Here is a 64,339-nt window from a genome sequence, read left to right as displayed (position 1 = left end):
AAACAAGATGGACGAGCTGACGGCGCTGGCCAGGAGTCAGAGGGAGTACCGGGAGTGTAGTTTAATGTGAAAAAGTTTAGAAGTTTAAAAAGTTTCCATCGACGGCTTTCAGACCGTCCGGGCCGACAGGGATTGTACCGGGAGCGGTAAGCGCAAAGGAGGGGGGCTTGCCGTTCTCGTTAACAACCGGTGGTGCAGTCCTTCCCACATCACCATCAAGGATCGTGTCTGTTGCCCGGACATTGAACTGTAGGCTGTTGGACTCAGGCCGTATTATTTGCCCAGGGAGTTCTCACATGCCATTGTTGTGACTGTTTACATCCCCCCCTCTGCCAACCCGAAGTCGGCGTGTGACGTCATTCACTCCGCCATAGCCCGTTTACAGACTCAACACCCGAATGCACTCATTGCTATTTCGGGTGACCTCAACCACGTCACCATGGCTAGGACACTTCCCACCTTCACACAGTATGTGAGCTGTCCCACTAGAGAGGAGAGGACCCTGGACTTGCTGTATGCTAACGTTAAGGATGCATACAGCTCCTCTCCCCTCCCCCCTCTGGGTGGGTCAGACCACAACCTAGTGCACCTCAACCCCTGTTATGTGCCTCTAGTCAAGAGCCAGCCTGCAACCACGAGGACAGTGAGGAGATGGTCAGAGGAGGCTTATGAGACACTTCAGGGATGTTTTGAGGTGACTGACTGGCAGGCACTCTGTGAGCCACATGGAGAGGACATTGATGGGCTCACAGAGTGCATCACGGACTACATCAACTTCTGTGTGGACTCCAATGTCCCAGCAAGGACTGTCCATTGTTATTCAAATAACAAGCCATGGGTGACAAAGGACATCAAGGCCATACTGAACAAAAAGAAGAGGGCCTTCAGATCTGGCAACAGAGACGAGGTGAGAACGATCCAGGGGGAACTGAAGGTAAAGATCAAGGAGGCCAAGGAGAAGTACAGGAGGAAGCTGGAGTGGAAACTCCAGCAGAACAACACCAGAGAGGTCTGGAGTGGAATGAGGACCATCACGGGTTACAGGCCGACCAACAACAGAGGAGCTGAAGGCAGTGTGGACCGGGCCAACGAACTGAATCTGTTTTTCAACAGATTTGACTCTGTGGGCCCTGCTCAACCCCCCCATGACTCTTCTGCTGTCTGCCTCCAACCTTCACCTATTCCACTCCCCCCTCCCCCTCCTGCTCCTCACAGCCCCCCACCCCCCTGTGAGAGCTTTCCTCACACCTCGTTCCCCAGTCCCCAGGCTGACGGCACTCTTCAACCTGACGACACCACCCCTCCCCCACCGGTCATCTCTACAGTGTGCTTCACTGCCGACCATGTTAGAAGACAGCTGATGAGACTCCACTCCAGCAAGGCTGCAGGCCCTGATGGTGTCAGCCCCAGGGTGCTGAAAGCCTGTGCCCCCCAGCTATGTGGAGTACTTCACCAAGTCTTCAATATGAGCCTGAGTCTTCAGAGGGTCCCCGTGCTGTGGAAGACATCCTGCCTCGTTCCTGTGCCGAAGACGCCGCGACCCAGTGGCTCCAAGGACTACAGACCCGTGGCACTGACCTCCCACATCATGAAGACCCTGGAGAGACTCGTCCTGGAGCAGCTCCGGCCCTTGGTCAAACCACACTTGGACCCCCTTCAGTTCGCCTACCAGCCCCGACTTGGAGTGGAGGATGCCATCATCTACCTGCTCAACCGCGTCTACGCCCACCTGGATAAGCCAGCGAGCACTGTGAGAGTCATGTTCTTTGACTTTTCCAGTGCGTTCAACACCATCCGTCCGGCTCTACTGGGTGAGAAGCTGACGGAGATGCAGGTGGATGCCCCCCTCGTGTCCTGGATTGTCAACTACCTGACTGACAGACCACAGTATGTGCGCTTACAACACTGTGTGTCAGACATAGTGGTCAGCAACACCGGGGCCCCACAGGGGACTGTCCTCTCTCCCTTCCTCTTCACCGTCTACACCACAGACTTCAGCTGCTGCACAGAGACCTGCCATCTTCAGAAGTTTTCTGATGACTCAGCAATAGTTGGATGTATCAGCAAAGGTGATGAGGAGGAGTACAGGGCTGCTGTGGACAACTTTGTCACATGGTGCGAGCAGAACCACCTGCAGCTCAACGTGGCAAAGACAAAGGAACTGACTGTTGATCTGAGGAGGACCAAGGCGCCGATGACCCCTGTTTCCATCCAGGGGGTCAGTGTGGACATTGTAGAGGATTACAAGTACCTGGGAGTTCACATAGACAATAAACTGGACTGGGTAAAGAACACTAATGCCCTCTACAAGAAGGGCCAGAGCTGTCTCTATTTTCTGAGGCGGCTGAGGTCGTTCAACATCTGCCGGACTATGCTGAGGATGTTCTATGAGTCTGTGGTGGCCAGTGCTATCCTCTATGCTGTTGCATGCTGGGGCAGCAGGCTGAGGGTGGCGGACTCCAACAGACTAAACAAACTGATCCGCAAGGCCAGTGACGTTGTGGGGGTGGAGCTGGACTCTCTGACGGTGGTGTCAGAGAGGAGGATGCTGTCTAAGCTGCGGGGCATCTTGGACAATGTTTCACATCCTCTCCATGAAGTACTGGTCGGACACAAGAGCACCTTCAGTGGGAGACTCATTCCTCCCAAATGTACAACGGAGCGCCACAGGAAATCATTCCTGCCTGTGGCCATCAAACTGTTCAACTCCTCCCTCTGAGTGTCAGACACTCAGGAAGAGACTGGAAATCTGTATCTACTTCACCTGTTCATATACTACCTCACTATTTATTCTTAAATGTTTAAGTGCGATAGATATATAGTCATACACTTCAGTGCAACACATACATACATATACATTGTTATTGTATATATATATTTTTTCTTACCTCATTGTTCACTTAAATACTGTAAATGTGTATATTTTTTATTTTTATTTTCTATTTTGTATTTTTATATTTGTACATACTTTTTGTTCTAAATTATGCTACTTTACTCTTGAATGGGAGCACCGGTACTGTACAATTTCCCCCCGGGGATCAATAAAGTATTTCTGATTCTGATTCTGATTCTGAATGCACCCATTAATAACGTTTAACATTTTAAGATTTTCTGATTATCTGATCAGTTTAAACCCTAAAAAACACTTTGACCAAATAGCATGAAAGCATCCCTTAATGTAGATGTGTGAATGTTAAAATGCATACATTTAGTTGGTTTTAAAGGAGATTTTATTTCTTAAAACAGTTGGAACTGTGCAGATTATCAAAAATATAAAAAGACAAAGAGTCTGGAGTTATTTTATTAATGTCGTATAACTCATCTATAAAGTATCAGTAAAACATTTATTCGCCAGAGATACAGTCATTAGTTATCACTTATTAACATCTGTGGACATCTGTGCACCTGAACATGATGAATCCTTTTCGACTCGATGCTTTCATTAATGCACATGCACTTTATACCTCTTCATTTTAAATACTGTGCAGCTCTTCATTTAAAAAAACACATTTTTAATATTAACTCGCTGAGAGTTTTGTGATCTTATGTGGACTCTGAGACTTTTTGTGGTCTCACGTGGACTCTGAGACTTTTTGTGGTCTCATGTAGACCGAGTCTGTTAAACTCTACAGAGTTCTCACAGTGTCAAGTTTAAGATTTCTATTCAAACTCTCAGTCACATGCAGACTCGCTGCCTGAGGACGCTGAGATACAGAAGCTGAGGAAGGACACAAAGCATCTTCACTGTAACTTTAGAAACCATTAACACCAGTCATTCACTCCCAGTTTACCCAGTAAACAGAATAATGGAGTCTGTTCACACCTCCAAACTCTCCAACAGTGGAAACTAACATGTTAGTACATTTACTGCATTTTATGACAATTCTGAGGTACTTGAATTTTACTGGATTTCCATATGATGCGACTTTATACTTTTACTGCAGTACATTTCAGATAGCTGAAGGTACTTTACATTTTTACTGCAGTACATTTCAGACAGAACCAGTATATCAGGTTATAATTATTATTACTTTTAGAATCAGTATATCAGATAATGATAATAATAATAATTATTATTAGAAACCGTATATCAGATTATAATAATTATTATTATTATTACAGGCAGTATGTTGGTGATCAATAACAGTAAATATCAGGATCCGTTTATGAAGTGATCAATTAATACATAAAGATGAATTAATCATTAATGATTGTGATTATGAATTTTAACTGAAATGATAATAATAATAGTTTTATCCATCATCTCACTTTAATTTAACAAAACTGCAGCACAATAAAACAAAAACAATGCATTTATACATATATTGATATATTAATTAAAATTAATACATACATTCATATCAACATTTTTAAGTCTTTACCTTCTTTGGTTTGTTGAACCACTTCCTGATTTTTTTCATCACTGCTGAAAATCTCTCCTGTCCCTTTTTGTACTCACTGCCCTGGTGGGCAGGGCTTCACACAGTCGTGTTTGTAATCTGACACCTGATCTCACAGAGTCCAGGTACACCATGTTCCTGTCGGAGGAAGCATGTGCAGTACTGCAGGTTTAATGTCTTCTGTGTCATTCATTTTCATCAATAACCGACAATCAATCAATAACTGATGATCAAACTTTTGATTCATCAGATTAGATTCAATTACATTGTCCTGAAGCATTAAATGTTTAATAACAGACTATAAGTAACTCCAAATGTTTCTCAAAGGTCCCATATTATGCTCATTTCAGCTATATATGTTTATTCTGGGACTCCACTAAAGCAGCTTTGCATGATTCACAGTTCAATAGTCCTTATTGATCTTATACTGGCCCTTCATGTAGCCCCTCGGTTCATCGTCTGTCTGAAATAAGACGTTCGTTTGAGACAAACTGAACAACCTCCAAACACCTGAAGAGTCTCCTAAGTACACAGTACTCGAATAACTCAGACAGACTGAGTGGGTGGATGAGCGTCTCTGTATTTGGTGGGCGTGCTGTGATTGGAGCAGATGACCTGCTGGGGGTGTGGCTGAGTGCAGTGACCGCATAGTTGTGCCATCACAGCCTTACAGAAGTCCTGTTGGCTCGTTTATAGACACAGTGTCTGAATACGGGTGTAGTGTTTTGATACTTTCACAGTATTTATATATCAGCTAGACCTGCTTTATAATCCAACAAGACATGGACATCTCACTTTCTACAATATGGGACCTTTAATGTATTTGTTAACAATTACAACTCCTCCTGTGGACAGCCAGACATGGAGGCTGCTGTATAAACACAATGAATGACAACATTAACATCAATAAAAACTTAATATCTGGTTGCAATTACATTATACTGTGTTTATTACATGTTTATATACTGATTATATATGATAAATAGTGGGTTAAGGGTAAAGTGTTACCATAGAAGAAGAAAAATAAAAATAAAATGAAGAAGAAGAAGTTGTAATAAGGGGAAGGTCTCTATATAATTGTATATTGTAACATTTAACATGTTAACAGGAAATCTTTAGCAGAGTGTGATGTTTATGGGTCTATATATAATGATATACAATAATAGTCTATACCAGGGGTATTCAACTAAAATCCAAAGAGGTCCAGTTCGAGAAAATGTCCTCAAGCAAAGGTCCGGAACATCATAATGTCTAACTTGCGTTGTGATTTAGTGTGATATATATTGAAGTAGCCTAGTAGATGTATCAGCGTCTGCATGTAATCAACAACTGACTGTCAAATCAAATAAAGAAAGTACAATTCAAAAACATTTTGACAATATTTATTGTCACTCAACATTGAACTATACAGATACATAATAGTGTAGATATGTATAATGTTCTTCTCTCATTAATTAAAAGGGCTGCATTTAATAAATAGAATAGAGAAAATAAAATAAAATAGCTTTTGAAAAATTGTGCATCTTTAGTGTTTAATTTTAGAAAAACAAAATAAAGTGTAGCAGCAGCTCGAGTTTCCCTTTTTCTTTGTTAACTGTTTCACATCTTAACAGTCTCAACCAATTTCACAATAAATAATGTGTCTTCTCTCCCTCCCGCTCACTCGTCTCTCCGTCTTCTCTCCCTGTGTCGTTCACTCGTCTTGTCATCTGTCACTCGCCTCTCACCTCTCTCGTCTGTCCGTATTCAGAGACGCAATGTTTATCGCCTGGAATGCTCAGATTTGATTGGCTGAGTAGCATCACGTGGGCTGGCGTAACTCGTATGCAATTGGTCTGTGAGTTTCCTGAGCCGCTAAACCAGCGCCGCAAAGACTAGAAAAGCTGCGCCGGTTAAAATAGAAGCGCCCCGTCAAAATTTTAAATCCCTTAATAATTTATTGATTATAGATCCGGGTCCGTATAGGACGAAGTCTGGGTCCGGACTTGGACCGCGGTCCGCCTGTTAGTGGGCTGAGCTATACACCATGAAAAAGACATTGTCAGATAAAGGTGAGACTGTAAAGAAACTGTGCTGGTGGACTGAAGGAAGTTCAGTGTATAAAGAGAGAAACTGAAGGGCAGAGTGGTAGATGGGAAGAAAGTGGAGCACCAAAGGTCAGAATCAGAAATACTTTATTGATCCCCGGGGGGAAATTATACAAAGGTTTGTTAGAGACGGGGGACAAACAAGTCTAGGTTCAAAGAGCTTTATATATTTTAATTTAATTTTAATTTACAAAATGTAACTTCTTTAAGATCTTTTTCTTGTCTTTTTTGTATGTTAGTTACACACTCCGCTACAGTAGGTGGCGGCATGCACCTTTAACGTTTGTTTATAGTCCGCCAATAAAACCGAAGAAGATGGTTAGAAGGAGAAGAAGAAGCAGCACCAGCAACAGCTTCCATAACAGGCGGTAGAAATTAACATTGTTAGTTGTTCGGCGGGAATAAATCAGTTAGTTTATTCTGAGGTTGTAATGTTCAAATGTCTGAACGTTAATCTAGCCGCTGAACTACACAGCACCAAACCGCCAACATCAGAGGAAACACACTGACGGTGAGTGAAGACAGCTAAGTGCGGCTAACTGCTAACTCTGTTATTAACGGTGTTATGTCAAAATCTGTTTCCGTAAACTTTGAAAACTTACCTGAACGCAATGGTACCCCAAACCCCCAACCGCAGAACATGTCGCCTCTAGCTGAAACTTAACCCACATTAACGTTATTTATTAAAAACATTTTTAAATTAAACTTCAGAGAGCAGCGCTACAGGAAACACGTTTCGAGGGGAACAGATTTTAACATAACACCTGCTATAGCCGGTTGCTAGCTAACTGAAGGCTAGCTAACGGCTGTGGAAACAAGCTAAAGCCTGTGTGTTTGATGTTAACTGTCAGGTTTCATTCAGACTGACAACAGCTCAGATCAGTTAACTAACAACAGTTAACCAACATTAGCTAACAAGCATCAGCTAACCAACAACAGCTAACCAACATCAGCTAGCCAACAACAGCTAACAAGCATCAGTTAACCAACAACAGCTAACCAACATCAGCTAACAAGCGTCAGTTAACCAACATCAGCTAACCAACAACAGATCAACTGTAAACTGTCTGGTAGTTCAACATGACGCTAACAGAACACTGATGAGTCCATCTGGATATGGTCTGATGTGGTCTGCTGTGTCCTGATGAGGTCTGATGTGTCTCTCATTAACCCTCTGTCTGTGTTTCCTCTGCAGTGTCTCTGATATGAGCAGCTCTGTAAGTTTCCTTTTTCTCTGTTTTGACAGTTTCATGATCAAAGATCAGACCAGTAGAAACATTAAAGTTCTGTTTCTATTAAAGACTTGTCTTCACTCAGGATCTGACCTGAGATCAGTCAGTTTCTCCTTCAGATGTTTTCACAAAACTGCTGAGAGGGAAGGATGTCATCATGATGACATCACGTTTCATCTGTGAAGTGATTGGTTGACTGGTCTGTGTCAGAGAATGTGAAATGAAATATTTATTAATGTACAGTATTGAATTAAATAAATAAATTAAGCAATAAATATTTTAGATTATTTTTATGGAGTGTCCTGATTATTAGTCTTAGACTATTGTTTAGTCCAGTGTGTTTAATTCGACATCAATTTAATAGCTTTATTTCTTTAATTATTGGAGCTGGTGATTCATGATGAACTGATAATGAATGATCTCCAGTGTTATTGATGAGCTGATTGGATCTTAATGAACTGACCCACCTGCAGACTATTTCTCTTTACTCACCGGTTACCTGTTCAGGTGGATGAAGCCCCGTCCACCGCTGTGATTTAATGAGTGTGTGTTGTGATGCGTGTGTTAAGGCTCAGAGGAAAAGGAGGACCACAGGAAGTCCTCTGGTTTCCAGACCCAGCACCAAAACTAGCAGAGGGGTTAACGCTAGGAGGACGGCTAACGCTAACAGGACAGCTAATGTTAGCAGGGTGTCTGATGGTGACCCTGCCCCACCCACAGAGACCATCGATGTGATGGACAACACTGAAAACAGTCAGTACAGATCAGCACTCTCTGTTATTGATTAACATTGTCAGATCTGATCAATAATCAATAACTGATGTGTGTTCAGGTGTGGAGGAGGTGGTGGATCTTACCTGTGAGGGAGCAGAAGCTGCTGTGGTCGACCTGACTAACAACGACTCAGTATTGGTAACATTTAATACACACTAATAATACACAGTAATAATACACACTAATACACAGTAATAATACACACCACACTAATACATACTAATAATACACAGTAGTACACAGTAATATACACCAATAATACACAGTAATAATACACACCACACTTATACACACTAATAATACACAGCAGTACACACTAATACACAGTAATATACCCTGATAATACACAGTAATACAAGGGCTGCACAATTAATCGTAAATGAATCTCAATCACAAGTTTTTATTAAGTATTTACTAAATGAACATGATCGACTGCGATAGTTTAATATGCGTGCTCCGTTCATAGAAAACTCGCTGGGTATCAAATCAAGCGCTTTCTAACTAACAGCCAGCGAAGGAGATGTTCTGGCTAACCCGGATCACCATCCGTTTAGAAGTATTTCGTATTTATGGCGACTGATGTTAAGCAAGAACAAATCGTATGCAAAGAGTGCAAAACACCACAAACTGCAGTAAGATGAAAGCAGGAATATAACGTTGTTAATGTTACTTTACTGAATCCTGTCCATGTCCAGCGTCAACTCAGACATCCATAAAAAGTAAAAAGTTTTGGTGCAATTTTAAATTTATAATTTGCTTCCAGGAGATGAACTGTGAATAAGGAGCAGTCTTATTTCGATGCAAAGATTTGAACTTTAGCAGGAATGAAGCACAACATGAAGTGAAAGAACTCAGTTTATTTAAATGTGAAAGTGCAATAAAATATTTTGTCTTTTGAACAATCGTGATCTCAATATTGATCAAAATAATCGTGATTATCATTTTGGCCGTAATTGTGCAGCCCTAGCTAATACACACCAATGCTGCAGACTACCAGTCGTACTGACACACACATAGACCCTCGCAGAAAATATGAAGCAAGCTTAATACACACTAATAATAAACAGAGAGTTTAGTTGTTGAAGAGCAAACTGATCAAATGAACTGTTGTTCTTCTGCTGTTGTTTGTTTCTGTTTCTGCTGCTGTTTGTGTTTCTGCTGCTGCTGTGATGATCCAGCTGGTGGACGAAGGTAAAACTTAATTCCGTCTGAGTTTTGTGTTGAAATAAAGTTTCATTAAAGGAACAGTCCAACATTGTCTGGGTGTCCTCCATCAGGTCCTCAGAACAGGAGAGTCACCACAGGTGAGAGTTACGTCGTCAGCAGTGATGAAGATGAGGACACGCCCCCTGTCCTCAACGCTGCAGTAATGTCCTCTCTACACACCAACAGCTCCTCCAGGTAATAGACCAATCCCACCTGATCTATTGCCGTGACAGTAGAAACCAGTAGAAACCAGTAGACTCTCTGTTTTTTAGGTCGACTCCGGGGACAATCAGCTGTCCTGTATGTCTGGACTCATATTCTGAGGTGAGACTTAAACACACCTGTTACATACTTGGACAGCATGTAGAATCCTGTGTTCTGATTGGCTGGCTGTTGTTTCCTTCACAGATCGTAGAGAGCGGCCGATTGGTTGTTTCCACTAAATGTGGTCACGTGTTCTGCAGCCAGTGTCTGAGAGATGCTCTGACATCATCACACACCTGTCCTACCTGCAGGAAGAGACTGACCCATCGCCAGTACCACCCCCTCTACATCTGACATCACTTTGACATCATCACACACCTGAGCTGCTGTTGTTTTCCAGTGACATCATCAGATCAGGATGTTTTTTGCTGCTGAAAGTTTTAGTTTTTTTTTTAATTGAAAACAAAAGACTTTGTGTCAGAGCTGCGTATTAATGAAAGAGTGATAAGCGTTTGATTATTGATTGATGTATATTATTGATTATATTAAATATATTTGATATATATCGTTTATTCTTTAGTTTTCAGCTCAGATTTGTCTTTTCGTTTGTCTCTGATCGTCTCTTTTTGCACTCTGTTTATTTTCTATTGTGACTGATAAAGTGTGTTAAAGTAGAAATAAATTCTATTGAATTCTATGAAAAGTTGTTTTTTCATTCTGAAACGTCACCAGAACAAAAGACTGAAGAAACCAGGTGAGTCAGAGAACTCGGGTCACACAGCTAACCCTGACCCGTCTTTACTGAATACAGCAACACAAACAAACAGCATATAAAGTAGTATACAGAAGTATATAGTAGTATAAGAAAGTACTATATATATGTGTGTGTGTGTATATATATAGTATAATTAATGATGCATTCATGTGTTCATCTCTAATGTTGCAGCTGGTGAAGCTCATTTCTGTTTATATACTGCTGGATAGTTTAATCAATAATTATAATGTATTCTTTTTTTTTATTAATCTATCAGATAAATGAAGTGCATTAAAAAGTACAATATTCCCCTCTGAAATGTAGTGCAGTACCTTCAAATGATACTGTAGTACAGGAATAGAGTAAAAGTATTTAGTCACATGTTGATCATGATGTTTTCAGAATCGCTTTTTACTTGAAACACTTGAAACTTTATTAGTGTAGATTAGTGCATTCTGGGACGTCAGACCCTCTTGTAGTTTATTATCACATCGTTTGTTTTCATCTTGTGACTCTGAGTCACTTCAGAGCTCTGGTCATAAGACTGATGACTCACTGTCATCTGACACGAACTCTGTTGCTGACTGGCTGCTGGAACATTCACACAGAATGATGTCAACAACTTCTGGAAATACAAAACACTGAAAATCATCTCTAGTCTAACTTCTCTCAGACAGTTCATTACTGGAGAATCAACCTCTCGAACTCAGTTCCATATATAAATGTATACACAGTGTGTGTTTGTGTGTGTGTGTGTATGACTTAAAAAGATAAAGTTCCTGTTTATTGGTAACACACAGTGGAACCATCTTAACAGAAATCACAAATTAATATTCAGTTATTTCCAGGAAATAATCTGATATTTTAACTTGATTTTATTTCTGATATTTATTTTTTATTTATTCTCTAAACAAAAACAGATGAAACATGTCACCGTGGAAACAGTCTTCCATTATATACAGTGCATCCGGAAAGTATTCACAGCGCTTCACTTGTTCCACATTTTGTTATGTTGCAGCCTTATACCAAAATGGATTAAATTCATTTTTTTCCTCAAAATTCTACACACAACACCCCATAATGACAACGTGAAAAAAGTTTTTTTGAGATTTTTGCAAATTTATTAAAAATAAAAAACCTGAGAAATCACATGTACATAAGTATTCACAGCCTTTGCTCAATACTTCGTTGATGCACCTTTGGCAGCAATTACAGCCTCAAGTCTTTTTGAATATGATGCCACAAGCTTGGCACACCTATCTTTGGGCAGTTTCACCCATTCCTCTTTGCAGCACCTCTCAAGCTCCATCAGGTTGGATGGGAAGCGTCGGTGCACAGCCATTTTCAGATCTCTCCAGAGATGTTCAATTGGATTCAAGTCTGGGCTCTGGCTGGGCCACTCAAGGACATTCACAGAGTTGTCCTGAAGCCACTCCTTTGATATCTTGGCTGTGTGCTTAGGGTCGTTGTCCTGCTGAAAGATAAACCGTCGCCCCAGTCTGAGGTCAAGAGCGCTCTGGAGCAGGTTTTCATCCAGGATGTCTCTGTACTTTGCTGCATTCATCTTTCCCTCTATCCTGACTAGTCTCCCAGTTCCTGCCGCTGAAAAACATCCCCACAGCATGATGCTGCCACCACCATGCTTCACTGTAGGGATGGTATTGGCCTGGTGATGAGCGGTGCCTGGTTTCCTCCAAACGTGACGCCTGGCATTCACACCAAAGAGTTCAATCTTTGTCTCATCAGACCAGAGAATTTTGTTTCTCATGGTCTGAGAGTCCTTCAGGTGCCTTTTGGCAAACACCAGGGCTGCTATGTGCCTTTTACTAAGGAGTGGCTTCCGTCTGGCCACTCTACCATACAGGCCTGATTGGTGGATTGCTGCAGAGATGGTTGTCCTTCTGGAAGGCTCTCCTCTCTCCACAGAGGAACTCTGGAGCTCTGACAGAGTGACCATCGGGTTCTTGGTCACCTCCCTGACTAAGGCCCTTCTCCCCCGATTACTCAGTTTAGATGGCCGGCCAGCTCTAGGAAGAGTCCTGGTGGTTCCGAACTTCTTCCACTTACGGATGATGGAGGCCACTGTGCTCATTGGGACCTTCAAAGCAGCAGAAATTTTTCTGTAACCTTCCCCAGATTTGTGCCTCGAGACAATCCTGTCTCGGAGGTCTACAGACAATTCCTTTGACTTCATGCTTGGTTTGTGCTCTGACATGCACTGTCAACTGTGGGACCTTATATAGACAGGTGTGTGCCTTTCCAAATCATGTCCAATCAACTGAATTTACCACAGGTGGACTCCAATTAAGCTGCAGAAACAGAAACAGAAAGGCTGTGAATACTTATGTACATGTGATTTCTTAGTTTTTTATTTTTAATAAATTTGCAAAAATTTCAAAAAAACTTTTTTCACATTGTCATTATGGGGTGTTGTGTGTAGAATTTTGAGGAAAAAAATGTATTTAATCCATTTTGGAATAAGGGTGTAACATAACAAAATGTGGAAAAAGTGAAGCGCCGTGAATACTTTCCGGATGCACTGTATTTCTCATTCGTTTTTATTTCATTTTACATGTATTATCTATTACTGAATGAAACTGAGTAGTTGATTCAACAGAAATTCAATCAACAATTTCTTAAGTAAAAAATAACCAAAAAGCTTCTAAACTGTGAAACTGCTGTTTTTTCTGCGATTGTTAACTGAAAGTTTCTGACATTTTAGATTAAATCAATAAATGAAGATTAATTAATAATGAAAATAATCCATTTTATGTTTATCCAGTTTTGTGTGAATGAACAAACATGATTTCAGTGTCATGTTAATATTAAACTCATGTTGAAACATTTTTAGTATATTATTTGTTGGTTTAATTAATAGAAATGTTTAGTGTTAAAGCAACTTTTGTGTATTTTATGTGACGTGGCGCCCCCTACAGTTTTCAGAGTGCAGTTCACCCTCATGGACAGCTGTACACGAGCATTTGTCGAAAACTGAAGGATTTGGTGCGCTGACTTGGCAAAATGATCAAAAACTAGCGACAATTTTGCTAAGAGCTAAACATCAAGCAAGTGTAAGACCACAGGAAAGCAAGCCAGCTAATATTACCGACTACTCTGACAGCAGGCCAGCTCACCGTCTGTCTGCATTCTATTTCACGAAGCTCTCGTTGAACGACTAAAAGCCCTGTGCTCGATCACACTTCTTTTCTTAGCTTCCTCCATTAACATTGTCTTCGGTCTCTTCATCTCTCCCATCAAGTCCGTAGTGAGAATCCTGAGCTGGACCCACGTGTGACGTAGTGCCGTAAAACATTAGGCACTCGCGGGGGATCGTACCCGTTCAACCAAGTTACATAGTACAGGAAAAGGCGTTCAGGGTGCAGAGTGGAAATGAAAGAGGCGCCATTATCTCTGTTACAAGTCAGCTTACCATATAAATGATAGTGACGCCGTTATTTTAAGGTTAAATAGTTACATAATGTTGCTTTAAAAGTCATTTAACTTTATTAAATCTGTCTGTTTTTTACACTTTATTAAACACTTTAGATTTCAATGTTAAATATTTTAGTTTTTCAACTTTCATAACGATGACCGTGTTATTTTTCTTTTGATATGAACTTTATTCCGGTTAAACCTGATTGGTCAGGTGACTCAGAGAGGAAATCCCCTCATTGGAAAGTGCATAGTCATTCCTCAGCCTCTCATTGGTCGTCTGGGCGGAACTCCATCACCAGACCAATGGGAGGCCACGTCAATATTTCCTTCTCCTGACGACATGTGACGTTTATCACGGAAGTAAATATAAAGAAGGCTGAGAAGATTTAAAGCTGCGTCACAAAGTTTCTCACTTTGTCTCGGAATACAGTGTGTTTTCTGTCCGGAGTCTGGTTCAGTTTGGTACAGTTAAGAGTCTGCAGTGTACCCGGTAACTGGAGCAGGATGTCAGTGACGGTGAAGGCCTATCTGCTGGGAAAAGATGAGTCGGTTAAAGAGGTCCGGAGGTTCGCGTTGGATCAGGACGTTTCTTGCAGCTTCGAGTATCTGAGCAGCAAAACCGCGGGTGTGTTTAATAATCTGAAAAACAACGGCTTCAACATGTACTACAGAGGTAAATATTAAAATTATTTAAACATATGCTAACATGAACATGAATAACCTGACAGACCAGAGGAGTGTTTAATAACCCTGAAAAAAACACTTCAACTTATTTTATTGAGGTCAATTATTAAGATTATTATACATGTATAAACATATGAAATCAACCTGAAGAACACATCCTTCAACTTAAAGTTAAAATCATGTGTTTTTCTGGTGGAGTTCTGCACAGTAAGTCCAGGTTTGTGTACGGAGAGAAAACGGTGCCAAAATGATCCTCCTGGAAATATAAGCTCCTAGTTCTGTATGAGCTCAGATATGCAGACTGACACCTGCTGTGGGCGGGTCTTGTGAGCTCAGGGGTTCTTTATTCTGTCCATCTTCACTTTGAAGTTTGCTTGTTTTAATGTGTTAATGAAACTGTTTAAATATAAAAGTGAACTCATTGAAACAAATACGAGTTAAACTATATCATGTGAGATTTAAATATTCTAGAAGACAATCACGTATTGGTGATGATAATGAGTTTGTTTCTGTATATTTCAGATGAAGATGGAGACCTGGTGGCATTTTCCTCTGATGATGAACTAATGATGGGTCTGGCCTGCATGAAGGACGCCACCTTTCGCCTCTTCATCAAAGGTACAAGCACACAATCTGAACATCACCTGAATCTCACCTTCATCCCTGACACACACAGACACACACAGACACACACACACACTTGAAATCAAGTGGAGTCAGGAAGTGGAGGTCATGGAGGAGAAAACATTGTTTTATTTGGAGACCAGCTTTTATTCTGAAAGTCAGAGTATTTAGGGTCACTGTTAAAGGCTCTATATGAAGTTGTCAGAGTTGTTGTTTTTAATGACATCAGTGGCCGTGAAGTGAACTGCAGTCAGCATCCTGTTGCTCGTGCCCGCAGTCTGTAGGCGAGCAAGCCAAAACAGTGAAGTGACATACAGCAGACTGTTTTATATTGTAGTTAGAATAACGTTACTATCTGTAATGTTCCTATATTTTATTTGGACCATTGGCTCCGTGATACAAACTAGCTTACCGTTTGCAAGTTACTTCATCAGCTAACATTACAAAGCAACCATTACCTTAGCTCAGGTTACAGATTGAGGTGTCCACTCCTGTTTTGCATTGCTCTCAGCTATTAAAAAGCAATCGTTGGTTACAGACTAGGGTTGGACGATATGTTAAGTTTTTCCAGGCGGCCAGTCAGCCCAACAACCAGCAATTGCCGATATATTCGCACAGGTGTGTGTGTGTGTGCGCAGTGAGCCGTAGTTTTAGCTGGGAAATGTATGTGAGCGGCGAGTTTGCTACGTTCCACAAGCTGTCTTAGCTTTTTTTGGTCTAAAAAAGAAACTCACAAAATATCAAATGAAATACTCTTCTGAATTCAAGTTTCTCTCTTCTACTGGACTAAGACTAGCTTACTGCCATGTTAACTCATAAGACAGTTACCATTTGTATTGGACTCTGTTTTGGTGGGTGCCGGTCTTTTGTTGACGTTAGCAGGATCCATTTCTAAACTAACGTTAGATGGACATGGAGCTGAAGAGAGGCTCAGGCACTCGAGAGCATTCATAATGTCACATCCAGAGTCCTTGACATAGAAATCAGTCCACAAGCTGTTGTAGGCAACCGAGAAAGTTGGGGAGAGTCTCATTTTTTAAGTGACGTTACACTCTGTTCACACATTGGCAATAAAAAGCAATTAATAAATGTAAATTGTTACATATTGTACCTTTTTAAGAGAAGAGTTGAAATATTTAAAGAGAAAAGTTGTATGTTTAATATGACGAGATTTTAACATTACAGTCAACAATTAATCAACATTATGATTTAATAAAAATCTCAGAGAGATAAACTGCAGTGTTTGTTTCTGTGCTTCTAATAAAGTTTTATTGAACTCTTTCAGAGAAGAAGGAGCATCGCCGAGACTTTCCTCTTCATGCCTTCCCTCCCTTCACCTTTGGCCACCCTCCTCCTCCTCCTCCTCCTCCACCACCTGGAGCTCCTCAGGCCCCGCCCCCTCACCTGGCCCCACCCCCTGCCCTGCACCCCAACGTCACCTGTGATGGCTGTGACGGTCCCGTGGTGGGAACTCGCTTCAAGTGTTCGGTCTGTCCAAACTACGACCTGTGCTCCGCCTGCCAGGCTCGAGGGACACACACTGAGCACGCTCTGCTGCCCATCTGGCACCCGCTGCAGGTGTGAACTTTAGTTATATATTTATTTTACAGGTCTGTAATGTCTTAACTTTCCATAAAGTTTCTAGGAAAGAACAATGTGTCAGATTAATTAAGGAAGAAAGAAAAAAAACCCAACATAAATATTTAGTTTTATATTGAAGCTTTCATGTTCAGCTGATTTTTTAGATTAAGATATTAGATAATTAAGATATGAATTGGATTTAGAAGTACAGACAGTTTGAGTTTACAGATTAAGTCTTAAAGATGAACTTGCTTTAAATATATGAAAATATTACTTTTAATATTCATCTCCCAAAAAACCTTTCCAATTATTTCAGTCTGAGGTTACTTGACTGAACACTAATTGATGTCACACTGCACTCAGTACACTTTGACATCACTGGTGGGCGTGGTCAGAGCTGCAGCAGACTTTACGTACTGGCTTTTATTTTGGTTATTTTTTTCAGATTTATGCAGGACTGCAACATGTAGTGTTTTCAGCCCTGCTCTTTGACTTTCAGTAATGTGTTTTCAGCCCTGCACTGTGACTGTAGGGATGTTTTGGTGAACTTTACTGTCTGTCTGTAGTGGTTTCCTCGGGGTAAGTGGATGAAGAGGATGAGACACTGCATGTGGAACCAGAACCTGAACCATGCTCAGAATCTGAACCAGGATCAGGGTCAGCCTGCATCCTCCAGACCTGCTGCTGACTGCAGCAACCCCTCTGGTCAGTGTCAGGAATTATAATCTGTTTTTACTTACTACAGTGTTTCTTGAGAAACTGACAATAATCAAATTAATAATCAATAATCTAATGCAGCCTCTCAGGCCAATGTGGACTTCCTGAAGAACATCGGAGAGGGTGTGGCGGCCATGTTGAGCCCGCTGGGTGAGTGATGTCACGGTTAACATCTGAGATCAGTCAGGTCTCTGACTGGCTGCTTTGGAGAGTGAAACCAGGGGCTTGTTAACAGGAAGTGATGGTGTCTTCTCAAAGTAATAGTGCAATTAAAGGAAATTGTGTTTGCTGTAAGACCAGTGAGGTGAACTTTCTCAGGGTTCAAACAGGGAGTGATGTCACATGTGTGCACAGGTATCGATGTGGACATCGATGTGGAGCATGAGGGCCAGAGGACAAAGGTGACCCCTCCCTCTCAGAGTGGGGAGTCGGAGGGAAACGTGGAGATGGACAGAGGCAGCAGTGAGGGTGGAGCCGGCAGTGAGGGCGAAGCCAGCGAGGGGTCAAAGGTCAGTTCATCATCATCATCAGAAGAAACAATCAGAGAGAGGGGAGGGGCTGCGCTGTAGTTTAGGTTCACCTACTGAAATGTAACTGTCACTGTTACCATGGAAACACAGGTGTTAGTTCAGAGGTGTTTCTGTGCACTGTCCCACATTAGTCTGGTGTAAATCTAACCCTGGTCCTTCTCAGACCAGTGTAACCAGTAAACCGGACCCAGTTTGTGCTCTTCAGGTGTGCAGAGATTCTGATGAGGAGTGGACACACCTGAGCCCCAGAGAGGTTGACCCCTCCACCGGAGAGCTGCAGTCTCTCCAGCCTGGGAACGAGGACAAGGGTCCCCCATTGGGACAGCAGGGGCCAACAGGTCTGAGGGAGGCGGCTCTGTACCCTCACCTGCCTCAAGGTAAGACCGCATCCTCTCCCTGATCTGTTACATTCTTGTGTATGTCATCCCTGCTGACCTCCGCTTCCTGCCCCCCCCCCCCCCCCCACAGAGGCAGACCCCCGCCTGGTGGAGTCTCTGTCTCTCATGCTGTCGATGGGTTTCACCGATGAAGGCGGCTGGTTGACCCGTCTCCTTCAGGCCAAAAACTTTGACATTGGTGCCGCGCTCGACACCATCCAGTACGCCAAACAGCCCCGCCCACAACAGCCCTGATGAAGTCATCATCATGATGTCACCACTGACATCATCTACACTCAACCAATGACATCTAACCATGATTTATACTACAGTCACATGTTCCCGTTGTTTCCTGTAATCTGAGTTTATAATCTGCCAAGTGCTGTTACTCTTGATCATCAATCAATACTCTAACTAATTGATTACTGTTTCTATTGCTTTATTATCTGTATAAGTCATCGACATGTTGCTGTTTTGTGTTAATCTGAATAAAAACATGAAGAACTGAACTCGTCTGACTTATTAAACTATTGATATAAACAAATAACAGAAACTGAAGTCGAAACTAATGATCAATAAATCTGTGTGTGTATATATATATATATATATATATATATATATATATAAAAACACAGTAACAATTGGTAATAGTAACAGTAATAATTAATTGGTTCAGAAACTCAATGAAGCCGAACTCTGCTCTCAAACATGGAGGAAGCATTTAATGAGAGGCGGGGTCTAACTGATGATGTCATTACAGGACAGCAAAGCAGCTCCGCCTACTGACTGAAGGCTTGTCCCCCTCCTCCTTTACCCAACAGTCCGAACTGAAGAAACAATCGCTGACTGGACCAGCACTCACTGGATTAACGCTCTTCTTACTGGGAGGACTGGTGTTGTTCAGACTGGTGGTTCTGTTTGTGGTTGAGGGTCTAACAGGTGTCATCATCAGACTGGACCGGTTTGCCTACAGACAAAAGACATCCGAAGGTTAAATCGATTGATTGAAAGAAACAGTCGGACATGTTCCTCAGGGAACCAGGTTCTCTATTATTCTTGCGTTTGCGTTTTATCGCCAATGTGTTTAACGGTTTGTAGCTGTTAGCGTAGCTGGAAGCAGGGGAAAACTGTTAGCCTAACTTAGCACAAAGATTTCAACAGCTCCACATCTGTCACTGAACTATGTGTAACTTAGGTGATAGTAGTTTCATCAGTGTTAATAACAGTTGTTGGTCATGTCAGCATGTTACCTGTTCAGGTGTCCAGCTGTCCTGTCCTCTTCTGTCTGTCCATCCTTCTCTTCTCTTCCTCTTCCTGTCAGAACACAGGAGGGTTTTAAAAACAGTAAAAGAGCAACTTTCAAACTATCTTCCCCCTCAAACATCTCTCAGAGCCTACTTATTTCTTTCTTTTGTCAGGTTTATTTTCCATTTTTATTCAGACTCAGTTGTGCTACATTTTTCTTCCTTTCAACAAACAAATTCATTGTTCTTACCAGATGATGTACATATGGGTTGAAGTAGAAAAATAAAAGACATAAAAAACTCAGCAGTCATAAAACCGAGTGGTTACAAACCAAAGAACGCCGACTTCCTGACAGCTCAGATGTTATAATTACTACCTCATTCAGCTGATTGTCAAAGGGGAGTGTCTCCACTCCACGTTCCAACAATTCCTTCTGTATACATTCTATAACACTCCTAAGAAAGATGGAGTAGGAGTTGTAATGAACAATATCTTCGTCTACATCATCCTTATTTATTGGTTCCACAATCTCATTTGCTAAATTTGCTGCAACAGCTTCTGGTGTTCTGTGTCAAATCAGTTTACAAGAGTTAGACCTATTTTAATTTTTTTTCTTAAAAAAGTTCTCAAAGTGCAAAAACAGGAAGGTGGTCACTTATGTCATTTATGAGTAGTCCATCTACTATTTTGCTTTCAATTTTATTTGTGAATATGTTGTCTAGCAATGTAGCAGTGTCTATTGTGATTCTACTGGGTTTTAGAATCACAGGAAATAGGCTGTTGCTACATATAGTATTAATAAAGTCTGTTGTCCTTTTGTGTCCATTTGGGTTTAACAAGTCAATATTAAAATCACCACGTACCATGTGCACCTTGTTAATATTCAATTTGCCAAACATACCAGTTAATGTATCAAGACAGGTTCCTGGTGTTCTATATACACAGCCAATGACGATATCTTTACCTTTTTGAACATAAATTTCTACAGTTATACATTCCAAAATATTTTCTATAGTATTTGTCATAGGTTTAGTGATGTTACATCTTAAAGCTGTATCAACATACAGAGCAACTCCTCCTCCTTTTTTACTGTTCCTATTAATCATAAACCACTCATATCCTTCCAGTTCCACATCATATACTTTCTCATCATCAAGCCAGGTCTCAGATATTGCAATTATATTATAATATAATAATTATCATTATTGATGTTGTTGTAAAAGTGGTTTTCTGGATCAATATTGTGTTCAATCTCATACAATTTATGCTCTGTGTGGTCAAACGTTTTAAAGTTCAGGTTTTCATACTTACTATACAGTCTGTGCAAATGGTCACTCACATCATCCTTGCTAATGTCTACAAAATCCTCCTCATCCATGTCTCTGAACGGGAACATATAATCCTCATCAAGATCTGTCATTTATTTTTCAGTTCATAGTTAATAGTTCATGCAAATGCTTTCCCACACAGTCCAAAATAATGTTCCATTTAGCCTTATCATCACTTTTCTTCCCAGTTTCTTGTCCATGTTGCTTGCATCTTGTTTTGTTTCCTTAGGATTCGTGCATGTCTCGAAATGTTGGCGTTCTTTTTTTGTCAGATGCTCATTCAAGTACACACCTGTCCCTTTCAGCTTCTTAGCCTGCCTGAGTAGCTCAGTCTTGTGCTTTCGATTCACAAACCGAACTATTATGGCAGGTTTTGTTTTATTATCCTTTCGGGGAAGGGTGTGACAAGCCGCGACGTTGTTACTCTGAATACTCATGTTCTTACTTTCAAGGAACTTTATGACTTGCCATTCCAGCATTTGTAGTTCCTCTGTCGGGCCGTCCTCTCTGTTTTTACCTCCAGCCGTAGTCCTGGCATAAGTTCGGTGTGTGTTATCCAGTCCGATTATGATTAAATCCTTCATTCTTGTGTTCCATGTCATCAATTCTTCGCTCTAGGCCATCAATTTTCTTATCCTTCTCTTTAACAAGATTCTTCAGTTGTTTAACTTCTTCCACCAGATCAAGTAGCATAGCTTGTTGTTTAGCTACTTTGCTCAGCTCGTCCAACATGAAGTTCAGAGATTTTCTGATCACCTCCAACTCTTCCTCAACAGCATTACTGGCTGTCTTTGGTGGCATTTTTCCTTTCGTTTTCACTTGTATCCACATGTATCCAAGATGGCGCTGCGGATGGCTGCCTCGGTATGTTGGAGCGCATTGTTTTGCCTGTAAATAGCGTTTCTTGTTTTGGTTCAGGGAGCTCTTTCACCAGAGAAGAGCTCATGAACATGGAACACCAGTGGATTTGTTTCCCGAATTTCTTACACCTTTAACTGTTTTATGGGACATTCTGGTCAAAGGTGCTCTCACCTTTGCAGCTCTACGGCGACGTAGAGGGAAACGTGCCGGTGCACTCGTGCGTCTTCGCCGGCGAGGACAACGTACACCGCTATCCGGAATATTTCTCTCTAACATGCGCTCACTGGGGAATAAGATGGACGAACTCCAGCTGCTGATGAGGAGAAACAAGGACTTTCATTCATCTGCTGTTTTGTGCTTCACTAAACTGTAAACCATACTACTCCCCCCGCGAGTTCGGGTTAGGGTTAGGGCTTCATTCATTCTAGTCAGTGTTTACATTCCACCGGAGGCCAACATGCAGGACGCACAGCACGCACTCGCCGACCAGATACTGGAAACGGAGCAAACCACCCCAGACTCCTTAGTTATTGTCCTCGGTGACTTTAACAAAGGTAACCTCAGACATGAACTCCCCAAATACAAACAGTTTACTAAATGCCCCACCAGGGAGGGGAACACTCTGGATCACTGTTACACCACAGTCAGTAATGCTTTTCACGCCGTCACCCGCGCTGCACTGGGACACTCTGACCACGACATGGTCCACCTGATTACGGCATACAGGCAGAAATTAAAACTTTCTAAGCCTGTTGCGAGAACTTCGAAGAAGTGGACCAGTGAAGCTGCAGAGGACCTGAAGGCGTGTTTGGACTGCACTGACTGGGATGTTTTCAGGACTGCTACCAACAGTCTGGATGAGTACACAGAGGCTGTGACTTCATATATCAGCTTCTGTAAGGACTGCTGCGTACCAACTCAGACCAGGGTGAGTTATAACAACGACAAACCCTGGTTCACTGCAAGACTGCGACAGCTGAGGTTGGAAAAGGAAGAGGCGTTTAAGAGTGGCAACAGAGCAGAGTTTAAGGAAGCCAAGTACAAGTTTAGCAAGGCGGTGAGGGAAGCTAAACGACTGTACTCAGAGAGACTACAAGACCAGTTCTCCTCCAACGACTCTGCTTCTGTGTGGAGGGGGCTCAGGCAGATCACCAACTACAAGCCAAGAGCCCCCAACTCTGCTAACGACCGACGCCTCGCCAACAGCCTCAACAACTTCTACTGTCGCTTTGAAAGACAATGGGACAGTCCTGACACCATCCCCCACACCATCACCCACCAGCTCCAGCCCAACCCCCTCATCACACCTGGGGCTGCACTCTCACACCTCTGACCACCACAGTGCCCCCCCCCCCCTCCAGCATCGACACCTCTGTCTGTCCTTGAAAGAGATGTGAACAGGCTCTTCAAGAGACAAAACCCCCGGAAAGCTGCTGGACCAGACTCCATCTCTCCATCCTGCCTGAAGCGCTGCGCCGATCAGCTGTCTCCGGACATCTTCAACACCTCACTGGAGACATGCCACGTGTCAGCCTGCTTCAAGGCCTCCACCATCATCCCCGTCCCCAAAAAAACAGGGCCCACAGGATTAAATGACTACAGACCCGTCACCCTGACCTCTGTGGTCATGAAATCATTTGAACCCCTGGTCTTGTCCCACCTCAAATCCATCACCGACCCTCTGCTGGACCCCCTGCAGTTCGTCTACAGACCTGTTGGCTCTGGCCGTCAACTTGGCCCTACACTCCTCCAGCTCCTGGACTCCGCAGGATCCTATGCCAGGATCCTGTTTGTGGACTTCAGCTCTGCCTTCAACACGATCGTCCCGGCTCTTCTTCAGGACAAGCTCTCCCAGCTGAACGTGCCTGACCCCACCTGCAGGTGGATCACAGATTTCCTGTCTGACAGGAAGCAGCATGTGAAGCTGGGGAAACACGTCTCAGACTCGCGGACGATCAGCACCGGCTCCCCTCAAGGCCGTGTTCTTTCTCCTCTACTCTTCTCCCTGTACACCAACAGCTGCACCTCCAGTCACCAGTCCGTCAAGCTCCTGAAGTTCGCGGACGACACCACCCTCATCGGACTCATCTCTGGAGAGGATGAGTCTGCCTACAGGTGGGAGATTGACCATCTGGTGACCTGGTGCAACAGCAACAACCTGGAGCTTAACACTTCAAAGACAGTGGAGATGGTTGTAGACTTCAGGAAGAGCGCAGCCCCACCCGCCCCCATCACCCTGTGTGACTCTCCAGTGGACACTGTGGAGTCCTTCCGTTTCCTGGGCTCCATCATCAGCCAGGACCTCCGGTGGGAGCTGAACATCAGCTCCCTCATCAAGAAAGCCCAACAGAGGATGTACTTCCTGAGGCAGCTGAGGAAGTTTAACCTGCCACAAACAATGCTGGTTCACTTCTACACTGCCATCATAGAGTCCATCCTCACCTCCTCCATCACTGTCTGGTACGCTGCTGCCTCCACCAAGGACATACGCAGACTGCAGCGTATCATCCGCTATGCAGAGAGGGTGATTGGCTGCAACCTCCCATCTCTTCAGGACCTGTACTCCTCCAGGACCCTGAGGAGAGCAGGGAAGATCGCTGCCGACCCCTCCCACCCCGGACACCATCTGTTCGACCCCCTCCCCTCTGGCAGGAGGCTGCGGTCCATCAGGACCAAAACCTCCCGCCACAAAAACAGTTTCTTCCCCTCTGCAGTCAACCTGACAAACTTACAACTTACTTCAACACGGAAGCAGGGCCACCGGTGTCATTAAAAACAACAACTTTCTGAAAACTGAGACCTGCTTTGGGTCTCACCTGTCCGTTTTATAAACCACACTGCTGACTGACAGGTAGGTGGGCATGGCCTGTAACAACATAAACACTCTCTAAAGTCACACCTGTCAATCATGTTGTTGCCATGGAGCTGCTGCCTGTCCATCGAAACATTCTCCTCTTGTGGCTCTGCCTTCTCAGGTGTATCCAGGTATTTGCTCCAGCGGCTCACCCGAGTCTGTGTCACCTGGAGACATTATTAGATATTGTTCAATATTGAAGCAGAAAAACTAAATGAAGACATTTAGAAGCATAAACACCTCTGTGCAATCTCAAAGCTTACACTACATCTACGGAGGCCTGCTTGCGCAAGCATAAACAAGGCTTTAGAGATAGGCCTTTATTTTGAAGCATGCTTAGAGATGGGCCTTTATTTCTAATTCTCTGCTTTCATATTTGATTGTTTCAGGATGAATCCTCCTTGCTGTGTTAAAGTTACTGCATTACGCCTTTGATACCAACAATGCAGTTTTTAAAATATATTATTTTACTAATTTCCAGAAAAATAATCAAATATCTACGACATCTATGTAAATAAGTAATTGCACCCTTATATTGATTTAATTGGCTTTAGGAGTGATAACTGAAAAGAATTAGCTCTTATTGTTTGGTATCTGACATTCATTCAGAGACTACAAGGTTTTTGAGCATGACCCTGAAAGTAGGAACAGGACTTTGATGAGGCCACTCCAAAAACATTTTTGTAGAAATAAAATAACAAATAATACAAGACACTATACACTTTACAACACTAAGCTTTACCTACATATACATATCTTTGTTGACATGACAGCTATTCATCTTTTCTGACGCGTTCAAATATTGGCGTCGGGCACACCATCGGTTTACTGCTGTCAGACGTACACGCTTTAGTTGTGGGGCAACAGAGACGAAGGCAACAAACGTGGTACGATCATCAATAATGACGTGCTGTATTTGATTGCGTGGTAGCCTACATCACAGTAGGTTGTACGTCTATAAAACTCCACTCTCTCTGAAGTCCGTTAGTACTTAAATCCCATAAACTTAAAATGTAGCTGCTGTCATCTTGTGGCACGTGTACATTTGTATTTTCTATATAGTTTTATGCATTCTCCATTCTGCACTGGGGGCCTTTTAAGGTGAAGGGATAGAGTTGTGGTGCTGCTGCCTTCAGTAGCAATCATTTCGTGGTACACATCTGCCCTCCAGAAACGGAACCACCTGCTGTTATCTATGGAGCTGAAGTAAACAATGGTTAATTAGTTTGTTAGTCTGACTGTGTGGGATAGCGAGGCTCCTGCATGTAAACGTCGCCTGCTCTCAATGCAGACATCTGGAATGTGACGATATGGTCATGTGCCCTACCTGAGAGTGTGTGGTCAGTTGGTCGTGTTCCTCAGGTTCATCCTCTCCGTCTGCCTCCACCTGCTTCCTGTTAACAACCATCAGGAGACAGCGACAGGTGAGAACACCTGGTAAACAGGTGCAGAGTGACGAATACTTGGACTAAAAAAGCTGCTGCATATTGTGGGACATGTTGGTTACCATTGCGACCAGCTGTTGTGCTCCTGCTCCTCCATCATGGCTCCTCTCAAGGCGTTCAGTTTCTGAACATGACGTCTGCAGTCGGCCCCGGATCCCCGTCCAAATTCCTGTCCAATCAGCACACAGGCCGACAGGTGACACAGGTAATAATAAAGCCTCTCCTCATAATACTCTCAACTTGGGATGGGAATTGATAAGATTTTATGGATACCAATACCATTATGGATTCTGCTTATCAGCCCGAGTGTGAACATGGAGTAGAAACCTGAGGACAAGCTGTAGCCACAGTCTGGACGATATTATTTGTTTTCATTTAAGTCATCTGTCAGAGAAAACATCTGCTCAGCCTGCCTGTGTGGCGCTAATGTTATTATTTTCCGCGGTTACCTCGGTGACGGACAGCTGGGAAGCAGTGGCACAGTGTCTGTACACTCCTGGAGTTTAAGCCTGCGTTGTGTAGGAGACGTTTCAGCATATTGCTGGTGTTCCCACTCTGACATGAGATGATCATTTCTTCCTCTGCCATGAGTCTTCCTTCTTTTAACTGTCAGAAAAACATGCCAGCATCGATAAACTCGGGAGGCATAGGATTCCCATCCCTACTCTGAACATCAGGGGCCAGTTGTCCAATTTTTTTTTTTATCTGGATCAGAATGATGAATTGGATTGAGGACAGTCTATGACTTTTGTTGTGATTTAGCTCTATATACACTACTCACAAAAAGTTAGGGATATTTGACTTTCAGGTGAAATTTATGGAAAATGTAAAAACTTCATGCTACAGTGATATTATATCATGAAAGTAGGCCATTTAAGTAGAAGCATGCAATGGTAATTTCTTCATCTCAAACAATTTATTGAAACAAAAGCTAACAGTGGTGGGTATACCACAACAAAAAATGTCAGTGTCTCAATAACTTGTCATGTGTCCTTGAGCATCAATTACAGCTTGACAACGACGTCTTATGCTGTTCACAAGTCGACTTATTGTCTGCTGAGGCATGGCATTCCACTCTTCTTGAAGGGCTGCCCTCAGGTCATTGAGGTTCTGGGGTGCGGGGTTACGACCCTCTACACGACGACTCAGCTGATCTCATTGGTTTTCTATGGGATTCAGGTCTGGAGAAAGTGCAGGCCACTCCATTTGAGGGACCCCAGCCTCCAGCAGCCGTTCCCTGATGATGCGACCTCGATGAGCTGGGGCATTGTCGTCCATGAAGATGAAATCAGGCCTGTGTTGCTCATGCAGAGGCACAATGACTGGATTAATGATGTTATTCAGGTAGTATCGGCTTGTCACAGTACCAGTCACAAGGTGTAGGGCAGTTCTGTGTTGACTAGACACACCTGCCCAGACTGTAACACCACCAACTCCAAAGGCTCGTCTGGTGACAACAGTGGCTGATGCATAGCGTTCTCCTCGACGTGTCCAACAGCGTTGGCGGCCATCATTTCTGCTCAATGTGAATCGACTTTCATCAGAGAACAGCACTGAGGCCCACTGGTTCCTCATCCAGCGCAAATGCTCCCTGGCCCATGCAAGACGATGACGCCTGTCCCTGGTGGTGTGGTCAGGTACCCTTGCAGCTCGTCTAGCACGCAGACCATGCTGATGTAAGCGGTTTCGAATGGTCTGACGTGACACTCGGGTGCCTCTCACCTCACTTAAACGTGCCTGGAGTTGAGTGGCATTCACCATCTGGTTCCGCAGGGCACTGTTCACAATGAAGCGGTCATCAGCATGGGATGTGGCCAAAGGACGTCCACTTCTATGCCTTTCTGTGACTCTACCAGTCTCTCTCTGTCTCTGTTGCAACCTGCTGATGACACTCTGTGAAAACTCTAAGCTCAGTGGCAACTTCCCTCTGAGAACATCCCGTTTGAAGCCTCGCAATGGCCAGTCACTGTTGATCGATTGTTAGGTGTCGTCTTGGTCTCATGATGTCAAAATGTGAACAGCATGACGAAGAGGACTGTTTAAATACAAATTGTCATTGAACCAGAACATTTAGTGGTCGATTCATGGATCAGACACTTGTTGTGATTTTTGCGGTTAATCACCTTGTTAGAGAACAGCATGTTATGCAATAAGTACTGAAACACTGGACAGTTGGACATGTACATTCAAAAGTTTAGAGAAGGTCAAATTAAGTTCACCTGTAAAGGTTATAGTGCATTTTAGGTGCATTCTGAAATTTCATCCAAAAGCCGAATATCCCTAACTTTTTGTGAGTAGTGTAAATAGAAATTTCATTGAACTGAATTGTTTATCTGTCCAGCTACAACTTAACTGTTGTGGTTCACTCTCAGCTCTCACAGCGTCATGTTCAGAGACAAAGCAGTGAAAAGACACTGTACACTACCTGCTCAGCAGCAGACAGACACAGTTAGACGAGCTACTTAACACAGTGGGGTATTCAGCAGCTAAAGTGACAGATATTTCCCTCAGGAGGTGGTAAAACACAGCAACATGATCATTCATGTGTTTGCTCTCCTGATGAATGGAAGTCCAATATTCTCTCTGTGACTACTGGTTCAGTTCAACACTTCAACTTAAAGCTGATGATCTCTTAATGTTGTGTTCACTGCTTGTTTGTGCTGAAAACAATAAAAAAAAGTTGAAGTTATAATCAGACCTTGAGCAGCGACTGTTTCTCTCCACACACTTTACAGCTCCACCTGTTCACCTTCTTCACCTGACAGACACAGCACAGGGCACAAACAGTCATGTTTTCTTAATAATAATTACAAGAATCAGACAAAAAACACAAACTTTAAGACTTCTAAATTTGACAAACCAAGATTAAGTGCTACCTCATCCTGTGCAGAAGGAGTTATTTTATTGACTCATCAGAGAATCATTGTTTAGTGAAGGAAGGACCGGTTCTTTCAGCCGCCACTAGTGAACCGACTCACGAACGACTCCTTTGGTTCTTTTTTTATTTACTAATTGTTTTTCTTTTAATTTAGTTCAGTGCCGAGTCGCGGCTCTTAGTCGTTCTTCGGCTCAATGGGAGTGTGCAGAACGAACGAGTTAACTCCGAGTCGGAAGTTAAGAGTAGGCTTAACTCTGTTTAAACTGTGTTGTCACATATGCATATACTCCATGTCCACAATGACTTTAATTAACCTGTTTCTCATTTAAATAAACGAGCAACGTGTTTTTAAAACAATAGAATTTTCTTTGTGTCTATTTACATTTTTATCAAATACTTCTTGTATAATAATGTTGACTCAGCACTCATGAACCAGGTCTTATGGAAGTTAACCGTTTGTGCCCGCGTGTTTTGAAAACTTAGATACATGTCGAATAAAGTTTTATACATAGAAAAACATAATTAAATATGAATAGAATTGTCTAGATTTTAACTTCAAAGTCCGGAATCAGCTGCTGTTAGTGAAGTTATTTTAAATTATTCAACATTATTGACAAGCAACCGTGACCGAACACCAATTCACTAACAGCAGTTAGCCTGTTAGCCTTTAGCCTGTAGTTTAGTTTATCTCTCGTGTATTTGTTACCTGTTGAACCTGGAAGCTCTGACAGGAAAAACACTGGAGAACGTGAAACTCCTGAACCATGATGGACAGATATTAAACGGCTCCGGTCTTGGTTGTGGTTCTGGTCGTGATTCTGGTCGCGATTCTCCGGCTGATTTCCCGGGTCTGTTTGAACTGCGATGATACGTCACAGCGGCCGCAGTGTGTTGTATCGGAGGAGAGCACCTCCTGCAGGCCGGAGGACTACAGCACTGATTGTGTTTATTAAAAATGCAATATCACGTTTCTTCTCTGCTGTGTTTCCGTACTTTCTCTGTATGTACACATTTGAATACAACAGCTTCTTATAAACAGAAGGATTCAGTCTGAATGGTGTCACTAATCAATGAACCTGATCAGTTGTTTAAACATTAGATGTAAGAATCAGTCTGTTCACATTATTTCAACATTTTGGTTGCCCTTAAAGAAAAGTGAAAGTTTGGAGAAACCTTTTGTTCTAATATATTAGAAATCTTAAGAGTGTTGAGAAATGTGTGTAACTCTAAGTTAGAGATTGTTTACAATCTGTAATAACATTGTTATAAAATAAAAAGTTGACAATGTACAAATAAAACCAACCGACAGATTTCTCTTTTAAAACAATTAAAATAAATCTGCTTTCATGTGAAATGAGCAGAAACTAAAACTCTGACTGCAGCTGAACTTTTTGCTTCTTTCACTTCTTATTTGTAAATCAATGAACACCACAGAAGTAGAAAAGTGAATTTCCCTCAGTATTTATTAGACAACAGAATTCATATCGATAATTGATCAATAAAATGGATTTTAAAAGAAGACTGGTTTAAGACAACAGAGAAAAAACGGAATAAAACACTGAAACGTCCTCTGACAAGAAGTAAACAGGAATAATGTCATCAGAAACAGGCAGCAGAGACAAACAAACAAGGCTTCAGTGACATCAGAATAAAAGTCAACAGGTGTGAACTCACCTGAGTGAAACAGATACATGAGTTTATTCAGGCAAAACGATCTCATGATTAATATACAGTTAATATATCAGAACTGTACAGAAAGAGACTAAAACATTTAAACAAGTTTATTTTTATTTTCTGTAGATAATTGTTTACTTCCTCATTCAGTCATTATTTATGTAATTGAGTCCATAAAGTTTCATTTTCTAAAAATAAATAAAAATAATATTTCAGCCTGTTTCCAACATAAATCAACTTATTTAAATCAACTTTTATTTTTGTTGTCTCAGGTGAATGGACCCTGGTTTACCTGTCAGAAACATGTTGAAATTTTCTCTGTCAGATATTTTCACTTATTTTAAGAAAATTTGATTTTAGGACTTTGATTATATGGAGATAATTTTGTTTAAATTTGTTTAACTTGTGAGTAAAAGTTTGTTCAACAAAAAAATTGTGTTGGGACTTTGGGGCTTCCCAAGTTCTGTCAGCACACAGTTCACCTGTTTTTTTACCTGCTTGTCTGTTAGTACTCAGTTTGTTAGTTTTCAGTCCAGGTGATCCTCCAGAGTCTCAGACTATTTATATACATCTAACCTCAACAGAGACCTACTGATCCACCTGCTGACCCACCTGCTGATCCAACTACAGATCCACCTGCTGATAAACCTACACCTCCACCTGCTGATCCACCTGCTGATAAACCTACAGCTTCACCTGCTGATCCACCTGCTGATCCACCAGCTGATAAACCTACAGCTCCACCTGCTGACCCACATGCTGATCCAACTACAGATCCACCTGCTGATAGACCTACAGCTCCACCTGCTGATCCACCTGCTGACCCAACTATGGATCCACCTGCTGATCCACCTGCTGATAAACCTACAGCTCCACCTACTGATCCACCTGTTGATTTACCTGCTGATCCACCTACTGATCCACCTATTGACAAACCTACTGATCCACCAGCTGATTTACCTGCTGATCAACCAGCTGATCCACCTACGGATCGAACTGCTGATCCTGAGTGGAGCTGAGTTCTGCAACAGTGGACTGGCATGTGTTTACCTGGAGTGGAGATCCAGGTGTTTATTCATGATTATCAGTTTTATATCTGGTCTCTGCTCTGATCGTGTACATTTTGTGCTGTTTGCTGTTAGAACAACTCAACCCTTCCTCCATCTCTTTCACATCAAAAGCCCTCCATCCCTGAAGGGCCAACAGTGAAACACCTGTGTTGAATGGTAACAAACGTATGGTCACCTGGACTGTTTTTAAAGTGATGCCACAGGATTGTTGGTTCAGTTGTTTTCAGTCTCAGTTGGACGTGAAGAAGAAAACCTGAACAAACTCTGAAACTCCTGACTGTGATGGTCTGTGACATCACATGTTAGTCTGTGACATCACATCCTCATAATCAGAATGATGATGTGTTTCCTCTCTCTGTCTCTGTAGGACCAAATAGCCAATCAGAGTCTAAGTCTGTTAAAATGACATCAGCAGGGATGCTTCAATCAGGAGCCGACATCATCACAAACCACCTGATCAGATCAGCTGATCTTTAAATAAAGGATCTGTATTGGTCCTGACTCACCTGAGCAGAGCATCCCTGCTGCCTCAGTCTCAAACAAACACACGAGGTGAGTCAGGTGGGCAGGTGGAGGTGAGTCAGGTGGAAAGGTGGAGGTTAGTCAGGTGGACAGGTGGAGGTGAGTCAGGTAGTCAGGTAGAGCTGACTCAGGTGGACAGGTGGAGGTGAGTCAGATGGACAGGTGAGTCAGGTAGACAAGTGGAGCTGAGTCAGGTGGAGTGCTGGGTGAGTTCGTGGTCGGAGGCGGAGCTTGTCTGACGCTCCACCACCCGCTGGGCTTTACAGGCAGCCATCTTGTTCTGGATGTCCCTCTTCTTCTCAAAGTAGTCGACAAGCGGCGGCTCCGTCAGCAGCGACGCCAGCACCTGCTCAAAGGTGATCGACCAATCAACATCCAGCACGCTGCCCTGCCTCTGCTCACCGCCGCCAATCAGCACTGTGTCGTCGGCGATGTCCTCACACTGCAGCGAGCCGGAGCTCACCACCGAGTACGACGACACTGACGTGTCGTCTTTAGTTTCCTCGTCGGATGTCTGCGGAACTACCGGCTCCAGCTGAGCGTCTGCCAGAGCCCGACACACCTGAGACTCACCTGACTCCCCCTCGCTTGGCCCGTCCTCCCTTTGAGGGTCGGGGGACAGAGCCTGAGTGGCGGCGGTGTTGGTCTTCTTGCTGCCGTTGTTGAACTTCTTTCCTACTTCTCCAATACGCAGCAACAGGCTGGCAACGGTGGCGATGGAGTGATAGAGCTGCTGCTCCAGAGGCTCCTCACTGAACATGTTGTACAGAGTCTTACACAAGTCTATGAACTGCTCCTACAGGGAGACAGACAGGGAGAGAGACAGACAGGTCAACAGAGAGAGAGAGAGAGACAGGGAGAGGGAGAGAGACAGGTTAACACACAGAGAGAAGCAGGGAGAGAGAGAGAGACAGGTTAACACACAGAGAGAAGCAGGGAGGGAGAGAGAGAGAGACAGGGAGAGGGAGAGAGACAGGTTAACACACACACAGAGACACAGGGAGAGGGAGAGAGACAGGTTAACATAGACAGAGAGAGAGAGAGAGAGACAGGTTAACATACAGAGAGAGAAAGACAGACAGGTTAACACAGACAGAGACAGAGAGACAGGTTAACAGAGAGAGAGAGACTGAGAGGAAGAGAGACACAGAGAGAAACAGGGAGAGAGAGAGAGACAGGTTAACATACACAAAGAGAGACAGGGAGAGAGAGAGACAGGCAGGTTAACACAGAGAGAGAAAGAGAGACAGGGAGAGTGACAGGTTAACACAGAGAGAGAAACAGGGAGAGGGAGAGAGACAGGTTAACAGAGAGAGAGAGAGACAGGGAGAGAGAGACAGGGAGAGGGAGATGTTAACACAGAGAGAGAAACAGGGAGAGGGAGAGAGACAGGTTAACAGAGAGAGAGAGACAGGCCAATACACAGACAGAGAGAGAGACAGAGAGGTTAACACACACAGAGAGACGGGGAGAGGGAGAGAGACAGGTTAACATAGACAGAGACAGAGAAACAGGGAGACAGAGAGAGAGACAGGCAGGTTAACACAGAGAGAGAAAGAGAGACAGGGAGAGGGAGAGTGACAGGTTAACACAGAGAGAGAAACAGGGAGAGAGAGAGAGAGACAGACAGGTTAACACACACACACAGAAACAGGGAGAGAGAGAGAGCGCGACAGGTTAACATACACAGAGAGAGACAGGTTAATGCAGAGGGAGACAGGGAGAAGGAGAGAGACAGGTTAACACACAGAGAGAAACAGGGAGAGAGAGACAGACAGGTTAACAGAGAGAGAGAGAGAGGGAGAGGGAGATAGACAGGTTAACACAGAAATAAACAGGGAGAGAGAGAGAGACAGGTTAACATGCACACAGAGAGACAGGTTAACATATAGAGAGAGAGACAAGGAGAGGGAGAGACAGACAGGTTAACAGAGAGAGAGAGACAGACAGACAGGTTAACATGCACAGAGAGAAAGACAGGTTAACAGAAAGAGAAACAGGGAGAGAGAGAGAGAGACAGGTTAACATACAGAGAGAGAGAGACAGGGAGATAGACAGGTTAACACACACACACACACACACACACACACAGAAACAGGGAGAGAGAGAGAGAGAGAGAGAGAGAGAGAGAGAGAGAGAGAGAGAGAGGTTAACATGCACAGAGAGAGAGACAGGTTAGGACTCTCAGATGACTGAACCTGAACCTGATCTCCTCCTCACCTGGTTCATCCTTGGCAGGTCTTTGATGGTCTCTGTCTTGGGTTCCTTCTCTTTGGCCCACATCCTCAGGTAGTACCTGTAGTCCTTCACCTTCTCCTCTGAAACAACACACAGGTCAGAGGTCACCATGGATGTATAACAGAGTCCTACAGGGATGATGTATCTTTGTAGGCCAACCCGGACGTTAGCATCGCCCTGGTTCCCTCGACAAACAGCCAATGAGATTCTTTAGATTTTGGATTATTGGAGAAAATAAACTCTGTGGCAAACAAACGTTTATGATACTGGCACATTTTGTTCAGCAACATAATCTTCACAAATAAACAGCACTTTTACGATTTATGAAGTGTACATGGAATTGCCAGAAGTAAAGAGGTTACATTAGGCTATAAACGAACTACACCATACGTCACCACCACATTTGAATTTCATGTCATTGGTTCATTAGTTTAGCTAGTTTTAAATTACATCCTTAAACTGATTTCCATGTAAATGTTTACAGCACTCAGAGAGATACTTTAATTCCTATAAGCTATGGACTGTAAATAATCAAAATAAAGTTTATTTTCTTGAACAAACTGAACGCTGAAAGAACTAATTTTGTTCACACCAACCCGCTCGTTTGTTCAGAGAGTTTAAAATCTCAGTACCTGTGCAGGTAACAGTGGACCTCATCCACCTGAACCTGGTTCTCAAACTGACTAGTCACAGTCATGTGATGTCAAAGAGTGGAGGTTTGCTTTGGACACTTCATCTGTACAGGACAGGTACATCACCTGTGCACACAGTCAACAGGAGGCTGGGCATTTACCTTTCTTCTCTTCGCTGTCTCCACCTCCATCCTTTCCCTCCTCACCTGTGCAGACAGGAAATCATCTTCATCACTTTCATCATCATCATTATCAACATCATCATCACAGAAAAGATTAACAAAGTAACTTTGACCGTGAGTTTCTCAAAAAAAACAACTTTGAGTTCAGACAGTCAGTCAGAAAGACATACAGTAAGTCAGACAGACAGACAGTCAGTGAGTCAGGCAGACAGTCAGTGAGTCAGGCAGACAGACAGTCAGTGAGTCAGACAGACAGAGAGTCAGGCAGACAGTCAGTGAGTCAGGCAGACAGACAGTCAGTGAGTCAGACAGGCAGACAGGCAGTCAGTCAGACAGGCAGTCAGTCAGTCAGACAGACAGGAAGTCAGTCAGACAAACAGACAGACAGACAGACAGACAGACAGTCAGTGAGTCAGGCAGACAGACAGACAGTGAGTCAGGCAGACAGACAGGCAGTCAGTCAGACAGACAGACAGTGAGTCAGACAGACAGACTGACAGACAGAGAGTCAGGCAGACAGACAGGCAGTCAGGCAGTCAGGCAGTCAGACAGACAGTGAGTCAGACAGACAGACAGGCAGGCAGACAGACAGACAGACAGGCAGTCAGTCAGTCAGACAGACAGTCAGGCAGTCAGACAGACAGGCAGGCAGGCAGTCAGGCAGACAGACAGACAGAGTCAGTCAGTCAGTCAGTCAGTCAGGCAGACAGGCAGACAGACAGACAGTCAGTCATACTACTTCATACTACTTTAAAACACGTGAAGTAGACCTCCCCAACACACTTCATACTACTTTAAAACACAGAGGTCTCCTCCTCAGGAAGGCATCCAAGAGGACCTGATCAGATGCTGAACCACCTCAGCTGACAGCTTCTACATGAAGGAGCAGTGGTTCTCCTCTGAGCTCCTCAACCGGTCTCTGAGGCTGAGTGCAGACACTCTGCAAAGCAAACAAATTTCTGCTGCTTGGATCCACCATCTCTTTCTTTGCCAACAGGATTAGGACCACACCAGACCAATACAGCGTACTTGTCACTGCTGATGCTGCACCAATCCACCTGTTGATCTCAATCTCCATCTTACTCTCACTGCTGAACAAGACTGAGGAACTTACCGACTCACTCCAGGGGAACAATGTAGTGCTTTCCAGTGAGTATCATGACCTCTGCCAGAGAAAAGTCTTCTCCGAGTCCTCCAGCTCCAACACAGAAGTTCAAGGCAACCAGTCAGATTTAGATGAGGCTGTTACCAACTGTTGGAGGCATTATGTAGTTTTTGTTTGCTTATTTTATCCTTATCTAAAACATCAGGTATTCACGTCCAGTTCAGTTATTGAACCCAGGGTGGAGCATTAGTTTAGGAAGTCACACAGGTAAGCTCCAGGTGATGAGAATCACGTGTGTGGATGGGAAGCAAACAGTTTTTGACCATGTCAGCATGTTTGAATCTGAATTAGCTGAAAGAAATTGCTGCGATCGAATATGAATCCAAACTGAATCCAAAGATCTACAATGTCCAAACAAGGGCACCCCTCAGAGGCTAATTTAGGTATTAGTTGTTTTTTTTGAAAGTCACTACAGGAACTATGTTTACTTGGTCCTGCTCCACCTCCTTCACCAACTTTTCTCCTTCCCCACCTGAGATGTGACGTTTCACATACATAGAACCAGTTTTTGGGGTCAGAGCACAAAGGCCTACCTGCCGCCCAACTAGCAGCACAACTGACCCAGGCCCAGCTGTGTGCCTCTCTCTCTCTCTCCCTCCCTCTCCAGATGTTTTGGATCTAGATCTTCATCCTCCGGGAGATTCAGCCTCTCCTCTCTCTCTGTGTCTGCCTCTCTCCGTCTCTCTCTCTTTCTGTGAAAGATCTGCTTGAGTTTTGGGTCTCGTGTGTCTGTCTGTCTGTCTGTCTGTCTGTCTTCTTCCAGGTCTCCATGGTGGAGAGGAGGTCATGCGACTCAGGTCACTGAGTTGCTCGACGTCCTCCTGGTTGCATATTCTTCAAATATGTTAAAATCTATTTTTAACTTTGTCATCCTGTTTGTAAGTTGTGTTACAGCTTGTGATGCTGCAGTGACAAGGTAACTCAAGAGACAAACTGACAGCACAGTCCAGGTGAGAAACAGCTGCTGTGACATCACTGGCTGTGGGCGGGGCCAGAGGTGCAACATGTTTGACAGCATAGGTGTCAGAGTGCAGGACAACAGCACAAAGACACAAACCTGATGTCACATCCTGCTGCCCCAAAATGTCCAGATCAGACAGGAAGGAAGATTCTAGAAGGAAACATCACACAAAGAAGAAGAAGAAGAAGAAGAAGAAGAAGGGAGGAGAGAGATCAGGCAGTATGTAAGTGACAGAGGAAACATTGAAATCTGTTAATGAGAAGATTTTTCATGCCAATCAAACAGAAAAAAACTGATTCATGATAGTTTATATCCGTAGGATGTTTCTACAAACCTGATCTGAGTCACTACGATCATTTCATGCTAACTTTCAGACAAAATCTTCTGCTTTGTGTTAATCATCTGTAGAGTGACTGTATTCTGAATCAGGTGATTCTGGTCTCAGTCTTTTCATTAATTTTTACAGCAGGTTTCATTGTGTCGTCTAAACCAAAACAGATGTGTATCAATCTGTGATGTGATGAACACTGAGTAGAGGAGGTCACCTGTCAGGTGTGTACAACTGTAGTAGTAGTAGAAATACCGCAGTACGTTTACCTCGTGGTATATCCTCAGTGAAGAAGTGTGTTGCCTCCAGAGCAGACTCCGCCTCCTCAGGACACAGAGCTGCAAAACAAACAAATAAACAGACTGAAGCCTCCTGGTGGTCCACGTATGACCACCTGGTATTTAGACAGTAGAAGGTCTCAGTCTGGTCGGTAGGTTTCACAGTTACGCCAACGCTAAGTTTTAGGAACACACAAACTAACATACCCAGGTGAGCTGTGTGACTGTTACCTGGTGGGAGGTGGAGCTTGTACAGCAGTTTGAGTTTCTCTGTCATGTCTCCATGATACATCCCACCTGCAGACACACAGAAACAAACCAAAGCTGAGCATCAATGCTGATCCACCAAAGAATCTAAATATCTGCAGATAATCACTGAAGACTAAAACCCTGAGTTTAATAGAGAGTCAGAGCAGCTCTGAGTGAAACCATCCTGTGTCTGGACTCACTGAGTCCAGTGATGAACTCTTTGAAGTTGACCAGTCCGTCCTGGTTCTGGTCCAGGAGTCTGAAGAGGCGGGCCGACAGTGTGGGGGTGTGGCCTCCACAGATCCAGGGAGCGAGTGCAGTGAACAGCTGGGTGAACTGAGCCGGGTCGATGCGGTACTGCTCCAGATAGGGCAGGCTGGGATCATGACGTTCGGCTGCAGAGCTGCTGGAGCCCCAATAACAGCTTGTCATGTGTTTGGACTGAGGGATTCAAAAATACAGAGAGAGAGCGAGAATAAGTAATAGTGAGGTAGTATATTTCGAATATTTCCAGTCTGTTTCTTCTGAGTGTCTGACACTCAGAGGGAGGAGTTGAACAGTTTGATGGCCACAGGCAGGAATGATTTCCTGTGGCGCTCAGTTGTATATTTTGTGAGGAATGAGTCTCCCACATTCACCTTATATATGTGCTTCCTTTAGGAGATATTATTAAATATAAATTTAATTGAATTAAACAATTGTTTTGTCGTCACTTTTTAAAAACATCTGAACATTTTAAAAACAGTTCTGACCTTAAAGAGACAGTACAGCTCCTCCAGCTCATCGATACTGAAGGCGGACTCCGTCATCATCGCTCTCACCTACAAACACACACACAAACTTGTAAACTGTGTGTCTACAATAGCATGTTAGAAATAGCCTGCAGCATGCTAACATTACCCACCACGCTCCTCTTGGCCGTGTCCTCCAGCGACTGGATGACCTTTAACCTCTGCTTGAACCTCATCTGCTCTATGACGTCAGAGCGCAAGCTGCCGAATTTCTGCTAAGAGAAGAAGAAACTGAGAAAAATATGTCCAGTAATTAGACTGTGATACTGCTGCTATAGGAGTTAGACGGAGACACTGCAACTCCAGAAGTTAGATGGAGAAACTGCAATTCCAGTAGTTAGACAGAGACACTGCTACTACACGAGTTAGACCGAGACACTGCTGCTACAGGAGTTAGACAGAGACACTGCAACTCCAGAGGTTAGACCGAGACACTGCAACTACAGGAGTTAGACCGAGACACTGCAGTAAAAGGAGTTAGACCGAAACAATGCAGCAACCGGAGTTAGACCGAGACACTGCAACTCAAGAAGTTAGACCGAGACATTGCTGGTACAGGAGTTAGACAGAGACACTGCGGCTACAGCGGAACACACCATGAATGTGTCGCTGTGCAGTGTCTTGGTCTGTTTCTTTGAGATCCTGAACTGTTCAGTAAACCAGTTTAGATCTGTGTCTGAAATATACTTCTCTAATCTATAAAACATGTACATTTTCTATTAAAAGAGATGCATTTCTCTACCTAAGAATATTTTTTGATAATTGTTGAAAATTCATATTTGAATGCCTAGATTTGACCTGTAGGGGGAGCAACAAACACACAGTAATGATTGACAGGGTGACAGCGAACTAGTGTGCTGACATCATGACGTTTCACTTAGTCAGTCTGACCTCATAGGATGACTTGATGAGGTCGAAGATGTCGATCTCAGGTGGAGGATCGTCTCCGCTTGTCAGCAGGGCGTGCAGGTGAGGGATGGGTGGAGCCACCGTCTGTTTATTCACAACATTATCCAGGTACCTGCACACACACACAACTTAGTCTTGACTTACTCAGCACTAACAGTACTTCACTTAACTTTATTTATTTATATTTATTTATACACTTATTTATACTCCAGTCTGGATTCCCACCTGCCCAGGATGGTCATGGCTTCCCCCTCGTCGCTGCAGGACAGCAGGGCGTCCATGTTGTCGTGGAGCACAGCCAGCGCCACCTGGAGATAGATTTATGAACAGGAAGTAGTTTAGTTACAAGTGACAGAGGTCAGAGGTGAAGACTGCTGACCTTGCTGTCTGATGTCCCCTGAAATTTTATAATACACCTGCGCAGACAGGTACAGTCCCCCACTGGACACTAAAAATGTGTTACCGGCAATGGCAGACAATAAAGGTCTGTCTCTAACCTAGAAGATGACCAGCAGGACAACAGTCGGTAAACAGTCAGATGGTAAACAGTTGGTAAACAGTCAGTAAGCAGTCAGCAAACAGTCAGTCAGTAAGCAGCCGGTAAACAGTCAGTAAAAAGTCAGTCAGTAAACAGTCAGTATGCAGAGTCAGTAAATAGTTGGTAAAGAGTCAGCAAACAGCCAGTCAGTAAATGGTTATCAAACAGTCAGTCAGGAAACAGCCGGTAAACAGCCAGTAAGCAGTCAGTCAGTAAACAGCCGGTAAACAGTCAGCAAGCAGTCAGTATGCAGTCAGTCAGTAAATAGTCTGTAAACAGTTGGTCAGCAAGCAGTCAGTAACTGCAAAGTAAAAAATCAGTCAACAACAGTTGTTAAGGTGTAGTGACTCTGACCTGGAAGATGACCTTGATGCCCTCGTAGAAGAAGCAGTCGACCAACAGGACGGCACTGTCGAAGGGCATCACAGACAGGAAGAGTGTGAGGAACCAGGACAGGCTGATGGTGGAGATGACTCCCAGCGCCTGCATGTGTTCATACAGCAGAGGGAGGAAGGCCCGGGTCAGCTCCTCAAATACCCCCTGATCCACCAGAGCACCTGCAGGGATAGAAACAACTAACTGATCAGACTAGGACAGTGCCCCATGTGGAAACTCAATTGTTAGCTGCTGTAATTAGCCAGCCCCCAGCAGCTGGTGCGGGCCGACAAAATGTAGCAGCCGGGATGGCAGGGTGACTGCCCGAAGGAAGCACAGCCCTAAGCACAAGCCCATGGTTTGATCCAGTATAAATATGTAATAGTAATATATGATCTAGTTTCACCAAAATCAGTGAATAAAGTTATAACATTGTGTTTTTGTACAGCAATCAGTGAGGCCCCCAGAAACACTCCGCTTCGAAGGCTTCTATCGTTTTTCCAACCTAATTCTTGTCTCATTTGTGATAAACAGTAAATCCATCAAATTCAGGTTAAAAACAACAACGCATTTGGTGTTTGCAAACGGAAATGATGAGCAGGAAGTGAGATCCGATCACAAGTGGTCACTGGAGAGCCGCATGTTAAAACCAGGTGTGAACTGATGTTGTTCCACATATCCCAGAACCGATTCTGAACAGTGGCCTTGACAATATCTAATATCTAGTTTCATGTCGGTATAATTTTGTTTTTTGTTCCTAATTGTACATTTATATTTGTTTAAAATGTCATTGTACCTAATGTATAAGGCTGGGTTGTTTGGTTGGTGATGTTTTTCATTTGTTATTTTTCTCAGGTAAGTAGGATTTAATTTATACGGCTTACTGGGTTCCTTTTTGTGTCACTCATTTTTAAAGAACACATTTATTTGTTTGTGGTCTGAAGGGGGGGGGTGTTGCTGTTTGACAGTGAATGTACTGATAGTTGAGGGGTTCATATCAGTGATTGTATAATCTTCTACACTCAACCCACAGCTGAGGAGGATGTGATTCTCCCTAAAGAATTTCATCTGAACCTTAATTATGTAGAGGTCTAAGGCCCGACAGAGATGCACAACCTCCCTGCCACTGATCTATTTCACAGTCTTGGTTGTCCCGATGGGTGATGGTTGCTGCGGTAAACAGGGACACTGCACAAACACATAGTTGTTTCCCTGTGGGTCGATGACATCAGGTTCAATTCCTGTTCCACTCAGATCTACAGTTAGAAGCACGTTTCCCTGGGTCTGGAAATAGGAGATGTCTGAATGGAGAGTGTCAAAAATGTCTTCTTCAAAATGAGGATCAACTGGGGGTATATAAATAGCACAGATATATAGATCCCCATCAGTGATGCCCAGGGTTTGATCTAATCTTAACTAAATGTGTGATGTACCCTGTTTTACTGGTGAGATCTGAAGGCAACAATCTCCTTTATTCCACACAAAGAACCCCGATGTTCTGCCCTTGCATATGTTTTTAAATTTTATTGAGGGCACCATGACTTCATTATATCCTTGAGGACAGTGAGTGAGCAGATCATTTTGACACCACGTTTCTGTAAACACAATTACATCAACGTCTTTGATAGATTTCATAAATTCAGGGTTTCCACTCTTCAACTAAAGGTTGAGGAGTGGAGACCCCGAATATTCCAGCTTATTTGAAATGAACAACAAAACAATCAAAACTACAGCTGCGGGGCATTTTAAGGGGGAAGAAGATGAAGGAGGAGAAAGATGAGAAAGATGAAAAAAGGAAGAGGACGAAGAAGGAACCGCACTAAGCTGGTTTAAGTCATATTTATCAGATCTATCTCAGTTTGTACACGTTAACGATGAAACCTCCATGCACACCAAAGTCAGTCATGGAGTTTCACAAGGTTCTGTGCTTGGACCAATACTATTCACCTTAGGTATGCTTACTTTAGGCAATATTATTAGAAAATACTCCATAAATGTTCATTGCTATGCAGATGATATCCAGTTATATCTATCGATCAAGCCAGAAGAACCTCATCAGTTAGCCAAGCTCTCACAGACTTTGACTGTGGTGCTTTTACTGACCTACGACTCTGGTGTTGTAGTAGTCGGGCAGCATCCGCTCACACAGTGCCACCAACAGCCAAAAAGCTTCCTCCTCCGAACAGTAGAGCAACAGGACAGAGGTGACGATGTTCATTGCCTGCATGGGGAGGAGGAGAGAATATGTGTCAGTTTGTATTGATATTTTATTATCAGTTTTGTTATTTTTTACTTATGGCCCACCAGTTTTAGGACAATTTGATGTTTTTAAATGTCACTGAGAATCATTTCAGTGAAGAATATATATATTAATTATACTGAAATTGATTTTTTCAATGTATTTCATTTTTCATTTTCATTCATTTCATTTCATATATTTCGGTCCTTGTTAACAATTGTTTCATAATGAATACACATATAAATCACTAAATAACAATAAGGCATGAAATTAGAGAACATTTGAAAGGAAATAAAGAAATAAATGGAATAAATAAATAAATGGGTTAGGGTTAGGGTTATTGATCCAATAATTAGATCCAATAATTAGATCAATAAATAAACAAAACAAAAAAAACAAAGAAGTTGACCGAAGAGGTGTAGGTTGAAGCTATAGCATATTTTACCTACCCTTTTTAGATAACTTATTCTAATAGGCAACCCTACTATATTTAAGTTATACAAAAAAAAAAAATTCCAAACCTTTCATACCCAACAATTATTATATCTCAGTTTTATATTTGTTTTCCACTGTATTTTTAAACATTTTCTTTAATTTGCAAAGTGAAGTTCTTATTTTCTTGTTACAATTATTCCACAAGTTTACCCCTTTAACAGATACACATCTATGTTCTATATTTGTCCCTACCCTTAATTTTTTAAACATACCTATTCCCCTAAGTTTATACTCGCTCTCTCTAATTTTAAACAGCCTCTGAATACGGTCAAGAAGTAAATGGCTTTGTACATTATCTGTGCAATTTTAAGATCTACTAGATCACTGAATTTCAAAGCATGTTATTTGATAAATAGTGCGTTGGTTGGTTCATAATAATCTGATTTATTTACAGTTGATATCGCTCTCTTCTGCAGCATGAAGATTGAATTAGTATTGGTTTTCTATGTGTTTCCCCATACCTCCACACAGTAGGTAATGTATGGAACTATGAGAGACCAATACACTATATATAGTGAGTTTTGCTTCAGGATATCCTTAGTTTTATATAATATTTAATATATTATACATACAAACATATATTCTATTTCCACATCATTGATCATAATTTTGACCTGATTAATGATCTGCCAATTACCAAAAATTATAAACTTTGTTTTGCTTAAATTCAGTGATACCTCATTAACATCAAACCATTTCTTAACAATTCTCATTTCCCTTACTACTGTATTCAAAAGCCGTTCCAGAGTTTTCCCGGAGCAATATCAATTAGTGTCAACAATTTAGACACTTCGCATACATCATTTATATACAATATAAACAGTTTAGGGCCTACCATTGATCCTTGTGGAACCCCACAGGTAACCTTCAATAAATCAGATTTGACATTGTTTATTTGTACATACTAATATCTGTCATCAAGGTAACTTCTTAGCCACGAGTATGCTCTATCCCTCTAATACCATATCCCTCCATTTTCTTCATTAATATGTTATGATCAATAGTATCAAAAGACTGTATGTATTCCCTGTTGTCCATTGCTGTAGATATCTCTTCTACCATTTCCATCACTGCCATTGAGGTGGACCTATTTTCTCTGAAGCCATATTTCCTATGAAATTATCAAGCCTTTGCACATATAGTTTTCCTAGGATTTTTGAGAACGGGGGGAAACAGGGAAATTGGTCTATAATTGGAAAATAGGTGTCTATCTCCACTTTTATTAATTGGAATAACTTTTGCTGTTTTCATTTTACTAGGAAACATACCTGTTTGGAAGGATTGATTGCAGATATGTGTCAATGGTTTCACTATACATTCTATAACACTCCTAAGAAAGCTGGAGTAGGAGTTTTTATGAACAATATCTTCCTCTACATCATCCTTATTTATTGGTTCCACAATCTCATTTGCTAAATTATATCCAACATTTACAAAATAATCATTAAATTCATTGGCAATTTCTTTTGTTCCATTTATGATTGTATTGTTACCTTTTACATAGTAATTTGGATTGTCTGCTTTTACAGTTCCTTTTTGATCATGCTGTTAATCACTCTCCATGTTCCTTGTATGTTACTCCTATGCTGCTCCAATAGCACAGCCAATGACAATGTTTTTACCTGTTTCAACATAAATTTCTACAGTTATACATTCCAAAATATTTTCTATAGTATTTGTCATAGGTTTAGTGATGTTACATCTTAAAGCTGTATCAACATACAGAGCAACTCCTCCTCCTTTTTTACTGTTCCTATTAATCATAAACCACTCATATCCTTCCAGTTCCACATCATATACTTTCTCATCATCAAGCCAGGTCTCAGATATTGCAATTATATTATAATATATAATTATCATTATTGATGTTGTTGTAAAAGTGGTTTTCTGGATCAATATTGTGTTCAATCTCATACAATTTATGCTCTGTGTGGTCAAACGTTTTAAAGTTCAGGTTTTCATACTTACTATACAGTCTGTGCAAATGGTCACTCACATCATCCTTGCTAATGACTACAAAATCCTCCTCATCCATGTCTCTGAACGGGAACATATAATCCTCATCAAGATCTGTCATTTATTTTTCAGTTCATAGTTAATAGTTCATGCAAATGCTTCCCCACACAGTCCAAAATAATGTCCACAAAATGCACAGCCATCACCGTCTCCAAACGGGAGTAAGGATAAATAAGGAAATATTCCATGATATCAGCACAAGCAGGCAAGGTTTGTAGTTCCTTATCTGTATTGTTCCTTAACTGAGTCTTTGAGTTCTCTTATAGTAACTACCTTGGCTTCTTCAGTTGTTCTATTTAGCCTTATCATCACTTTTCTTCATCATCATGTTGCTTGCATCTTGTTTTGTTTCCTTAGGATTCGTGCATGTCTCGAAATGTTGGCGTTCTTTTTTTGTCAGATGCTCATTCAAGTACACACCTGTCCCTTTCAGCTTCTTAGCCTGCCTGAGTAGCTCAGTCTTGTGCTTTCGATTCACAAACCGAACTATTATGGCAGGTTTTGTTTTATTATCCTTTCGGGGAAGGGTGTGACAAGCCGCGACGTTGTTACTCTGAATACTCATGTTCTTACTTTCAAGGAACTTTATGACTTGCCATTCCAGCATTTGTAGTTCCTCTGTCGGGGCGTCCTCTCTGTTTTTACCTCCAGCCGTAGTCCTGGCATAAGTTCGGTGTATGTTATCCAGTATGCTTATGATTAAATCCTCCATTCTTGTGTATTGTTCCATGTCATCAATTCTTCACTCTAGGCCATCAATTTTCTTATCCTTCTCTTTAACAAGATTCTTCAGTTGTTTAACTTCTTACATCAGATCAAGTAGCATAGCTTGTTGTTTAGCTACTTTGTTCAGCTCGTCCAACATGAAGTTCAGAGATTTTCTGATCTCCTCCAACTCTTCCTCAACAGCATTACTGGTTGTCTTTGGTGGCATTTTTCCTTCCGTTTTCACTTTCGTCTTAGTTTCATTGAGTTTCAGGCCGACAGTGTTTGCGAGCTATTAGCCTACCATTTCTCCTCCTCCACGTAATGCAACACGTCAGTTGCATTTTCAGTTCAGTTAGCTAACGTCAACAAACGACTGGCACCCACCAAAACAGAGTCCAATACAAAGTCCATGTAGCTTGATTGGGCGTGGAAGAATTGCTAGCTAGCTAACATAGCAAAATACTGTCTTGAGTGGATAATGTCAGTTTATTCATCCAGACTCCCAGGTCTAATCTGGCTGATAAATTTGCTATCTTGCCGTTTGCAAATCACTTTATCAGCTAATGATACGAAGCAACCAACACCAGATCCATGCAGTGTAGCTAAGTTACAGCTAGCTGGCTAACCTTCAGAATCAGAATCAGAAATACTTTTTGATCCCCGGGGGAAAAGTTACACAAGTTATGCATTGCACTGGTGAAATTTAAAAAAAGAAATAGTGAGGTAGTACATGACAGGTGAAATAAGTCCAGAATCAGTCTGTTAATTCTGAGAGTCTGACACTGAGAGGGAGGAGTTGAGTTGAGGAGCAAACTTGCTTCCTCAATAACATTATGACTAGCAAAATACTGTCTGAGTGGATGTGTTAGTTGGCTAGCTTGCCAAATTGCTTCACCAGATAACGTGATCCATGATACTAAATGATGTATTATCACAAACGGCATTGATTTTAGCCAACAATAGATGACGTAATGGTATAAAGCAAATGTGTATTCATGTTATAGGGTTGGGCGATGGTTGGTTGCTTGGTTACATTAGTTGATGAAGTAATGCTGATGACTTTGTAAGACCCTGCTATAGATGTTATGTTTAAATGTGTGTTGAATAATGACTTATTTCTAACAACACATTACTTAGTCATATTTTCAAATCTCCCGCACCAGGCCCCCAGCCCCCAGCCCCCATCAAAACATACTTGCCAACGGGCCTAACAACTTCTCTGGGGGAAACCTAGATTTTATATTTACCTGGAGTATCTGATGCCAGATTGTGTTATATTTCTAAATATTTTTTATAAAATATTATATTTTTACCTGACAGTATCCGATGCCAGGGTTTCGGTGGGCATAGGCGGTGAGGACGCGGCGCAGTGCAGCGATGCCTGTCTCATTCTGGAAGGCTTGGTGTTCGGGCATCGAGCGGTGAAGGTCACGCTCAATCTCCTCCGTAGCCAATGAACACAGCCCCATGGCCTGCTCTACCAGGTCGCCATAGTAACCAGGGTGGGTTGCCATCTCGTTCTGCGCTCCTGGGTGGAGCGGGTGGACAGGTGAATACATAAAAGTACAGTTTATCTGTGTTATGAATGAGTGAGTGAGTGAGTCAATGAATGAACAAACACTGACCAGAGAACAGCAGCCACAGTTCTCCTCTTAGGCGCTCTGGGATCCCGTTGAGGACCAGTTCTCTGGTTCTGGAGGTTCGGTACATGCAGACACCTCGACCAAACTCTGAGAAATGGATGTTCCATGCCTCCTCCTTCATCTTCTCCTTCATCTGCAGGACGGAGGAGGTAAAAGAGGATGGAAGGAGAGGAGATGGTGAGGGAGGATTTACTTCCACAGACTGAAACAGGAACATTGAACTGTAGCTTCATCGTACACATCAACAGATTGGTTTGGATCAATAACTTGTCTAATCCCCAAAAATCGAAAAACAAATCGATTCAGTGTGTGCTGGCACTCCTCGGTATCTAACAGTCCTCTGTACCTAGTGGTACTCCTCAGTATCTAATGGTCCTCTGTATTTAAAGGTAATCCTCTGTGTCTAACGGGACTCCTTGGTATCTAAAGGTATTCTTCAGTATCCAACAGTACTCCATGGTATCTGACAGTATTCCACGGTATCTATTGGTACTCCTCTGTATCTAACGGTACTTCTCGTTATCAACCGGTACCTCTCCGTATGTAATGGTACTCCTCTGTATCTAAGGGTCCTCTGCATCTACTGTTATCTAATGATACTGTTACTCATCAGTAACGGTAGCGGTTCTCCTCAGTGTCTAACAGTACTGGTAGTCCTTATTATCTATCAGCACTAGTATCTATCAGAACAACCAGTATCCAACCAGTACCAGTATCCAACTCAATATCTAAAAGGTGTTGGGACTTGAACTCACAGCTTTGGGTCCCAGGTCCTCCGGTGCGTCTCGGTGGTAGAGCTGCAGCAGACCCTGGCTAGCTGTCGGCAGACCAGTGTGGTAATGACGCCCCCTGTGGACGGACTCAGCACCAGCAGACGAGGATGAGGAGGCGGTGGAGGACGCCTGAGGACATAAAAGACAATCAAAATAATAAAACTGAAACTACATCACTGTGTGAATTCTTCTCCTGTCTGCTAATGTCTGAAACCAGCCGACACTAAGCAGCTGAACAAGACTTGTAATTGTGAAATATGATCACCTGCTCAGCTGACAACTGTTACACCTCTTAGACACATGATGGCAGTATAATTACATACTTTTAGACTTCAGTAAATAACTTCTGATCCAATGCAGAATTTAAATCCTGTTTTCCATGAATGATTTTCCTCGCAGCAGATCAGAACCTCTACATGACTGACGCACCGAGTGACCAATCAGTGACAGCGGGCTGGTGTCGCCCCATGAGCTGTCGGGCGTTCGCTGCAGGAAGTCAGAGATGCGTTGGACCAGGAAGTCTCTGTCTTTGAGGTTGGCGAACAAGAAGTTCATTTTGTTCTTGGTGCTGATGGAGACGGGACACGGCAGAACGCTGCTGCTGTCAGCCTTCTCCACAATGGACACCTAAGGGGCAGAGGCTGATGAGTAAAAATCACTGTGCAATGAGCATAATAAGAAATACAATCTTATCATGTCTTGTGTTAACTTGGTTTACATTGCCTTATCAACCAGGTAAGACCAGAGTTTTAAAAGATGAACATGGAGGGTCTGTCAGGGTTCAAGAGAGTTAGGTTCTTCAGAAGGTCATAAACATGAACACTGTTTTGAAGCAAAGTGGATGACCCAAATGTTTTAGAGATATTTAAACATGCAACAATTTACTGGATCATTTCATACAAGAATACGTCAGTGAGATTTGTAAGTGTTGTTGATTAGTATCACCCCTTTGTTGCTATAAAGGCTAATGGGATTTAAAACTTGTCTACACAGGCAGAGCTGACCAGGATTTGTGTATTTACTGGGAACACTCCACTCTCCCAGGCCCCCTGAACTGCACACCAATAGCTTTGTCACCTTTTATTAGAAATTTGAAGTATAGTTGGAATGTGTGTTTGTTATAATCTGTCCAAATTCAAGCTTCATAGTGTATAAATATATATATATATTAGGCTACAAGGGTTGTGTTCAACATAATTAAACAAATACGTGTTAGTTCTCATTTGTTTGAAGTAAGTTTGTAGTTAGTTAGTTAGGAAGTTCAATGTCCACAATATAGAAAAATTCCCACAAATCACATGGCCTTCAGTACTGATGTGAAGGTGGTGTTTTATTTGTTGGATTCAGTGTTAAAGTTCATCAACAGCTTGTTTACCTCTCTGAGTGGGATGATAAGCTGACACAGGTCTTCTTCTCTGCTGTTAAAACAGATGTAGTTGTTGGAGATGAACAGCTGTCCTACAACGTGCATCTTAGCGAACGGCGTCCACAGAGTGCAGTCCGTGTGTCCGTCCAAGCGCTCGTCCTGCGTCAGCCGAAACATCGTCCGGTACCGCTCGTTCTTAGCCCGGGCATCCAAATCCCTTCAGCAACAATACGGACAGGACACAGCTGATCAGGTCAAACTTCAATAAAAGATGTTTTGCACATGAATGTACTGTATGCTCACTCGGTGTCGTACTGTATATTTAGCTTTGTAATGATTTGGTGTCACAAACAGGATCAGCAACAGTTCTTTATTTGTTAAACATTTCCACCTCAGTCTGATCAGATGAAACCCTGTCAGCTTGATATCAGGAGCATGGTTATTAAACAGATTGAGACCTCTTTAGCGCAGAGACGTTCTTGAGCGTCTTGCAGGGTTTGGGAAGTGATCGGTCGGCAGCAAATGCCTCGTTGTCGAGTAGCTGGCGCATGGCAATGTTGGCAAGCTGCTCCATCAGCTTGAAGGTGTCATTGATGTTAAGGAACATGGAGAAGAAATGTTCAGTGAGACGTGTGCTAACACGAACGCTCTCCGGAAACACCAGGGTGGCGTTCTTCTCCAGTTGGGTCACCTCCGTCCACTGCACCACCAGGGTCACTGAGGGGGAGTGGGGGGATCAAGGACATAAAAATATATGAATATAAAATATATACATATGAATATAACATATGAAAGAATGGCACACTGTGATTGTGCAGAATCATTTTTGGAGAATAAGTACTGAAGAGTAACTTGACACTTTATTTTTGGCTGGTAACTACATAAGTACAACCAAGTAGCAACAGAAGTTCCCCCTTGCAAATGCAGAAGTATAGTATGGAAATACAGAAGTACTCCCTTGTAACTGCAGAAATACATCCTGGTAACTACATAAGTACAACCTAGTAACAACAGGAGTACCCCATTGCAAATGCAGAAATACCCTATGGAAATACAAAAGTACTCCCTGGTAACTACAGAGGTACCCTCTGCCAATTTCAGAAGTACCTACTAGTAACTGCACAAATACCCCAAGTAATTGCAGAAGTACACCTTGGAAACTGCAGATATACCTTCAAGTAACTACAGAAGCACCTCATAGTAAATGCAGAAGTACCTTTTTGCAGCTGTAGAAGTATTCACTCGCAACTGCAGAAATAAATTTGGGTAGCTACAGAAGTAACCCTTGGCAACTGCAGAAGTATCGGTAACACTTTCTATGAAGATCAAATCTAAAGTGCATTATGGGGGCATTCATAGTGAATTATAATACATTCATAATGATTTATGACTGTACTCATAAAGACAGATAATGATGCACTATAGCAACAGCCATAAAATATTATAGATGTGACTTATAATGAATTATAAGACACACTTGACTGGTTATAAACTAGAAGTTGACTGATGGGGCATATAATACATTATGACTATCTATACTCACCTATACACACCTCAACAATCAACTGTAGTAGGGACTCATAGTATGCTATAATAGTCCATGCAGTATCATAAGTTATCATTGTATGTGTTTCAAGTAAAGCAAAGTACATATTGATGCATCTATAATGATGCAGGCTTCACCATAACATTTCATTTTATGTGTTAATAAAAGTGTAATGCATTTTCATGCATTTAAAAGAATCTATGCTGTAGTGATTATTATGAAGTACCTTCAGGTAACTACAGCAGTGCCCCCTTCAGGGTACATTCAAAACAGGATGTTATGTTACTCTTTAACAAAGACTGTATAACTGACATCATTAAACTCTGGCCTGTGATTGGCCGGTCATACCTTCCTTGCCCAGCAGGAAGGAGTAGAAGCAAAGGTGGTTGACAGACAGGTAAAGCCAGCCCTGCCGCGGCACTCTGCCCTTCCAGTAGCTGCAGGAGTAATAATTCACCAGCTTCTCCTCGTCAGGCATCCCAAACAGCCTCCTCATCTTCAGCTCTGCCTCCCGAAACTTCCCACAATCCTCCTCCTGTTCCTCCCCCGTCTTTAGCCGGTTCTCCTCCGCAATGATGCCCTGCAGGAAGTGACATCTCTCATTGACAGGATCACACACAAGTAAAAGAGAAACTGTCGGTCACAGACAGTGACATACAGAGATCTTTCCTTTGACGAAGGTGGTGACGTCTTCATCGTTGTCAAAGATGGAGATAGTCTGCAGCATGTTGGACTCCAGCCAATCCCAGTGCTCCGTGATCTCCTTCCTGGATGAGCCTGCAAGACAAAGCTGAAGGTGAACATACAATAAACAAACATTCAGCCAATACCAGTGCTCCCAGTCTAGCTGACTCACCACAGGCAATGTTCCAGTAGATCTGGGAGTCGGCAGTCTGCAGCAGGATCCTGTAAGGAGCCACTCTGGCACTGGAGTCCAGAACCACATCCAGAGTCCCAACCAGGAGACCTGTAAACATGAAGACAGGTAAACCATGACACCTGCACATAGAGAGACGGGTAAACAGGTAAATCAGGAGACTTTCACACAGCGAGATAGGTAAACCATAAGACCTGAATACAGAGAAACAGGTAAACAGATAAACCAGGGGACCTGCACACAGAGAGACAGGTAAACCAGGAGACCTGCACAAAGAGGGGCAGGTAAACAGGTAAACCATAAGACCTGCACACAGAGAGACAGGTAAACATGAAGACAGGTAAACAGGTAAACCAAGAGGCCTGCACACAGAGAAAGGTAAACAGGTAAACCATAACACCTGCACACAGAGAGACAGGTAAACATGAATATAGGTAAACAGGTATACTAGGACACCTTATTTTAAAGCAGCATCCTTATACTCAACTGAACTGAACTAGCACTGCTGCAGCTTGTAAACAATATTTCCTCTTCTTTAGATGATAAAAAACGTGTTTGGTGACTTTTTAGATTTGACCAAAGCATTTGATACTGTCATAAAACTCTTATTTCCAAACTGTTTCATATCTAAGAACTTCTTGGGGTACCCCAGGGTTCAATCCTTGACTCTTTATTATTTCTGATATACAATGATTTGGCTATTACCTTCTCCCTATATTATTTGCAGATGACACCAATCTTATAGCCTCACATAATGACTTCAAAACACTAATAGAGTGTGTAAATACTGAAATGTCTGGTCAGCTGAATAAGCGTACTCTTAATATTAATCAATTTAACAAAAACAAATCTTACTCCATCAACAAATCTAAAATATTTGGACCGGAAATTCAGCGTATATAAATTCTTTGTTGATGAAAGATTTAATTGGTGCGACCAACGTGTATGCAAGAGGTCCATGAAGAAAATTTGCTCTTCGGTTCATCATTCTTGTCATTTAACTCTTCATTATAGTCTCATTTCCCCCTATATCAACTACTGGAATATTGTTTGGACTGTTAATTATCCATCATATCTGACCAAATGACTTTTAATTCAGAAGAGGTTTTTGAGAATGATTTCATACACACACACACACATATATATACACTACTCAAAAAAAGTTAGGGATATTCGGCTTTTGGATGAAATTTCAGAATGCACCTAAAATGCACTATAACCTTTACAGGTGAACTTAATTTGACCTTCTCTAAACTTTTGAATGTACATGTCCAACTGTCCAGTGTTTCAGTACTTATTGCATAACATGCTGTTCTCTAACAAGGTGATTAACCGCAAAAATCACAACAAGTGTCTGATCCATGAATCGACCACTAAATGTTCTGGTTCAATGACAATTTGTATTTAAACAGTCCTCTTCGTCATGCTGTTCACATTTTGACATCATGAGACCAAGACGACACCTAACAATCGATCAACAGTGACTGGCCATTGCGAGGCTTCAAACGGGATGTTCTCAGAGGGAAGTTGCCACTGAGCTTAGAGTTTTCACAGAGTGTCATCAGCAGGTTGCAACAGAGACAGAGAGACTGGTAGAGTCACAGAAAGGCATAGAAGTGGACGTCCTTTGGCCACATCCCATGCTGATGACCGCTTCATTGTGAACAGTGCCCTGCGGAACCAGATGGTGAATGCCACTCAACTCCAGGCACGTTTAAGTGAGGTGAGAGGCACCCGAGTGTCACGTCAGACCATTCGAAACCGCTTACATCAGCATGGTCTGCGTGCTAGACGAGCTGCAAGGGTACCTGACCACACCACCAGGGACAGGCGTCATCGTCTTGCATGGGCCAGGGAGCATTTGCGCTGGATGAGGAACCAGTGGGCCTCAGTGCTGTTCTCTGATGAAAGTCGATTCACATTGAGCAGAAATGATGGCCGCCAACGCTGTTGGACACGTCGAGGAGAACGCTATGCATCAGCCACTGTTGTCACCAGACCAGCCTTTGGAGTTGGTGGTGTTACAGTCTGGGCAGGTGTGTCTAGTCAACACAGAACTGCCCTACACCTTGTGAATGGTACTGTGACAAGCCGATACTACCTGAATAACATCATTAATCCAGTCATTGTGCCTCTGCATGAGCAACACAGGCCTGATTTCATCTTCATGGACGACAATGCCCCAGCTCATCGAGGTCGCATCATCAGGGAACGGCTGCTGGAGGCTGGGGTCCCTCAAATGGAGTGGCCTGCACTTTCTCCAGACCTGAATCCCATAGAAAACCAATGAGATCAGCTGAGTCGTCGTGTAGAGGGTCGTAACCCCGCACCCCAGAACCTCAATGACCTGAGGGCAGCCCTTCAAGAAGAGTGGAATGCCATGCCTCAGCAGACAATAAGTCGACTTGTGAACAGCATAAGACGTCGTTGTCAAGCTGTAATTGATGCTCAAGGACACATGACAAGTTATTGAGACACTGACATTTTTTGTTGTGGTATACCCACCACTGTTAGCTTTTGTTTCAATAAATTGTTTGAGATGAAGAAATTACCATTGCATGCTTCTACTTAAATGGCCTACTTTCATGATATAATATCACTGTAGCATGAAGTTTTTACATTTTCCATAAATTTCACCCGAAAGTCAAATACACACATACACATACAAATATATACACTATATTGCCAAAAGTATTGGCTCACCTGCCTTGACTCGCATATGAACTTAAGTGACATCCCATTCTTAATCCATAGGGTTTAATATGACGTCGGTCCACCCTTTGCAGCTATAACAGCTTCAACTCTTCTGGGAAGGCTTTCCACAAGGTTTAGGAGTGTGTTTATGGGAATTTTTGACCATTCTTCCAGAAGCACATTTGTGAGGTCACACACTGATGTTGGACGAGAAGGCCTGGCTCTCAGTCTCCGCTCTAATTCATCCCAAAGGTGTTCTATCAGGTTGAGGTCAGGACTCTGTGCAGGCCAGTCAAGTTCATCCACACCAAACTCTCTCATCCATGTCTTTATGGACCTTGCTTTGTGCACTGGTGCACAGTCATGTTGGAACAGGAAGGGGCCATCCCCAAACTGTTCCCACAAAGTTGGGAGCATGGAATTGTCCAAAATCTCTTGGTATGCTGAAGCATTCAGAGTTCCTTTCACTGGAACTAAGGGGCCAAGCCCAGCTCCTGAAAAACAACCCCACACCATAATCCCCCCTCCACCAAACTTTACACTTGGCACAATGCAGTCAGACAAGTACCGTTCTCCTGGCAACCGCCAAACCTAGACTCGTCCATCAGATCGCCAGATGGTGAAGCGCGATTCGTCACTCCAGAGAACGCGTCTCCACTGCTCTAGAGTCCAGTGGCGGCGTGCTTTACACCACTGCATCCAACGCCTTGCATGGCACTTGGTGATGTATGGCTTGGATGCAGCTGCTCGGCCATGGAAACCCATTCCATGAAGCTCTCTACGCACTGTTCTTGAGCTAATCTGAAGGCCACATGAAGTTTGGAGGTCTGTAGCGATTGACCCTGCAGAAAGTTGGCAACCTCTGCACACTATGCGCCTCAGCATCCGCTGATCCCGCTCTGTCATTTTACGTGGCCTACCACTTCGTGGCTGAGTTGCTGTCGTTCCCAATCGCTTCCACTTTGTTATAATACCACTGACAGTTGACTGTGGAATATTTAGGAGCGAGGAAATTTCACGACTGGACTTGTTGCACAGGTGGCCTCCTATCACAGTACCACGCTGGAATTCACTGAGCTCCTGAGAGCGACCCATTCTTTCACAAATGTTTGTAGAAACAGTCTGCATGCCTTGGTGCATGATTTTATACACCTGTGGCCATGGAAGTGATTGGAACACCTGATTTCAATTATTTGGATGGGTGAGTAAATACTTTTGGCAATATAGTGTATATACATATATGTATATATATACACCTCTGATCTGTGCTATATATCTCTTGGATCTGAGGGGACATCCACTTCCATAATCCTGTCAATTTCTTCTTTGACACTTCTCCAGAAAGACATAAGTAAGAAATATCAAGATGTAATAAATAACACAATAAAGACGTTATAAACTACTAAAACTAAAAACAACTACAATTTACAAATTTACAGAATGGAAAAAAAGGTAAAGGAATTATACTCTATTGCACATAGAGAGCTGTAGATATTGCACCATTTGTTATACATTCAAAAATATTGAATGAGAGTGGATTGTCCATTTCGGTGTGCGTGGTCTACTGGGAGAAGTGCTGATTGTAAAGCCTGACAGCAGCCAGGAGGAAAGACCTGTGGTACCTCTCCTTCACACACCACGGGTGAAGCAGCTTGTCACTGAAGGAGCTGCCCAGTGCCTGCATGGGGTAGGACATGTTCTCCCTCAGGGATGATAGCTTAGCCATCATTCGTCTTTCTCCCACCGCCTCCACTGAGCCCAGGGGGCATCCCAGAACAGAGCTGGCCTTCTTAATCAGTCTGTCCAGTTTCTTCCTGTCCGCAGCTGAGATGTTGCTGCCCCCAGCAGACCATAAAAGATGGCTGATGCCACCCCTGAGCCAAAATAGTTCTTCAGGAGTGCCCCCTGCACTCCAAAAGACCTGAGTCTCCTGAGCAGGTAGAGTCTGCTCTGGCCTTTCTTGTACAGTGCAGTTGTGTTGTCAGTCCAGTCCAGTTTATTGTTCAGGTGAACACCCAGGTACTTGTAAGATTTCACCATCTTAATGTCCATTCCCTGGATGTTCACTGGTGTGGGAGGGGTGTGTTTACACCAGCAGAAGTCCACCACCATCGCTTTGGTTTTCCCTGCGTTGATGTGGAGGCGGTTCTGCCGCCACCTAACCCTAAGTCCTGGGTCAGTTCTCTGTATTCCCTGTCGCCCCCATCTGCGATGAGGCTGACAATTGCAGAGTCATCAGAAAACTTTTTCAAGTGGCAGTTAGCAGAGTTGTGTGTGAAGTCTGCAGTATAGAGGGTGAAGAGGAAGGGTGCCAGGATCGTTCCCTGCGGGGCCCCCGTGCTGCTGACAACCATATCGGACTCACAGTCCCGTATCCTCACGTACTGTGGTTGGTTGGTGAGGTAGTCCAGAGTCCATGCGGTGAGGTGCTGGTCCACCCCTTTGCGCTCCAACTTGTCCTTCAGAAGCGTGGGCTGTATGGTGTCAAAAGGCACTAGAGAAATCATGCATGCAGCTTGTTTTCATATTTTTTCTTCTTTATTCCTTTACTTAACTCAGTACTTTTTAAAATACTGACTTTTGAAGTTGCACCCTCTCCAAACATGCTGGTTGAGAGAGTTCTGGTACTTTTTTTCACTCTGGAATTACTTTCATTCAAACATCGTACAGTCGCGCAGCAACTTCTGGGCCGCATTGTTTACTCCAGAGATCAGCTGATTGCTCTGAAGCCGGCCGGCTTGGAGTCCAGAACATCGGAGATCCCGGCTGAAATCTGGAGAAAAACACACAGAGGATGCAGAGGAGGAACAAAGCGACAAGTGAAGAGAGGTGGGTCGAGACAGCAGAGGCTTATGGAGAAGAGGAGATATAAGCCGTGTCTCCCCTCTCTCATCATGGGCAATGTGAGATCGCTGGCAAACAAGATGGATGAGCTAACGGCGCTGGCCAGGAGTCAGAGGGAGTACCGGGAGTGTAATTTAATGTGCTTTACAGCGACATGGCTGCACCAGGACGTTCCCGATGACAACGTCTCCATTGACAGCTTTCAGACTGTCGGGGCCGACAGGGATTGCATCGGTAGCGGTAAGCACAAAGGAGGGGGGCTTGCCTTTCTCATTAACAACTGGTGGTGCAATCCTTCCCACATCACCATCAAGGATTGTGTCTGTTGCCCAGACATTGAACTGTTGGCGGTTGGACTCAGACCGTACTATTCGCCCAGGGAGTTCTCACATGCCATTGTTGTGAATGTTTACATCCCTCCCTCTGCCAACCCGACATCAGCGTATGACGTCATTCACTCCGCCATGGCCCGTTTACAGACTCACCACCCGAATGCATTCATTGCTATTTCGGGTGACTTCAACCACGTCACCATGGCTAAGACACTTCCCACCTTCACTCAGTATGTGAGCTGTCCTACAAGAGAGGAGAGGACCCTGGACTTGCATCCTTTACGTTATCATACAGCTCCTCTCCCCTCCCCCCTCTGGGTAGGTCAGACCACAACCTAGTGCACCTCAACCCGTTATGTGCCTCTGGTGAAGAGCCAGCCTGCAACCGTAAGGACAGCGAGGAGATGGTCGGAGGAGGCTTATGAGACACTTCAGGGATGTTTTGAGGTGACTGACTGGCAGGCACTCTGTGAGCCGCATGGAGAGGACATTGATGGGCTCACATTGATGGCTTGGAGTTGAGGATGCCTTCACCTTCTCCAGTGCGTTCAACACCATCCGTCCGGCTTTACTGGGTGAGAAGCTGATGGAGATGCAGGTGGATGCCCCCCTCGTGTCCTGGATTGTCAACTACCTGGCTGGCAGACCACAGTATGTGCGCTTGCAACACTGATGACTCAGCAATAGTTGGATGTATCAGTAAGGGTGATGAGGATGAGTACAGGGCTGCTGTGGACAACTTTGTCACATGGTGCGAGCAGAACCATCTACAGCTCAACGTGACAAGGACAAAGGAGCTGACTGTGGATCAGAGGAGGACCAAGGTGCCGATGAACCGTGTTTCCATCCAGGGGGTCAGTGTGGATGTGTGATGGATTTTCTGAGGCAGCTGAGGTCTTTCAACATCTGCCGGACTATGCTGAGGATGTTCTATGAGTCTGTGGTGGCCAGTGCTATCCTCTATGCTGTTGCATGCTGGGGCAGCAGGCTGAGGGTGGCGGACTCCAACAGACTCAATAAACTGATCCGCAAGGCCAGTGATGTTGTGGGGGTGGAGCTGGACTCTCTGACGGTGGTGTCAGAGAGGAGGATGCTGTCCAAGCTGCGGGTCATCTTGGACAATGTCTCACATCCTCTCCATGATGTACTGGTCAGGCACAAGAGCACCTTCAGTGAGAGACTCATTCCTCCCAAATGTACAACTGAGCGACACAGGAAATCATTCCTGCCTGTGGCCATCAAACTGTTCAACTCCTCCCTCTGAGTGTCAGACACTCAGAAGAAACAGACTGGAAATCTGGACCTGCTTCTACATATACTATCTCATTATTATTTATTCTTTAAATGTCAGTGCACATATAAAGTCATAAACAATAGTGCAATACATACATATATATACACATACATATACATTGCTACTGTATATATTTTTTACTTTTATTTTTCACTTGAATATTGTAAATGTGTATATTTCTATTTTCTTCTTATCTTTTATATTTTGTACATACTTTTATTTCTAACTTTATGCTACTTTCTATTCTTGAATGGGAGCACCGGTACTATATAATTTCCCCCCAGGGATCAATAAAGTATCTCTGATTCTGAAAGAACATGATTCTCACAGTGCTCCCAGCCTTTTCCAGGTGAGGAGGAGGTAGATGACAGCGTCATCCACCGCAATGCCAGGCGAACTGTAGCGGGTCCATAGATGGGCTCACCAAGGGGCGGAGGTGGACAAGGACCAGCCTCTCCAGGGTCTTCATCAGGTGCGATGTCAGTGCCATCAGCATGTAGCTGTTTAAGTCCTTGGGGTGCTGGGTCTTTGGCACTGGTACCACGCAGGATGTTTTCCACAGCTGTGGTACTCTCTCCAGCCTCAGGCTGAAAATGTGCTCAACTATCCTGCACAGTTGGTCTGCACAGGACTTGAGGAGCCTTGAGCTGATGCTGTCCGGACCCGCAGCCTTCCTTGCCTTGATCCTCCTGAGTTCATTCCTCACCTGGTTTGTTGTGAGGGACAGATTGAAGCAGGGGGGCTGCATGCTGGGGGTTGGAGGATGTGAAGGGTGGCTGTGAGCTGACTGTTGAGGGAAGGGGGGAGAAGGTGGGGATGGGGCAGTATGTAGGGGGTGTAGACGATGGAGTTGCAACAGAGTGGACTGGGCCGGGGGTTAGGGTCATTGAAGAAGATGTTCAAATCATTCACCCACTTCCGGTCCCCCACAGGCTGGGAGTTGGGTTCCGTATAACGTTTTAAGGCCCTTCCAGACTCCACTGATATTGTCCTGCAGCTGATCCTCCATCTTCCTCCTGTAGCTGTTGGACTTGCCGTCCCTGATCCTCCACTTCAGCTCCTTCTGCACGTTCTTCAACTCCTCCTTGTTTCCTGACTTAAAGGCCCTCTTCTTTTCCTTAAGGAGAGCCTTTATGTCCGGGGTAATCCAGGGTTTGTTGTTGGAATCCTCCCCATGAGGATCACAAAGTACTTCCCACACCGTTGTGTCAAAACAGTCCCTCAAAGCTTCGTCGGACCATCTTTTCACTGTGCGAGAGACAGCTGGCTGCCTGAGTACCAGGGGTTTGTACACAGGCAGGAGGTGCACCAGGCTGTGATAAGATCTTCCCAGGGGAGGGAGGGGTGATGAGTTACATGCCTCCTTGGTGTTGGCATAAAACAAGTCCAGCGTCTTATTGTCTCTTGTGCGGCTTGTGACATACTGGGTGAAAATGGGCAGAGTGGAGGATGGAGAGGCATTGTTAAAGTCACCAGAAATAAGAAGGAGAATAAGAAGGAGGGCATGCCGGTGCTGTGTCTGCAGCCTGCCTGTAAGTGGAGGATGTCACAGGCCGCGTCACAAAATAACATGAGTGAATTCCATCGGTAGATAGTATGGCCTCATGCTAACAGCTGACAGCTCAATGTCCTTACTGCAGAGTTGTTCTTTAAAAGTGATGTGCCCAGAGTTACACCATCTATCATTAACAAACAGCTTTATAAAGCTTTATAAAGTAACCGCTAACTGCTGTAACTGTTGCACGGTTAGCTCGGAGCACTGGGGGAGTTAGTTAGCTAAGAGGACAGCTAGCTGCACAGCTAAATAGCTAATGGCAGCTACGGTTAGCAGTAGTTAGCGATTAATTTCGCAACAAGTAAAGCCATGTGTCCATCAAGACACAGGCTAACTTTTCTTCACAACAGAAAAAGCACTTTCTGCGAGACAAACTGAACAACCTCCAAAAACCTGAAGAGTTGTCCTGAGCAGAGCGGCAGAATAACACTGACAGACTGAGCGGGAGGCTGAGGTGTCCCTCTTTTTCGTGGGCAGACATCTAAAGATTTTAAAATTGTGTTTCTTCTTCTTCTTCTTTTTTCTTGAACCTGTTCCAACCCCAGATTTGAACCTGTTCCGACACCAGTTTTGAACCTCAGACACCACACTCAAACCTGTTCAGTCGCCGGACTCTGACCTGTTTAGACACCAGACTTGAACCTGTTCCAACACCAGACTTGAACCTGTTCCAACACCAGACTTGAACCTGTTCCAACACCAGACTCAAACATAATGCGACACCAGACTTGAACCTGTTCCACACACCAGACTTGAACCTCTGAGTTGATAGGAAAAACACATCAGACTAAAGAGAATCATCAACTCTTCATTATAAATGTACTAAACTGTAAACATATACACTGAATGGGGGTTCATCTTGAGCTCAGAGGATGGTTTTCTCTCTGCACTCTGGTTCAGGATTAGGACTCCAGGTTCAGGTTCAGGACTCTGGTTCAACCCTGAGTTCTCTACAGCAAAATCTAATAACACAACAATGTGAACTTTGTGAGTCAGTCAGCAGAGTCTGAAACTTTAAAACTCTGACAGGATGTAGAACCATCATTCAGTCTGTTTGTATTATCAGTAGTAGTTTGTAAAGCAGAGGTGGAAAGTAACATTTCTGTCTCTGTGGACTAAACACGTTTTAACCCATAGTTATTAAACCACCCGACGGTAAATGTAGTACTTCTATCTACAATACGTGGATAGCTTCAGGACGTCACCAGTTTCAGCTGCTTAACAATAAATCATGTCGACTTTATACGAAGTCCTGAATGTTTCTAGAACAACTTCACCTCCATCATGAACGAGGTGTGACTGTGACCATCTGACTGTAGCTGACTGTAGTAGACAGAAGTGGACTGAAGTGGACTACAGTAACGTTATATCATACAGACTCGGACTGAACGGGACCAGACGGTATTAACTCACCGGAGAGTCCCCCCCCGCGGCCGTGTCCTCTCCTCCTCTGCAGGATGAAGAACGGGTTGGCCCGCTCAGACATCCACAGCGCTCCGGCCAGCAGCACCTCCTCCGGCTGGATCCACATCTCTGCCCGCTCCCTGCTCACCCTCCGCCGGGGAAAAACCGGGAGAAAGGACCGTGTGTCACCTGGCGTCTCCGTCTAATTCAGACAAACACCGAGCTGATGTTGTTGTTTTCACCCAGTCTGCTGACTGCACATCATTTCCGGGTCTGACGCAGCAGGACACGCCCTCTGCGCACGCTGCGTCATTACATCACAGATCAGCTGCAGATAACGTTTATGAACGTAAGGATTGTGACACTTCAACTTCTTTTTACATTTCACATCCATGGTTTGAATCTAGGAAGTACTCTGAGTCATTCCAAACTATAGACCATGCCATATTTTTATTTATAATATTATATTTTGTCCTGTTGCCATGTTGAATGTGAGCTTGGAGTCATGCCTGTTATGTTGTCCCTATTTCATCATGATGCCTAAATGTTTCCAAGAATTTCTACAATAACACATCTTGACACCCTGAAACAGTGAGGCCATAAAAACTGAACCACAGCTTCGATGACTGAGTGTATGTACTTATCTTGATATCTGCATTGAAGAGCTTATATCCTGTTTGTTTCTCTGAATCTTTATTTTATATTCTTCTTTGTTAATAAAGCAAGGTATCTTCTTCTGCTTTGAGGTTTGATGGCAGCCAACATCCTTGGCTCCTGAAGTTAATCAGACATCTTCCACCAGACTTCAGTTTGCTCTTTAATATTTTCAGCTCTTCCATCATGTCCTTTCTCTCAGATATATATCTGATATATATTGACATATTTACATGTTGTACAGTTTCTGGTTGCTGACAGTGTTCACAGTTGGAACAGTTGGATGTGTCTCTATAATGTGAAGTGTTCAGTTTATTGTGTCCTATTCTTAATCGTTTCTCCTTGAATGCAAATGTCTTCTGATCTCAGACTACAACTGTGTTTGGTTTGATTGTTCAACTCATTCTAAAGACATCAAAATAGTGAATAACTCAACAGTTTACACACTTCTGACATGTGAAGTTTGTTTTTCAACTCTGAATCATCTGTTATTGATCCGTCAGTTTTGTATATTTATTTATAACTATGCAACTCACTCACTACACCTGCACTTTTATTTCCTGCCTTCATTTGAAGTTTCCTGTAACCACACAAGGATCATAGACCACATCACAGTTGGAATTCCCAACAGGCCAGTAGCATCAGTGGTCTCCATGACATCTTAATCAGCAGTAAATTCAAAATAAGTCCTTATTTAATCAGAACTCGTTTGAAAATAATCTTATTTACTGACTTTCACACAGAGCACATGATAAAGAAAGTTCTGTATCA

At 43.2% G+C, this 64,339-nt stretch overlaps 4 protein-coding genes across 4 annotated transcripts; 2 read left to right on the top strand and 2 right to left on the bottom strand.

The window, feature by feature from the left end:
* Positions 1–6,820: 6,820 nt before the first annotated feature.
* rnf4 (ring finger protein 4) lies at positions 6,821–10,529 on the top strand. Its single transcript, XM_070913461.1, has 8 exons — positions 6,821–6,998; positions 7,683–7,704; positions 8,289–8,472; positions 8,552–8,631; positions 9,672–9,684; positions 9,771–9,894; positions 9,972–10,023; positions 10,108–10,529. Exons 2-8 carry the CDS (start codon positions 7,693–7,695, stop codon positions 10,255–10,257), a joined length of 615 nt encoding a protein of 204 aa, XP_070769562.1. The 5' UTR covers positions 6,821–6,998; positions 7,683–7,692; the 3' UTR covers positions 10,258–10,529.
* Positions 10,530–14,482: 3,953 nt separating this feature from the next.
* sqstm1 (sequestosome 1) lies at positions 14,483–19,114 on the top strand. Its single transcript, XM_070913475.1, has 8 exons — positions 14,483–14,765; positions 15,299–15,394; positions 16,686–16,978; positions 17,548–17,686; positions 17,780–17,848; positions 18,053–18,207; positions 18,434–18,605; positions 18,697–19,114. The coding sequence occupies exons 1-8, from the start codon at positions 14,597–14,599 to the stop codon at positions 18,858–18,860; spliced, it is 1,257 nt and encodes a 418-aa protein (XP_070769576.1). The 5' UTR covers positions 14,483–14,596; the 3' UTR covers positions 18,861–19,114.
* Positions 19,115–19,246: 132 nt separating this feature from the next.
* Positions 19,247–30,053, bottom strand: mrnip (MRN complex interacting protein). The gene is made up of 7 exons (XM_070913708.1): positions 29,923–30,053; positions 29,037–29,096; positions 26,401–26,507; positions 26,221–26,287; positions 24,939–25,060; positions 19,856–19,919; positions 19,247–19,572 (listed from the first exon to the last, which is right to left on the bottom strand). Exons 1-7 carry the CDS (start codon positions 29,980–29,982, stop codon positions 19,360–19,362), a joined length of 693 nt encoding a protein of 230 aa, XP_070769809.1. The 5' UTR covers positions 29,983–30,053; the 3' UTR covers positions 19,247–19,359.
* Positions 30,054–30,676: 623 nt separating this feature from the next.
* LOC139290910 (TBC1 domain family member 9B) lies at positions 30,677–63,091 on the bottom strand. Its single transcript, XM_070912734.1, has 23 exons — positions 62,924–63,091; positions 52,771–52,881; positions 52,573–52,691; positions 52,263–52,494; positions 50,827–51,085; positions 50,378–50,585; positions 49,432–49,629; positions 48,985–49,131; positions 48,212–48,362; positions 47,900–48,114; positions 43,232–43,349; positions 41,108–41,310; positions 40,441–40,523; positions 40,198–40,327; positions 39,420–39,518; positions 39,268–39,336; positions 38,716–38,956; positions 38,498–38,563; positions 38,258–38,326; positions 37,757–37,810; positions 35,514–35,558; positions 34,703–34,800; positions 30,677–33,278 (listed from the first exon to the last, which is right to left on the bottom strand). Exons 1-23 carry the CDS (start codon positions 63,039–63,041, stop codon positions 32,673–32,675), a joined length of 3,639 nt encoding a protein of 1,212 aa, XP_070768835.1. The 5' UTR covers positions 63,042–63,091; the 3' UTR covers positions 30,677–32,672.
* Positions 63,092–64,339: the final 1,248 nt, after the last annotated feature.

Source organism: Enoplosus armatus, chromosome 10, assembly GCF_043641665.1.
Source record: "Enoplosus armatus isolate fEnoArm2 chromosome 10, fEnoArm2.hap1, whole genome shotgun sequence".
Classification (NCBI taxonomy): Eukaryota; Metazoa; Chordata; class Actinopteri; order Centrarchiformes; family Enoplosidae; genus Enoplosus; species Enoplosus armatus.
The sequence above is the reverse complement of the archived record's forward strand: the minus strand, read 5'-3'. Positions and strand labels throughout refer to the sequence as shown.

Excerpts from the sequence above, each read along its gene's own strand:
- rnf4 (XM_070913461.1), top strand. Across the intron at positions 8,473-8,551 it reads GATGGACAACACTGAAAACA|GTGTGGAGGAGGTGGTGGAT; the intron begins GTCAGTACAGAT and ends ATGTGTGTTCAG. Across the intron at positions 9,895-9,971 it reads CACACCAACAGCTCCTCCAG|GTCGACTCCGGGGACAATCA; the intron begins GTAATAGACCAA and ends TCTGTTTTTTAG.
- sqstm1 (XM_070913475.1), top strand. The coding sequence starts at position 14,597 with ATGTCAGTGACGGTGAAGGCCTATCTGCTGGGAAAAGATGAGTCGGTT. Across the intron at positions 15,395-16,685 it reads CTTTCGCCTCTTCATCAAAG|AGAAGAAGGAGCATCGCCGA; the intron begins GTACAAGCACAC and ends GAACTCTTTCAG. Across the intron at positions 18,208-18,433 it reads AAGCCAGCGAGGGGTCAAAG|GTGTGCAGAGATTCTGATGA; the intron begins GTCAGTTCATCA and ends TGTGCTCTTCAG.
- mrnip (XM_070913708.1), bottom strand. The coding sequence starts at position 29,982 with ATGGTTCAGGAGTTTCACGTTCTCCAGTGTTTTTCCTGTCAGAGCTTC. Across the intron at positions 26,508-29,036 it reads AGAAACAGTCGCTGCTCAAG|GAATTTGGACGGGGATCCGG; the intron begins GTCTGATTATAA and ends CTGATTGGACAG. Across the intron at positions 25,061-26,220 it reads AACTGACCACACACTCTCAG|GTGACACAGACTCGGGTGAG; the intron begins GTAGGGCACATG and ends TAATGTCTCCAG.
- LOC139290910 (XM_070912734.1), bottom strand. The coding sequence starts at position 63,041 with ATGTGGATCCAGCCGGAGGAGGTGCTGCTGGCCGGAGCGCTGTGGATG. Across the intron at positions 40,328-40,440 it reads GCCATGACCATCCTGGGCAG|GTACCTGGATAATGTTGTGA; the intron begins GTGGGAATCCAG and ends GTGTGTGTGCAG. Across the intron at positions 37,811-38,257 it reads CACTGAGGATATACCACGAG|AATCTTCCTTCCTGTCTGAT; the intron begins GTAAACGTACTG and ends GTTTCCTTCTAG.